A 72,089-nucleotide genomic window follows, 5' to 3' on the forward strand; every position below is an offset into this window, starting at 1 on the left:
ATTGCTACACGGCACCCTTACAAAGTCCGTTGCTACACGGCACCCTCACAAAGCCCGTTGCTACATGGCACCCTCACAAAGCCCATTGCTACATGGCAATATTTTTTACAAAATCCTACAAAGCCAAAATGCTAATTTGGCACTATTTTACAAAGCATAAATACTAATTTGACACTATTTCATAAAACCCAAATGCTATTTTAACACCTATTTTACAAAGCCCAAATATTATTTTAGCAACTATTTTACAAAGCCCAAATACTAATTTAGCACTATTTCATAAAACCCAAATGCTATTTTGGCACATATTTTACAAAACCCAAATATTATTTTGGCAACTATTTCATAAAGCCTAAATGCTATTTTGGCACTTATTTCACAAAAACCCAAATACTAATTTGACACTATTTCATAAAACCCAAATGCTATTTTAGTACCTATTTTACAAAGCTCAAATATTATTTTGACAACTATTTTACAAAGCCCAAATACTAATTTGACACTATTTCATAAAACCCAAATGCTATTTTGGCACCTATTTTACAAAGCCCAAATATTATTTTTGCAACTATTTCATAAAGCCTAAATGTTATTTTGGCACTTATTTCCCAAAAAGCCCAAATACTAATTTGACACTATTTCATAAAGTCCAAATACTATTTTGGCACTTATTTCACAAAAGTCCAAATACTAATTTGGCATTATTTCATAAAGCCCAAATATTAATTGACACCTATTTTACAAATCCCAAATACTAATTTGGCACTATTTCATAAAACCCAAATGCTATTTTGGCACATATTTACAAAATTCAAATATTATTTTGACACTTGTTTTACATATACTAAACCCCACACTCATGGGAAATATAATTATTCATCCCTCAAGAAATACCTCTCTGACAAGATTTATAAAAGCCTATGAATATCACCCATGGCAAAACTATTTATTTTGTAGGGACAACTAAGTGTAAGGAAGCTTAACTACAAAACCCAGCTAGACCAGCCCAGCTCACACACAAATTCCAGCAGCAAGAGGTCACGTGAGCTGACCAACCAAAATCCAGCATAACTAAATAACTGGAGCCCATTCCCATCAAGTCCCAACTTGTCTAATAAGATCAGAAGAGGACGCATGTCCATCAGAAGTTAAACCCTTCCTCCACAAGCTGAAATTCCATTATCTCTCATGTTACATAAAGCTTAAAGTGATGTGACAGAAAGTTGAGAAGTTTCAGCCAACTGTCACTTCTTTCTTCTCCAACCCATTCAGTCAAGAACTAAGAGCAACCATGACCAGGCATCAAAGCTCTTGAAACAACTTTAAATCAATACATTTCATACTAAAAACGTATATTCTCTAGTTCATGGACTAAGCATATGAACCCCAAATGGGGAAATTTAGGAAAATATGGTTTGGAGGGCACCAAGGGGATCCCAACAGAGTTCCCAACAAGGGCTCCAAAGATTGACACCTAGCTTGGGGTGATCCAATCTGCCCTAGGAAGCTCTAATTCTAGCTGCAGCATAACCAAGATCATTAGCCTAAAGCATGCTCTAATCCCATCAGCTAAGGCCAATCAGCATTCAATGCTAAGTCAAAATCCTAGCTATTATTACCGAAAACAGCAACTACCTTCTAAAAGTTAAGCTTACAACTATTAGCTAAAATCTCAGGAATGATTCTCTAAGGATTTTCTAAGGATTGGGAAAGATTTAGTAGAGATTATTTGCTAATCAACCCCTAAAAACCTAGATATAAATGGAACTCTCCATTAATGCTGAAGGAGGGGACCAAGATACACTAAGACATACACCAGGAAAGATTTTTCCTTAACCTCTCTGTTTAGACCATCTCTAAGCTATGAAAAAAGCACTGAGTTCTTAGTTTCAAGCCTAAAAACTAAGTCCCCAACTCCTAGCTCAAAAATACTTCTCATAACTCTACTCATAAACACTTATCTACCCCCAGCAGAAAACTCCAGCAACCTTACTATACACTCTCATTCGTTACTCATACTACTCACAAATGACTCTCTCTACTCATTACTCACTATATTCACGAGCATGTCTTGGCACCATAATGATCTTGCTACGCTAGCTGAGATCTCTCTCTCTCCCTTCATCTCACACTAAGTTTTCCTCATTATTTGTCATAATGGAACCCATGATATTTACTTATTCATTTACTATTAATGGTTATGATGTAACTGTTACTATAGAATCTTTCCCTCATATTGTTGTATTAGAAGACTCCTCTCCAGAACTAACGGATGATAAGTCTGAAAGTGTAGATATTTTCCTTAATTTATGAAGTAGCTAACAGCTGGAGGTTTATCATGTTTTATCTTACTTTACCACTGGGCTATTTTTTGTAGAAATACCTTACCGCTGGGTCATTTTTTGCAGAAACATTTTATTGTTGAGTTATTTCTTACAGTATGCTTTTTAACCGTGATGACGTGTCCGCTGTAGGGATTGTTTATGGGCTACTCTTGTCAATCCCAATCTAGGCCCAAAGCATAAAATATAATGGATTCCTTGGATCTTCACCGATAGCCTTTGGGCCGTGCATCAAGCCCATCATTGAGTTTCGGTTTAGACCCCCCAACCCATCATAAATCTCATTTGTCAGAAAGGAAACTTTTTCGCCTCCGACACACATATACCATAAAACAATTAAAACACACAATTTAAATACCGTTTAAACAAAAGGGTCTAACATTTGGTTTTAAACCATTTCAATATTAAAAGGAAAAACACAAACAAAACAATATGAGCAAACAAAAAATCATATCAAAGGGCAGGGGAAAAAAGAAAAAAGAAAGAAAGAAAGACCAGAGATTCCATATTATGTGAGTCGTAGAGAGAACAGAGAGAAATACCACTGGATTACTGCCAACATCAGCATGAAAAGAGATATCAAAGGCCTCTACCATTAAATTTTTCACGTTTTTCACAAGAATCAGGTCAATCCAACATCATAGTATAGGAATACGGCCAACTTATTGAGACTAGTCAAAATATTTCCATGTCAGGATTTTTTCCAATTTTGACTTAAATGAATTTCTCTCTTTCCTTCTATCTTTTCCACACATCTTTGACCTGTTGAATTCTTCTTTCTCAATTAATCTTGACCCTTGGATTCTCTTTGCTTCATGTCTGCATTCTTAGCTCATTAGTTTTAATCTCTTATAAAAGAACAATACACGTAATAAATATATTTTAGAGAATACTTGCAAACTTTCATATTTACGTATAATTGGGGGAATAAAAACTAAATAGATGTGATAATGCCTACCAAAACGAAGATAGTATTGTACTTTTAAGAAATTATCACACCCCCCAACCTGAACATTGCTAGTCCTCTAACAATCACAAAACTCATAAAATCCACACTAACCCTTCCAAGTATACACTAAAGGACAAAAACAAAATAAAAAAGGAAAGGAAAAGAAAAGAAAAGAAAAAAACGATACCACTTTTGCTAGAAAACTTTGTTGCATTTAGCATATGCAATAAGCCTTTAAACCCCTAGACAATCCTTAGTGGATGAGTTGTGTCTTGTGAGGATTTACAGTATACTATCCACAAATGTTAATTAGTTTCTCAAAAGATATGTGTGATGAGACTAAATTATCACTTGAACAAGTAATTCACTAAATATCATAAGATGTTATTCAAGTTCAAGAAGCAAAAAAAACTTAAAAAATGGGTGTCTATGCAAAGCTAATGACCATCTTAACAACCAACATAGAGCACATATGAATTAGAGGAACACACCAAAAAGTTTATCTGCTCCAAACCCTACCAAAATAAGTATTTGTCAAAAGAATTCACTTTGAGATTTGGATGAAGGTTTTTTTTTCTTCTTCTTCTTTTTTTTCAATAGAAAAGATGAATAATGAAATAGCACAATAATCTCATGAAAGATGTCATCTATTGGGAACTACATCATTCCTACCACAAACCCATCTTGGATCAATTAGTCATTCAATCTTGGTTGTAATGGGGGCCAAAAGTGAATGAGTGAAACAAAGAAAGGAAAAGATGCACAAATAATTTCAAAAACATGCTAGATGCCTTTGTAACCATGATTCACAAGAATTGCCTTCTAACAGTTATATTCTCTTTTCATTTATTTTTTTTTTCCTTTCTTTCTTATCATTTTTTTTTCTTCATTTTTCTCTTCTTCTTTAAAAATAAATATACTATTTTCAATAAACAACTTGTACAAAAACCCAATAATGTAAATTTTCAACCAAATTCAACCATAAGAATAATAATAGAACAATTCTTTGCAAACCATTTTTCCAAAACATGATAAATCATCCCCAACATATTTTACTACAAGCATGGCTAGTGGTTGTAACATGGCTATTTATTTATTCTTTAATTTCTTTTGTAGTATAGATTGTTCATTTTTTTTTTTTAATGAAATTATTCAATGATATTAATGTTCAGTTTTGTTCCTTGAGCTTTTTACAGTTTGTCATTTAAACCGGCATGTGAACCTTTTCCATGCCCACTATCTAGTCCAATTCATTACTTTTCTTTACCATGTTCTTTATTTTCTTCTACAAGAACTCAGAAAGTTGTGGCTTAGAGTAGGTTTCTAATGCACTTTGACTACTATAATTACAAGGAGGGGAGGCAACTAAAATGATGCTTGACCAGCAACAGAAAACAAATAGTGGCCTCTTGAAAAATCAGAATTTGGATACTATTATACTACAGGATCCGTTTGAATACAACTTATTTTAGCTGAAACTGAAAACTGAAAATACTGTAGCAAAATAATTTTTAAATGTGTGAAAAATTTACTGTTCACTTATTCTATTCATATGCCATATGCCTGAGTGCACTGTTCATATCCTTTTACTGTTCATATGCCATATGCCTTGGTGCACTGTTCATGAACATGAACGGTGCACTGAGCGCTGGTTTTTTAAAAAAAAAAAAAAAAATTGAAAAAAACGCAAAACGTCCGTTTGGGAAGCACAAACACACGCTAGTTCCTCTCTGCTGACCAATTAATTATTAAAGATAAGATATTCAGACTTCAATTGCTCCTAGATCATATTTAAAAGCAATTAAACAATCATGGATTGAGGTTACAGCAAAGCCAATCACGGATTATGCAGTGTATTTGCTTTCGTTCGTTTAGATATAATTGAGTGCACTCGTGTCATGCATAATATCCTTCAGGAAAGAAATGCTTTGTATCGACTCATGCATATATAGCTCGCCCATAAAACTCAGTTAAACAAACCATAAAGACATCATGAAAGAAACAACCATACACTAAATTTATTGTATTAAAATATAAAATTTGTAAAGGTTACATAGTAAAATTTGTAATATCCCTTAAAAAACATCGGGATGGAAGTTGGAGTTAGCCAGAATGGATGTGCGTTGCAGAGCCTGGTTCAAATGCATTGATAAGGTATAATTGTTGACTTCGACTGTTGTCAGCTTATCTTTATTTAGATGCTTTATCTCTTGTTCTTTATTGTTGCACTGTTCCAGACGTTCATGTTGGACAACCACAGCACGTATGAGGAGGGTATTTTCCTGTGTGATGTGTTCAAGTTCCCAATTCTTCGCTCAAGTTCTTGATTCTTCTGTTCAAGTTCGTAAATCTTTCCTTCAAGTTCTTGACTCTTCCGTTCAAGTTCTTGGGTCACCCTTTCAGCTTGTTTCTCCAACAAGCTGATTTGGTAGTGGAGAGGGACAGTAATGGTTCTTTCAAACAACAGGAGGAGATGGAGATGTAGAAAAGTAAGTGTTTAGTTCTTCGAAAGTTCTCTTAACTGCTGCTACTGCCCTTGTGGATTTATGGTGTTTCTTTCAACTTTCAGGAGAGAGAAGGAACCAACACTCTGGTTTGGTGGGGGCTATAGCTCTACTTTTATTTTATTTTTTGAGAAAGTATAGCTCTTCTTTTATGGTTAAACATAAACATACTCAACTCCTATTCGGTTTCGGAAGTATAAATTTAGTCGGCAACTTAGAATTTAGTAGTAGTCTTCCGTCTTCGCCACGTTTTCGTGAAAAAATCATTTCAGAAGCTTGGTTCTTGACTGCTTCTCACTCTATGATAATAGGATTAGTATCCACTGGGTGCACTGCTTCTCACTCTATGATAATAGGATTAGTATCCACTGGGTGCAATTTCACCCTCCTCTCTCTCTCTCTCTCAAAATTTTTTCACATTTCACTTTTAAAATTTTAACTTTTTACTTTTCTCAACTTTTTTTATAACTTTTTTTAATTAATGGTTGAGATTGAAAATTACTTTTTACAACTATCAATTTTAACAATTGATAGTAATTGTATCAGATATTGCATATTGCACCTAATCTCAATCCATGATAATAAATGTAACCCTTCTGACAGATTCAAGTAAAAAAAAAAAAAAAAAAATTAGTGGATTAAAATAAATTGTCATTCCTGTAATTGTTATTGGGTCAATCTGGAATGACTCGTATATGTATGTATTTTTTTACATTAAAAAACTTTAACATATTTTTCTAACCTTTTTTTCACAATTTTTTCAAAAAAATAAAATAAAATAAAAAAACCTCAAAGAAAAATTAATTTATAAAAAATGCTTAGTGTCATAATTAATTATATTAGTCTAATATCTCACAAAAGTAGAAAAGAAAGTGCATATACATGTCATACATTGAAACATGAAATAAAGTTGAATCATTTATAAACTAATTATGCTCTATTTGTTTTTTTGTAAAATATTTTTAAATATAAAAATTTTTACATATAAATAAAATATTTTCAAATATTTGATATAACAAATAAAAATTTTCAAACACAAACTACCAAAACCAGTGGTTCAACCACCAGGCTACTAGCAACGATTATCGTACAAGTGACTCCAACCACCAAATGAGGAGAGAGTTGTGTGATTTAAAAAAAAAAAAAAAGTTTTACTAAATTTTTAAAGGTAAAGCCGTAAAACGTTTTACAATAGTTAACAAAGAATTTTATAGTCAACGAAAAATACTTTCAAGTTTGACCCAAATTTTAGAATGAAACATAGTAAAATGTTAAAATTGTTTTCCACAAAAATTTTACAGTGTAGCAGTAAATATACCTTTGGGCTAGCCATTTCCTGAAACTTCTTTTGTCATTTTTTTTATATAGTTAGTGATTCAAAAAATAATAATAATGGTAAATTTAGTGTCAGCAATTGATTGATTAATGGGCAGCATGAGCCGTGCTTTATTTATTAGTGGGTGTGGAGCATTATTGTATGGATGGGTCCTGGGTGAGTGTGGTGTGTGGTTGAATAATTGAAAAGCTGGTTGAGTTCTGTCGTTTAGTTTAAAATATTTTTATGAAAAATAAAGACAAAGAGAGAGATAGAGATTATTATTATTTTTTTTTTTTTGAGAAAAGATAGAGATAAAGAGTCAAGAGATAACAACAAAGACAATTACATAATAAAATATAAAAATATCACACAAACTTAACATAGTAAAATTGTCACACTTGTCCACATTGTTAACTCATATTGCTATTAATAAAAAATGAAAGGGACACCGTTGCAATATTTAATTAATATGGATTCAATCATAGATAAATTCTTAAATTTAAAAGAATGTCAAATTCCCTTTTCATAGACAATTGCATTATAATGTATTAAAAAATGATTTTGTATCTTTGTATTGGTTAATATTAAATAGATGCTAATTTGAATTCTCTTGATTTTTTTTGTTAATGCTTTGAACCATCTAGCTTAAAATCATGGCCCCATCCTTTTAGGTAGCAATAAAGTAACCATTGTTAGGCAGATATCGATGTTGCAAGTTGCCTAATATCTTCCCTACGCATAAATGAATTTTTGAATATATTTGAATGGTTGTTGGATACTTTTTTATTATTATCTTAGGAAATGAGACTAGACATACTCTTAATCCTAGATTGATAATAAAATAAACTAGATATTAGGTGGTCATTTATGCCTTAAAAGATCATTTAATAGATGTCAACTCTACTTAGTACTTACCCCTCCAAAAACTGGAAACATCAGCGTTGGGTCGGTGAAATTTGATATCGGACACCCCATTCCCTTTGCAGGACACTCTTTGGATGTCATCTAAACCTATATTAACGTGGTGGTACTTGTCCATTTAATCAAAGTAATAGTGCCTTAATGGATATGAGTTATTATGATTACACACTTACACAAAGATAAGTGTGTAATTTTTTGGACAAAATTTCGATACAAACATCTTTTTTTTTTTTGAGAAAGAAATTTGGTTACAAATTTAATTGTAACCAATAACTATAACTCCACTCAATATATATATATATATATATATATATTTTATATGTGAATATTTTATATGTGAATTTTGACAAATTCAACATTGGATTACATTTTCTTCTTATATTCTCTATGCTTGCAAAATTTTCAGAAGATCAAAGATTAATAGTTATGTCATCAATTGAATATTTACATTTTAAGTTTTTGCAGTCTAAAATTATGCATAAAAATAAGTTTAAAGATCGAATAGTAAATAATATCCAATTGGCATGAAATTTGACATGTGTTAAAAACATAAAGGACATGAAATTCAATTGTTAGATTTTCAAATTATATAGCCATGTTAATTTTTTAGTTTAAATTATAATAATTGATTATAACCAAGTTTAAAACTAAACTTTGGTATAATTTTTTTTGGAATAAAAAATGGCGAACTTTATGTTGCTTTTTTAATGGTAAAAAGGAATTGTGTCTTTTAACTCCATAACGAAAACGAAAACAAAACCAGAAAAGATAAATTAAAGACAAGAACAATGTGTTATCGAAAATTTCTTATCTTATTCCAAAAACATCCAAAGATTTAACAGATTTGCATAGCCTTGGATTCATAGGAGAGGCCAATTGGCCAGAACAAAACAAGACATAGCCCAAATCGTCAGCAACAACAAGAGGGAAGAACTTTAAATCACGTGGTTCATAGTATTTTTATTTTACTGCTTCAGTGTCGACATATGTCCATTTAGCTTCTTAGTAAGAATGTCGTCATTTCGTCGCCATAAATCTATGTACTTTTTCTAAGACCACTCATTGGAAATTGTGGGTTCAATTAAATTTAAATCTCACTCTTCCTGTAAAAAAATGAAAAACAAAACAAAACAAAATTACAAGACCATTTAAGGAAAGTTGCAAGTTGTGTTTTATCCAAAAAACACACCTAAGGTTAGCTCAATTAGATTTCTTTAACCCACCATTATTAAAAGCATGGCTAAATGTGTAATTTTACTTCATTTTTATGTCTCTCCTCCAAAAACACAAAAAACATAAAAATACAAGATCAAAAAGAATCTGGCAGAATCTTTGCATCATGAGATTTCAAATCACGAGTAGGCAACTTAAATTTCAACTAAACCACAAGTGAGAAAGTTGTAATTTGTCCTGGATTATATATATATATATGAGAAATAATAACTAAATGAGTTATTATTACATAATTTTAAAACTCATTTCTAACTAAATAAATTATTATTATTATTATTATTATTATTATTATTATATAAAATTATTAAAATGCATAATTTTGTATATTTGCCCTTATGTATAATATCTCTAATTAAAATTATCAATAAAAACTTTTCTAATTTTTTTTTTATAATTTCTTATTATTAATGAAGAGGGTGATTTGAACTCAAGCAGTTAAATCTTTTCTAATACTTACATAAATAAAGTTATCCTAAAATAATTAATTCCAAACTTAAGATTAAAAAATAAATTGTATTTGTACACCTAGCTAAAAGAAATTTCATTTTTAGTCTTATTTTTTATATTTAAATCATCTGTTTTAGTGTTGATTTTATTCAAATGATTAACACCCTAAATTTTACAACTTGAGTAATGACTATAACTATATTGTGTTTTAGCCTTTAAGAACACATATAGTAATATTACGCAAATGAAAAATAATCCAAATTTCAGAACTTTAAAAAAAATGAAAAAGAAGTTAAGAGCATTAGCATCCAGGGATGCAAAAAATAACCTATTTTACATCTTCAAACACTACTTTATCTATTTTACCAACTCATTTTACAACTCACCCTACATCCCAGTTTTTATTTTTACATACAACCCAATAAATAATATAAAATACCTAATAAAATAATATAAAGTATTATTCTCTCTCTTTATCCTCCCACTCGCTTTTTCTCTTCACACACAATCACAAGATTAAACTATTTTTTTTAACAACCTATGAATAGTAAGGTTGCATATATGCAACCTTACTATTCATAGGTTGCAAATTTTTTTAAGTTTACAAACTCGAATGGAGTGGGTTTTGGGTGGCTTGGGTTGTAAAATAGCAATTAGGGGGTTGTTTACACCCCCCAATGCTAGTGCTCTAAGTAAAGATAGATTTACATAGGAATTTGGACCAATGAATCTAATTTAGCGAAATATTATCTATTATCTAAAAGGATATAGGAGGAATTCTAAATTGAATTTAGTTAGATCAACTTTCAAAGAAATATGAGAGGAATTCCGCATATTAAGAAATTAACACAAAGCATAAACAGAATTTTAAAATATAAAAATAGATAAACATTGATAAAGTTTTAATAATCAATAAGTAAAAGTAACTGGGATCAAATTACACTACAGCACATGAAAGACATATTTTGAACCCAATTTTTATAGTGATAGTCAATTGAAAAAATCAAAACACTTACAAACTAAATACATAGAATAAACAAAATCTAAAACACACAAAACAATTCAAAATTTGAGAATTTAAAAATAAAAAATAAAAAACCAAGAACTTAAATGGTTGTCTCTTGTTTTGCTTCTTTATAGTGAACTTCCTTTTACATAATATCCATACATGAAAATTTAGAAACAAATAAGAATAAGTTAGATGAATTTATTTAATCAAAACTATCATATGCAAATACATACGCCTACGTAAGTTGCAACTTGAAAAAAAAAAAAAAAAAAAAAAACAAAACAAAACAAAAAAACAAAAAACGAAACAAAAACAGGGGTGCAAGAGGGATTAATTTTATGGATAGATCATTAGTGAATATAAATATATATATATATATATATATAAGTTTTGAAATTTTAATAGTATGTTTTTAATTGGAGTAGGATTTAAATTTATGAAACTTAGATAATAAAGTTTTAGCTAAATTAAATTTTATCCCCGATTTGAGGAAATATATCCTAAAAATTAGTAAAATGAAAGATGCAACTTGAGGGGGGGGAGAAAGCGTGGGGTGTTCTGTGGTATTTTGTATTTTAGTTTAGAATTTTTTTTTTTTTTTTTTTTTTTTTTTTTACATTTTTTCTAGCGAAGGAAGCTAAAAAAAAAAAAAAAAAAATTGTTATAGACTTTTAAATTTGTTAAAATTTAAATGATAAAGTTTTATGTAAATTAAACTATTGTTAATTTTATCCCTTAAGTTTAGGAAATATATCCTAACAATTAATAAAAAATTAATCTAATAATTAATGAGGGTAGTTGTTTATTAAGAAAAGAAATTGTTCTAGAGAGAGAAAGAGAGTCATATAAATGTATCAACTCTTTTAAATCTATACAACATGTATATCCTTCCAATACAAATACATACGCATAAGTTACAACTCAAAAAAATAATAATAATAATAAATAAACAAAAATATGGGGTGCAAGATAGATTCTATGGAAAGACCATTGGTTAATATATATAAGTTTTAAAGTTTTAATAATAGATTTTTAATTGGAGTAGGATTTAAAATTTTGAAACTTAGATGCATGTTGCATGTTTTGTTAAAACACTTATTGTTGCTTTATTTAAAGAAATTGATAAAAACAAATAAGTCGTTGTCTCTATCAACAGAAATTATATGCATGTTACATGTTTGTTAAAACATTTATTGTTACTTTATTTAAAGAAATCTATGTAAACTAAAACTTAGATGCATGTTGAATGTTTTCTTAAAATACTTATTTTTATTTTATCTAAAATGCATGTTGCATGTTTTGCTAAAAAATTTATTGTTACTTTATTAAAAGAAATTGATAAGAACAAATAAGTTGTTGTCTCTATCAATTAAACTTAAATGCCTGTTGCATGTTTTGTTAAAACACTATTGTTACTCTAGCTAAAGAATTTTATAAGAATAAATAAGTTGTTGTCTCTATCTAAAAAATTGTTTTTATCCAAAATATTTCAATGATTTGGTGAAATCATTAGACCCAACCACAGCTTTTAAGCTCAACTTTTATCATTTAGTATATGATAATATATGATATGATATGATTTCAAAAATAAAACTCTTTCCTCTTACATTTATTCAATATTTTGAAATTAATACTCTCTATTTTCGTATGAATACTAAATCCTACCTAAATTTCAACTATAAAATAACATTATGTATGTATGAGTAAAGATTATTACTCCTTAAATATTGAAAAATTACTTTAGCTTTTGCTCCATGGAACACATGTTATTTACACATCTTTATCATCACAATTCTCTAAAGATGATATACTTTGAAATGATTTTAAGTTCAATCTTTTATCATATGCAAGGTGGTGCAGCCTTGATTATTTAGCACATGCATTCTAATTTTCTAATACCATAAATTTAAAGTTACAATAAATTCTAAACCATAGAATCTTCATACCATTTTCCTTTTAGTGATTATTAGTTAATTTTTATTTGAGAAAGATTTTTTATTTTTTTTTTTTGTGAAAATTATTTGAGAAAGATGATTATTAGTTAAAGGGAAATGCTAACGAGTGCCCTTAGGGTACTGGTTAAGAATCCAGTTAAAAAAAGTTTTTATGGGAAAAGAAAAAATTAATGTTTTGACAACTTTTTTTAATTTCCTATAAAAGTAATATCAAAATTTTCCTGAAATGAATTATTAACGAGTGCTCTTAAAATACTCGTTAGCATAACCCTTAGTTAATAAGGTGCATTGGTTTCAACGTGGTAATATCCTGAAATTTAGATAGTCTTAAGAAATATCCATTTGTACGCATTTTTCCCTTCAGCAATCATTGTCGTACCTGGACATTTCTCTCCACTGAAGTCCGAAGTACAAGTGTACAACAACTCAAATTTAAAATTGTACTACTAGTTTCTTTTTCTCCTTCGTATAATGCACTAACTATATGCTTTTTGAACTTGGATGGCTGTACTGCCGATTAGTGCAACCTGTTGTAAAGTAAAAGTGGCCACATTAAATGTATGGGAGCCAGGGGCGGTGTTACATGCAAGCCACTGACTTGGCCAATTTTTTTTTTTTTAATTTTTTTTTACCCTTAAAATAAAAATTTAAACACTTTGACCCTAAATTTTGTTTGAACCTAGCTAAAATAAACTACGATTATCTTAATGCTATTTTATTTTCACAATTTTTCACAATAATTTAATAATAAAGATTAAGTAGCAAGTTATAATTGGTTTTTATCTGGACGTACAATTGACATTACCCTTTTTCTATATATATTTTTTGCTAATACATCACATTTTTACCTACTTTTAACAACTTGCCATCTAAATTTGGTCGTAAAATTTTTGTGAAAGTGTTGTGTCAGTAGCACTACTCTTAAAATATATAATTTTATAAGAAAGAAAAAAAAAATGTTTCAAATTTTTGCTCCTTCGCTTTTTTAATAAAAAAAAAAAACTTCTCTCTGGGACTTTGGCTTAATTTGCCATTGATAGTGAGATGGAGTTGTTTTTCTTGCACTTTTCTTCTTCATTAGTAAAAAATTACTCCACCATTACAACCAACAGATGTATATCTATATCTGTGATTCTTTCCTCATTCTCTTTATCTTTTTTTCTCCCTTCTATGTTTTCTTATTTTTCTCTCTGTTTGATAAATGCTCTATAGATTTCCAAGTCCAAGAAATCTTTTAGTGCTTGCTCTAATTCCAAGAGATGGATCACGTGTATGGTTAAAAAATCATATACTTCAAAAGCAAAAACTTATATCGATTACTATTTTTTTTCTTAGTTTTCACAATTACTCTCGGTCCTACTCCTAGGTGTGTTACTATTTTTTTTATCATACATTTTCATTTAATTGATATTTACATATAAATATAATAAGTTATTATTAATTGGGTAAAAAATAAATGTATGATTAGTTATTTAATTATATTTGTTTATGCATTCAATAGTTGTTGTCTTACCAATCTTTAAATTATTAATAACATTTTTAGACTATTGTACAATATAGTTGTATTGTATACTATATTGTATTTAGAATACTATTTTAAATTATTGTATATAATATGGAAGTTGTATATACAAGAAAAAAAAAATATTTTTTATTTTTTATTCGCTCCCCCATGACAAAAATCATGTTAACCCCCCAAGAAAAATATTCTGGAGCTACCACTTATGGGAGCCTTTATAGTTTTTATTTTTATTTTCGAGAATTGGGATCCTTTATAGTTTATAGTTTATACATGAACATAAATACATTTAGATGAATATGGTGCATTTTTCTAATTTAAAATGGATTGAAAAGAGATGTATATCTATATTGCTTCCTCATATAAAATGGTTATACTTACTCTTCCCATTTCTATCACAACTATGGAATGAGCATTTTCAATCATGAATGAAATCAAAACAAGATTTTGCAACAAAATAAAAGATAAAATTCTAACAAACTTTTTGATTCTGTGCATTAAAACAAAATTGTTGCAAAATTTAGTATAAATTTTATATAAAATTAATTATAGATGTTTTCAGAATTTGAAAAAAATGTTGATTTCATTTTTATATATCCTAAATGATTAAGTTGAAAATGATTAAGAACTAGTTATTTTTGTCTTTTATTTTGTTAAAATTTAATAAATGCTGGTTTTATTTTTCATGCATGAATTTAATTTTGAATTTTAGGTTTTTTTTTTTTTTTTTTTTGCCCCCAAAAGGTAAATTCCTAATTCCATCCATGAAAACATGCATGTGTCACCGTGTGCTCATTAATAATATTCTTGAGGGCAGTACAAGTACTCACATATGATTTTATAATGACTACACTAGGGTTTAAACTCTAGATTCTGTTAAAGAAAGTGTCAAGTGAAAGATTTTCAAAAGAACAATAAAACAAAAGTTGCCTTCCATTAAAATTTTGAATCATTTTTTATCCTTTTACAAAATTAAGAATTTTAGAGAGAGAAATTAGGACATTATTCAGAAACAGTGATGGTGTTATTGCACATTCCTGTAGGATATATATACATTTAGACTTGTCAGCTCTATATGATTCATGCCAAGATTGATTTCCAAACACGAATCTGACAAAGCCATGGATGATTTTTCCCAACTATATTGCACTGAACCTCCATTGATTACTCCAGCCATGAATGATCCTTTCAAGTCACTAGCCTCAGCCTTTCACGCAGCTGAAAGTTACATGGAATTTCAACAAAAATATGAGCATCAAGATGGCAATTCTCCTTCGGCCTCACAATTTCCTACTTACGATTCACACATCTTGTCTTCGTGTCAATCTTCTGGGGATAATAACTGTTCCACTGATTCAGCTGAGCAATCTAGCTCCAACTTTGACTTCAAGGACTCCTTGCAGTCGCTCGTGAAATCTCACTTGTGCAGCAATTATTACTGTTCTTCTTCAGAGATGTCTAATATGGTTCCAAGCAACAATAGCAGCAAGCCTTTTCCACATGACCAAAACATGTTGCTTTGTGAGAATGCAGCCTTTGTCAGGAGGCAACTTTTGGTTCCTGATCATGCAAATCAGGCTCTTAATGTAATTGATCTTTGCCCGCTTGCTCTAGATTTCTTTTCTTTCTATTTTTTGGAGGGGTAATATGCATGTCTGGTTTTCAACATTTTGGAACTTTTTTATGGGATTTTGGCTTTTCTCATGTTGGAAACAGGTTTGTCACAGTTCATCAACCAGGCCAGCTCCATCAAATAAAAAACGAATCAAATGGACTCAAGATCTTCATGAGCAGTTCGTCAAGTGTGTTAATCGCCTTGGTGGTGCTGAGAGTAAGTTATTGGATTTTAAGCTTTTAGCTGATTTAGTAAAGGGAAAAAAAAATTATATCATGTATATATTGAATTCTTTTATACATTCATTCACCCATCATAATCACAGAGGCAACACCAAAAGCAATATTGGAGTTGATGGACACAAATTTATTGACTATATTTAACGTGAAAAGCCATTTGCAGGTATAAGTTTTTTCTTTAAGAACTTTCAGATTGCATTTTGAAATCCTGTTTATAATATACTTATGCAAACATTAATATGTGAAATTTCGTTCTACTCCATTTCTTTTACATCTGTATTGCAGAAATATCGAACTGCTGTACACATGCCAGACTACTCTGTCGAGGGTATATGTTGTTAAATATTTACTTTTGTTATTAAAAGTAGAAGTTATATAATTTCTAGTTTTTATTGTTGTCCGACTAAGAATTTGGTATCTTCCTAACAAAATTGAACTGTGAGGTTTTCATGGAGGTTTCTATGAGTGTTAATGTGCCAGTGAACTGTTGATAATGTCAATGATATTTCATCTTGCCTTCTGCTATCCTCTGCTTCATTTAGCAATATCAAAGTACAAAAAAATGGGATCAATCGGTAGATAATTTCCTGTGGCTTTAATTCCTATATTAATTCAATCCATACCTGAAGCAAACAAATTCCTTGTGTCACACTAAATAGGTGCGCCAATATTTCCATTAAGTTAGTATTTGCATTTTTGTTGAGGACTCAATTTTTACTGATGAACTTTCTATTGAAATGAAAATAAATAAATAAATAAAATGAAAACCACTAAAACGCTCCATCTTAGTATGTCTGCCAAACAACTGTTTAAAAAATTACTTGCTAATTGCTATGCATGAGTGTTGAAAAATCTTGTTAGATCTGCATCCTCTCAGCCTGACATAGCTTAGTTCCAAACCAGTTTAAAGGAATTTCCTCCAACTCAATACTTGACAAATTATAAGACCATCTATGTGTATTATTTAAACAACTCACATGACTTATTTAAAAAAGTTATGTGACTAAACAACACATTAATGGTCTTTTCAACAGCTACATAGTGGGTTGGAGGAAGATTCCTCCAAACTGGTTTGGAGCTCAACTTTTTCCTCTCAGCCTACTTGATTAGGACACAACATGCATGGTTAACTAATCAGGTTTTCTTGTTCTATTTTTTCCTCTGACAAATTTCTTTTACTTGGTTGGAACATTTGTCAAACTTATCATGCCCACTTAGTTTTTCCTTGCTAATCAAAGTAATTTGATATAACTAGTTTACTAGTAAGCTTTGATTTGATATCACTATGTATTTTGCAGAAATATCTGAGAGAAGAACAAGGGCAGATGGCCGCATACCTGATCAGCTCCCTATAAAAATGTAAAATTCTTGATGAAGTGCTAGCCATAAGCATTTTGATATGTTGTCATTAAAGAATTTAGTTTTCCTACTGCAACATTAGAATTAAAAAGTCACCTATTGCCTCTTCCTTTCAATATTTTTTACTGTACTAACCTTCTCATGCAATCACTTATAGTACTTTTAGTCTCTTACCCTTACTTGGCGACCTGTCTAGCAGTAGTATGCAAATGAAGGAGACGTTGCAACTGCAACTTGAAGTGGAGAGGAGTCTTAATGAACAATTAGAGGTACAGTACCGCCTGATTTCTATACATGATTTTAGAATTTTGCATCTAAACGTAAGCAGCATGCAAATTTGCTTCCATATATGCCATATTTTGAATGTGTTTGTGTTAACTAAAGGCCTCTTTTTCCAAGCTATCCATTTGTCTTTTCTTCCAAAAGTTAAAGATGTTTAATAGAAAATTCTACCTACACACCCATATTGGTTATTTCTACACTAGTGCACTTCAAGTTATTCTAGGACCACAAGATCACAACATTTACCACATATTTTCCACAACTATTATATGTGACAGATTATAACTGGTTGTCTATCACTTTTACATTAATCTACCATATATTTTATTCTCCACTATTCACAGTTAACCACATAGAATAGTTGTGGGAAATGATGTGGTCATAGAATTACAACAATCACTTCCCTCTCCTGCATGGTACATGCGATCAATTTGTCTCCACATAAAGTAATTTTAATCCCTCAGTAATTGAATAAAGTTCCTTTATCCAGCCCCCCCAAAAAATAAAGAATAAAGTTCCTTATAGCCTCTTTATGTAAGAGCAGTATAACATTACTTGTTCAAATGATAAACTTACTATTGTATACTTCACTCGGTTAGGTTCAGCAAAATTTACAGTTGTTGATTGAAGAACAACAGAGGCAGCTCAAAATGATGTTAGGCCAGAAAAAGAAAAATTCCAAGAGCTTGTTCAAGTCTCAGAACTCAGATCTTTCATCCCAAAGGCAAAGTGACCAATGTGCAAGTTCTGAAGGCTTTTAGATTTTGATAGGAGAAGGTGATGGGAATAAGTGAATAACAACTTTACATGCAAGAGCATTTAGCTCTCCCTAGTACACCATATGATCCTTCTAATATTCTAGTACTCAACGCCCCAATCCATTTGTATAACTCTACAGTGAACTGCAATTGATTAGATAAATTAGTCGTATTCGAGGCAACTACCCTCCTAGAGATAAAGGGAGAAAAGAATATTTGGGTTAAATTCTACTTGCCTCATTTTATTCATCTTGATGCTTAAATACATTGAACTAGAATTCAAATTAACAAGATAACTCCTAATCTTATCAGCCAGAGTTCTATCACAAGATAGACTCCATCCTAACAACAACTTAATTCAATTATCAATCAAATTCAAATACACATTATCCTAACACAGCTGAATTAATGATAGCTACTACGTGAGGCAATATCTTGATCCCAATAACTTAGCCATTGTCTGACTCAACAACTCCTTCCAACTCCATGTGTCCATGGGTCATAACATTCCCACCCTCTGGAGAACAAATCTTGTCCTCAAGATTCAAATGGGGAAACTGTTGTTGTAATTCCAAAAGCAATTCCCACATGGCGTCTTCACTTGCTGTTCCTGTCCAATGCACTAGTGCTTCCTGAAGGACTTTCTTCCCTGCCTTCCTCCAGCGATAATCCAAAATCGCAACGGGTTCCAACAGTAGCTTGCCATCGTCTTGCACCTTAGGAAGCTCTTGCACCGCTCGGTCTAAGTGTTCCAATTGTTTCTTCAACTGTGAGACGTGGAAGATAGGATGAATCCGGGAATCGGCTGGAAGTGCTAACCAGTAGACCACCTTTCCCAAACGTTCTACCACCTGGTAAGGTCCGTAGAAATGTGGGGATAACTTCATATTTCCTTAGGTTCGCATAGACAATTGTCGAATGGCTGCAATCGTAGATATACAAAGTCACCAGTAGCAAACTCCAATTCACAGCAGTGGCGATCTGCATTTATTTTCATCCTGTGTTGGGCTGTAACCAAACTTTCTTTCAATAATCGGAGAATCTCATCTCGACTTCGCAAGGATTGCTCGACTTGTGCCACCGTTGTGTCACCATGCTCATAAGAATGAATGGTTGCAGGGGGTCGACCATAAACAGCTTCAAAGGGAGTCATGCAAGTGGCAGTATGATAGCTCATGTTGTACCAATACTCCACCCATGGCAGCCACTGGAGCCACTGTTTTTTCTTGGAACTTGCAAAGCAACACAAGTAAGTCTCTAAGCAACGATTAAGGACTTCCGTCTGACAATCATTTTGAGGGTGGTAAGCCAAGCTCATACGCAATTCAAAACCTTGTAGGCGAAAGAATTTCAACCAAAACCAACTAGTAAAGACAAGATCCCAGTCAAAAACTATGGATCGTGGCATGCTGTGAAGTCGCACCACTCCATTGACAAAAGTCTTAGCCACCACCTTTGCTAAATAAGGATGTAAGAGTGATAAAATGGCCATATTTGGATAGTCGATCCACCACTACCAAGATGATAGAGAAGCCGCTAGATGTCGGAAGCCCTTCAATGAAATCCATTGACACATCTTCCCAAACCTGGTTCGGAATTGGTAATGGTTGTAATAAACCAACCGGTGTCATCGTATCGTGCTTGTTACGTTGACAAACATTACATCACTGAATGTAGTGTTGAACATCATGCTTCATACCAATCCAATGGAAGTTGGGAGCCAATCTTTTAAAGGTTTGGTAAATCCCGAAATGTCCTCCAACGGGTGTATCGTGAAACTCTCGAATAATGGCTTCCTTGTACAGAGAATTTGGAGATAAGACCAACCTGCCTTTGAACCACAATTGCCCACCACATGCATTATAGCCGCTAGTGCTCTTAGTGTCTTTTTGCAAGTCGTCCCTCATAGCAATCAAGAGTGGATCGTTGTGGGCTTCATGGCGAACCATGGCCAACCAAGTGGGTCATGGGCATGTTATTGCGGTTAACTCCACATGTAACCGTGAAAGAGCGTCGGCTGCCAAATTCTCACAACCTGGTCTATACTCGATTTCATAGTCATACCCCATCAACTTCATGAGCCATCTCTGCAAATCCATGGTCGAGATGCATTGCTCTAGTAGATACTTCAAGCTCTTATGGTCAGTGCGAATGTGAAACCGCCACCTTAACAGATAATTATGCCATTGGTGGACCTATAAAACGATAGCCATCAACTCCTTCTCGTAGGTGGAACGCACCAAGGCTCAGCCCGAGAGTGCCTTGCTTTAGTAGGCAATGGGTCGACCGTCCTGCATAAGGACTGCACCTAACCCAGTTCCTGATGCATCAAACTCAACCATGAATTACTTGGCGAAGTTCTGCAATGCGAGAATAGGGGCTTGAATCATTGCTTGCCTGAGAGTGTGGAAAGCCTTCTCTGTTGCTTCCGACCAATGGAATCCATCCTTTTTCAATAACTGTGTGAGTGGTGCTGCAATGGTGCCATACTTTTGAATGAATTTCCGGTAGTAACCGATTAACCCCAAGAAGCCGCGAAGAGCGGTGGTGGTTGTCGGAGTTGGCCAATTTTCCATGCTTTGTATCTTCGTCGAATCGGCAGCCACGCTTGTAGCACTAATGACATGGCCTAGATATTCTACTTCTTTCCGAGCAATTAAACATTTAGATTGGTTTACATATAATCGATTGGCCATCAAAGTATGCAATACCGTATCTAAATGAATTAAATGTTCATCCCATGTTTTGCTATAAACCAATATGTCATCAAAAATACAAGGATGTACCTTCTCAATAATGCTCAGAAAATGTCGTTCATCAAGGATTGGAATGTCGCTGGGGCATTGGTGAGCCCAAACGGCATGACCAAAAACTCGTAATGGCCATCATGGGTGCGAAAAGCGGTCTTGTGAATATCGTTGGGCTGAACTCGGATTTGAAGATATCCGAATTTAAGATCCAGCTTGGTGAAATATGTTGCACCATGTAGTTCATCAAGTAATTCATCTATGGCTGGGATTGGATAGCGATCCTTGACAGTGACGTGATTTAACACTCAATAATCTACGCAAAAACGCCAAGAGCCATCTTTTTTTTTTAACCAATAGGACCAGTGAAGAAAATGGGCTGAAACTTGGTCGTATAATTCCCGCGGTGAGCATCTCCTTGACAACCCACTCAATTTCATTCTTTTAGACATGTGGGTACCGGTAAAGGTGGAAACTCACAGCCCCACTCCCAGGCTCTAAGGGAATTCGATGATCATGGGTGCGAGAAGGTGGCAACGTGTTTGGTGTTTGAAACACCTGCTAGTACTTCTTCAACAATGCTTCTAGTTTGTTGCATGGGTCCTGAGTTGTCTCTATTAGAAGTGCTTCGGTGGGCCCTCCTGAAATTGGCATAATACAAAATTTCATACTATCAGTTGCAAGCCATACAATGGAGTGTATTGATTCTTGAAATACCCTTCCCATATCTTCCCCTTGTATAACAAACTTTTGGCCCTTGACCCAAAATTCCATAGAGAGTTTAAGCCAATCATGTAGCACTCGGCCAAGGCTTTGTAGCCACTGTATACCCAAAACTACATCTAACCCTTGTAGATTGAGGAGATACATGTTAGTTTGGAATTTATAACCTTGTATCTCCATGGGTACCGCCAAATAAATTTCTTCGCATCGTAGTCTCTCACCGTTGGCTACCATCACTTGGAAGGCCAGTGCTGGAGTTGTATAACAGCCCATTCGCTTGGCGAACTTCAAACTGATAAAATTATGTGTGTTGCCACTATCAATAAGGATGTGTAATTTTTTTTCCATGGATTAAGCCAGTAACTCGCATCATTCAGGGCGTGGACACACCAGACAATGCATGGAGCGAGATTTCTGGTATCACTTGTCGTGCTTCGTTTTCTGGCTCAAGCTCTACTGCCCCAGGATCTCCTTTCGTCTCATCCATTGTTTAAAAAATGAATATTTGTTGCTTCTTGCATCGGTGTCCTGGTCCGAACCTCTCGTCACAATTGTAGCATAGGCCTTTTTCCCGTCGAGCTTGCATCTCAGCCCATGACAATTTCTTGAATGTTGGATTGGTGGAAGTTTGGGTGCTGGGGTTAAAGGGCATGATGGTTTTGATGGGTGTTGGAGTAGGTAGAAGTGACATTTTGTATGGTGGATGTTGTGACAGTGAAGGCTTAGGTGGTGTTGCCATGAATAATGGACGTTAGTGTTTGGAAAGCTTTTCTTCTAGCAATTGAGCCAAACTTGTGGCATGAAGCAGGGTGGTGGGTCGAAAGAGTTTAACTTCTAAGTGTATCTCCTCTTTTAGTCCGCCAACATAGCCGACATTGACGGACATTGACGGACACGAGTGGCTAAATGTTCAAACTGTGTTTGGTATTCTCGTACGGTGCCCGATTGCTGCAATTTAGCGAGAGCCTCGTCAAAATCTTCATAGTCTGAAGGACCAAAACGGATACACAAGGCTTAAGTGAACTCCTCCCATTGTAAGTTTGGTTGGGATTGTTCATACCATTGGTACCACTCCAAGGCATCATCCTGCAAGTGAAAGGATGCCAATAACACCTTCTCGTTGGCCTCGATTCTCTAGTAATGGAAAAACTGCTCGGCTTTATAAATCCACCCGGTTGGGTTTTCCCCATTGAAATGAGGAAAATCCAATCGTGAAAATCTAGTCTGTAGGCTACCATGTTGAGTACCACGACTTCCCTCTCTGTTCTCATGATGTTGGTTGATGGAACCATTGTCTTGGCTACTGTTGCTATGGTCCTCATCAATCCAAACTCCCTTTTCCTCCATAGCTCAGCTCATTTTGGCCACGACATCAGTGAGAGCCTCCATTGCTCCTTTCATGCCTGCAAACTCTTCCTTTTGAGAATCGGCCTGCTATTTGAAGGAATAGGTGCTAACCTCCAAGGCAACCAAGCGATTGTCATTGGTGGTTGAACGTGTGTTTGGTGGGTTGTTTGTCATTGGCTCTGATACCAATTGTAGCGAACTGCAGTTGATTAGATAAATTAGTCGTATTCGAGGCGACTACCCTCCTAGAGATAAAGGGAGAAAAGAATATTTGGGTTAAATTTTGCTTGCCTCATTTTATTCATCTTGATGCTTAAATACACTAAACTGGAATTCAAATAAACAAGATAACTCCTAATCTTATCAGCTAGAGTTCTATCACAAGATAGACTCCATCCTAACAACAGCTTAATTCAATTATCAATCAAATTCAAATACACATTATCCTAACACAACTAAATTAATGATAGCTACTACGTGAGGCAATATCTTGATCCCAATAACTTAGCCACTGTCTGACTTAGCAACTCCTTCCAACTCCACGTGTCCATGGGTCATAACAAACTCTATCCATGTTCGTTGTATTTAATCTTACATAGGGTCCAAACAAAGTAATCACTAATTCTATTTGTAATACAAGTATTGTAATCCTCAGTTTGTAGAGGATATATTTATCCTCTTAAAGAGCGTAATTCACTTATTAAAACAAAAACAAAAAAACTGCATTGTTTAATAATAAATATAAAACTTGAATAAGAATTTTTTTTTTTTTTTTTTTTTAGGGAAACTTATCTCAATTTTATTTTTTCATCTCCTGGACTCCTAGCTAGTGACTAGTGAGCAATGTTTCATTCAATTGCAAGCATAACTAGAGTTTTTTTTTTTGGGGGGGGGGGGGGGCTGATATAACTAGAGTTGAATACATAGGCAATTTAAAGAAGTGAATTACTTTAAAATTTAAATGAAGAGGACAAAACAAATGGAAAATAGATCATCTTGTAAGCATTGAATTTTGATTTTTTTTTTAATTTTATTTATTCACATATTCCAGCCTCTAGATGGACCTTGGACCATTATCTCTCAAAGCACCGTTAAATTCTTTCAATTTTTTGAGCCTGTTCTTTGATCTAATGATATAAAATATGGGAACTCTTCGAATTGGATAAAGTAATAAAAAGCCCTTCTATAATTGTAAGACACAAGCAAGTCGTTGTAGTATAGTGGTGAGTATTCCCGCCTGTCACGCGGGTGACCCGGGTTCGATCCCCGGCAACGGCGTTTTCTTTTTTCTCACGCATTTTTACTTCACTGCGAACCGAACCGAATTTTTCATTTGGCATCCGATAATTCATTTTTGACCCGTATCAACCTATTTCTATTTAATATTTATCAATCCAAATCTCTTTCGACTAATGTTTTTATGTTTTCACTTCTTTTTCCCCTTTTGGGCCGGTCATCCTTTCTTGATTCCTGAGTATTGAATTAATGACTTCCAAAAAAAAAAAAATATATTACTATTATTTTATTACACATTATAATTGGTCGCCTATAATTTCCTAATAATTTAGGATGCTAAAGTTTATATCATTGTAAATTATTATTATTATTGTTATTGTAAATTACTTTTTTCTTTTCTTTTTTTGTTACTAACAGCATTGTAAATCAGTTACTCTTCTTTTTTTTTTTAAATCTGTTTTTTTTTTTTTTTTTTTTTTCTTTATGATTAGATACAACTTTTTAAAATTTCATTTGTTTTTTAAAGTCCTGTTGTACTCTTAATAAAAATATATTGTACCAAACTTTTATTAAGAAGTTATAAATACTAGATTTTGCATGCTTTTAGTCGTAAAAAAAACGCTTGCCCTTTGTACTTCTCTACTTTGGAAGTGTTTTTTTTTTTTTTTTTAATTAATAAAATGTATGATTAACTTTTTATATAAACAGATATGCCTTCTCACTTTTGAAGGCATACACGTATGAAAATATGGACACAATATTTTAACAATAAACTGATAAACAGACCATACATTATATGTTCCTTCGAATCTATGCGTGTTTGTGTAAGATGTATATAAAGATATGACTCGAATTCTTCCATAAAAAAAAATATATGACTTTTTTTTTTTTTGAGAAAAATAAAATGACTTGAATAGCCACATTTTGTTTAAATAATTCGATAATGATAAAGACATTTAAAAAATGATCTTCATTAAGGAGAATATGCTATGCCAGCTATTAAAAGGCACTTGGCTATAACTAACCATTTTTTTTTTTCCAGTAGTTTTCCTGTGTTGAAAACACTAAAGTAGACGTATAAGTGGGTTTTAATTAGCTCAACTAGTAAAGTCTCTGATGACTGTATAAGAGATCTAAGGTTCAATCTCCGCCTACATCAAAAACTAATTGGTGTCTTAGTCTGATGATAAAAAGTTATCATCAAGAGCAGACGCCATAAGTTGAAACTCTTTCTCTCTCAAAAAAAAGTAAATGTATAAAATTACTTATTATTTCAACTTAGTCCATCATCATCTATCATTTATGTATAATTCCACAACATTTTCATAACAAATCCGTTATGCCAAGTTGTTATTGGCTCTAATATAAGTCCATCACTAAAATTATCTTTTTACTCACCAATAATAACTTACTACCTAAAATTTGTTGGGAAAATGTTATGGACGCGATATTTTTATATCTATATCTATATATAATCTATAAAAATACAAGCCTAGCAATTAATTTTGCTACTCTTTCATTATGTCACATCATTCACCTATTTCTAATACATCTCTCCACTACTTTCTAAATTTTTGTTACTCTTCCTTCATCTCTTCAACTTCCTTTTTTTTCTTTTACTTTTCTTCTCTCCATCTTCTTTAGTATAAATTTGTTATTCTCTCTCTCATTCAATCCATGTTCTCTTAAAAAAAAAAAAAAAAGAGACTTTTTATCCTTTCTTTAATCTATATTAATTAATTTTTGTATTCTTAGAATCTACTTTGAGTTGATACAATTTAATTGTGTTTTTAAGTGTTAATTTTTCTTTAATTTTCGGGTATGATTGTTAAATGCATGCAATCCTATTATAACGAAGATGGAAGTTGACCTCCAAGAAACAAAAAATAATTGACAGTAATGGAATTGAATTTGGTCCACTTAAGTTGTGTGAAAAATGCCTTCATATACGTGGCACATACCCATGAAGGCCGTTTTGCAATTCTAACTTGCCGGCACCAATAGAACAGAAGGCAAAACAAGCACCACCCTCACATTTGAGTTATGACAAATCACTCTTTCTTACTTCCAAGAGGTTCCCATTTGCTTCATTCTTTTTCAATAATTTTAAATTAAAAAAAAAATAGTTCTCATTTGCTTTGTTTGTCCTACTGCCCCAACGACCCTTGATCCCTTCCAACACCCAAACACCAAAAATTCCAATACCACCCCTCTGCCACTCTGCATTAAGCCCATCAACTGTTGATTGCTCAACCGGCCAACATGAACTTCTTTTCTAGTAATTTCACATATAAAAAAACTGCAAATCCCTCATTCGCCGGCATAAAACTCTTATTTGCCGCCACTTCCTCATGTTTGTTTTTATATAATCTCTCTCAGTCTCATCCCCTTTTCAAACACACACAAAAGTCGAAACAAATTCCCAACATTCTCTTTCCTTATACCTCGTAACTAACTCTCTCTCTCTCTCTCTCTATGTTTTCTAGGCCTTACGTTTACTTCAAAAAAAAAGTCTTTCCCATTTCTCTCAGAAATTAAACATGAAGAATGAGAATGACCAGGTGGTTGTTTCAGATCAATCTCTCAAACCCAGAAGACCAAAATCCCGGGAAGTGAGCTCGAGGTTTCTATCTCCAACTTCAAACAACACTACTACTACTACTTCCTTTGAAGCTGGAATCCCATCTCCAAATCAATCCCTCTCACCAAACCGCCACAAAACCAAAAAGCACCACCGGAGCCATGAGGACTCTGGATTCATTAGAGGTCTTTGGCCTTCATCAACTACAGCCACTGCTATTGCTGCTACTACTACAACTGCAACAACTTCTTCTTCTTCTTCCTCTAAGTTGAACAAGAATTTGAATCCCGGTACTCTAGGAGATCATCTTGGAAATGAGAGGCTGAAAGATCGAAAAAGTGATGAAAAACCCGCCAAGGGTGACACCATTTTTCTTGATAGACGAGGAAGATGCTCAGAGTTTAATAGGTTTGAGAATGAGAAGGAGAGCGCCAAAGAAAATCATGGACCAAGTATTGGAAAGTCAATGAGAAATACAGCAAAATTTAGTTCTTATTCTAAAGCTTCGGGTATTGTACCTGGAAGATTGTCCATTGATGAAAATGACATATACCGGAGATCGATGGGACAAATATCGGATTCCTTTACTAATGCTTACGAGTTTGACTCTGATTGCTTTACTGATTTTGATTCTACAGCTATTGCGGAAGGCACAAATTCAATAAGCTCGAGGAAATCAAGCCTAGAGGGTTCTTCAAAGTACATGAAGGATTTAGCAACAAGGACTCGGAGAGGGAATTCAGATTCAAGTATGCCAAGCCAAACATCATGGGATGGTTCTCCTGCGTTGTCATCAAGGAAGTTTACGATAAAAAATGCGATCAAGAGGGTGAATTCGCTAACGAGTGCTAAGTCACAGTGGGCATTGTCACCAGGACGGACAGGGTCACCGCCAATGTCAGTGGAAAACAAAGGAAAATTACCAATGTCTTTCTCAATTTTGAAGCCTCCAAATAGTCCCAATTCAAGGGGGACGGGTGTTGAGAAATTGTTTAACTTGGGATTGGACTTGTTCAAGACTAAGAAATCTTTGTCTAATTCGACGCCTGTGGTGGTCCTGGGCAATTCAGAGACCGTTCATCAACTACGGATGCTTCATAATCGGTGGATGCAGTGGCGGTATGCCAATGCTAGAGCTGAGGCTGTCAATTGGAGCATAGCTAATCAGGCAGAGGTGTGCATTGCTTGTTATTTTATTTTTTGATTAGCATGTTCTGATTGATTTAAGATATCTGTGTTACTTTGTGACTTTGTATTATGGTATTTTAGGAACATAGTTTAGGTAAATAGATTTGTATATGAAAACTTTGTCTTGGTGTTCTAAGTTAAGCATTTTGTGGTAACTAAGTATCAGACAATTGCTGTATCTTGTTGATTGTTCTGTGTGGCAAAAATTAGGATGATCAAATTCGCTTTGCTGTAGTATTTTGCATCTCTAAAGCGGTGGCTGTTGAAGCTGAAGGCTAAAAATTAGTACTTCTATCAGAAATCAAGGGAAAATGCACACTATAAGACCATTGTAACCACCTTTGCATAATTTCATAGGAGATTAAGATAATAGGGGATTTTCAAATTAAATATTTGATTGAAGGTTTAGAAGGGTTATTCGTCTGAAGGGAATTTAAAAACTAACAATTTAAGAACTTGTATGATACTAGGAATGGAAAAAGATTCAATTTGGACTTTGGGCCAGGTGAATCAATCTCCAGACCTTGAAGATGGGTTGATGCTTAATGCATCTCGTTTTCAATATATTAATGAGAAACATTCATAATGAAAGAAAGGACTTATTAAGTTAATGGCACAAAACCAAAAGGAAAGTGGAGAGAGATAAATTCCATCGATGCTTTGCTTTTGTATGGCTGCAGATGTTGTGAAGTTCTTACTTAGCAAGGTTCTGAAATTTTGATTTGATATCCTTCCTCAAAGGGTGCTTTTCATACGGCATCTTTGGATTATTTATGTGAAAACCATCAACTAGAAAGGAGGGTCAAGATGATACTTTCAAATCCATATGAACAACATGAACTACCACTTCATCACCAGGAAGACATCAATACTAGTGAAATGTATATATATGGAGGTGTTTGCCCTTACAATTAGATCAACTGGTCAAATTTATCTGAGATGAAAATGAGGTTTCTTTAATTATTTAGAAATGGATAGGATTGTATCCAATCTTAACTAATAACTGTTTTTCATTTTTTGGGCAGAGAAATTTGTTATATGCTTGGTACGGTCTTACAAAGTTGCGGCATTCTGTGGTACAAAAGAAATTACAATTTCAGAAGGAAAAGCTTGACATGAAACTGAACTTTGTACTTTATTCCCAAGTAAGAAGTTGCTAATAATATAAATTTCTTAAATTCTTAAATTCAAATGAATAAAATAACAACATTATAATTCATCCAAATGATGTTGTTTAAGGATCAATATGTGATCTTTTGTGTAGATTAAGCTATTAGAAGCTTGGGGGGATATGGAAAGGCAGCAACTATCAGCAGTTTCCAGGACCAAGGAATGTCTGCATTCTGTTGTCTGCAGAGTACCCCTAATTGATGGTGCAAAGGTAGGCTTAAAAAACAAAAGCACTTTTTTTTGCTGCCAGTTATGAATTATTGTTCAACTAAACTACATGTTTGTTATAGGTGGACACACAATTAGCTAGCTTCACTTTTGGAAATGCATTAGATTTCACAGCTTCTATCAAATCAATGTTAACTTGTCTTGCACCCTCGGTAGGCAGCCCTTGTTTAAGCCATGTTATATTATTGTGCTTTGTTATCTTTGGCTTATGTTACTTTGACTCAACTTTAAGTTGTTGCTTCAACAGGCTGAGAAGACTGTTGTATTGCTATCAAAATTAGCAAAGGTCGTGGCTCAAGAGAAGTTAGTTTTAGAGCATTGTCTTGAGCTTCTTAGAACCATATCTACCCTTGAGGTAAGATATAAACACTAAATTATCAGTAATTCCATATAACTTCATTTCTTTTATAACTTCCTTTATTTGATAACATGTAGTGCAAAGATACAGTGTGTGCGTAATTTTTACCAGTAGTTTAAAAAGTTTCCAAGCTTCAAGACTTTTTTTTTCCTTCCTATCTTCAAACATGAAAATATAATATATTTAATCATTAACTATCAAACAAGAGCATCAAATCTGGAATCCGATGTACATATATTGATTGGAAATTAACTCCTTATTTTTTTTTATTGATTATATGTGGGCAGTTTGAAGAGAGAAGGCTAAGGTGTAGTATTATACAGTTGAAATTATGGCAACAACAGCAGCAAAAGCAACAACAAGAGATCCCTTTTGTATATGGTCAAAATATAGCATTTGAGGACAAAATTACAGGATATCCACACATACATTCTGAGTATATGATAGATAATGAGATAGGTATGGTTGACAAGGACTTGTTGATATAATGTAGATGCGATTATTAATTTCTATAAATTTCAAAAAAGTCAAGAAAAATTTCTACTACAGCCTATTAATATTAGTTTCTCATTTTTCTATCCTAAATATATAGCTTCTTCATTTCAACCTGCTCTACTAGCTTCATATTTTGAGAACATTCTATGGAAAATAATTTCATATTAGCATACTTTTTTTTCTCAAAAAAAATTCTACATTTTCCATCAATCTAAACAGAACCTTCAAAAAAATAAAAATCAAAGCTTACAAAATTATTGTGGAGCGTAAGGCTGTAAACTAGTCGAGCTTTATACTTTCAGCTCGACAACAATATAAAATGTTCGAGCTTAACTTGGGCTTGAACCAAGCTTACAAACTATGTTTAAGCTTGAGCTTGTTAGATAGTTTATAAACTTGAACTCAGCTTGGCTTGGCTTGATTCATTAGTCAAGTTAAGTTTCATCTCAATATCAAGTTTTTAAGATCAAGATCCAATACAAGTACATTTGATTTAGACAAGTGGTCACAACCCCAATTAAGTACAGGTTTAGTAAGATGTGAGCTTATTTTTCAAGCCCATATCAAACTTATTACCAAGCCCAAAAACTGGCTTAAACTTGGCTTGTATTTTATTGAGTTCTATTGTTCATGAGCTTGATCATGAACAATTTTATTTTATTTTCTAGGGCATGCTCATTTATTAAACAAGTCTAAAATTGATGCTCAAGTTTGGTTTGTTTATAAACAAACAAACATGAATGAGTTTCCTATTGAACCAAGACCAAACTGTTTATAAACAGATTAGTTCATCTCTCTCTCTCTCTCTCTCTCCCCACTAGATTTGGGCTCTAGGGCATCAAAATGGTCAAATTAAATCAATTTCAGCTTTAACTTCTTCTTCCACACCCCCCCCCCCCATTTTAGGCTAATATGAACGTCAATTTATTCTTTTAATTTTAAGTGGAGTAATGCTAGGACACTAACATTATTCTTTTAAGTGGTAGAATCTAACTCTATAGTGGGTACAGAAGTCACATGTCCTACATGTAAATTTTCCGTCAAACTTAACACCAAATAATGGATCGTTTGTATCTTCTTACCCCTTTCTTTCTTTCTTTCTTTCTGTCTTTCTTTAAAAGAAAAAAGGGAAAAGCATTGAAGTCAAAACCAACGTAATTACAAAAGGGAGGGTTGGGACATGGGCGACTAGAGATCATTCGCAAAAGGTCTGTAAGGTTGAATTTAATCAACCATGTGTTGGCTTTATTCCATGACAAATTTGCTTGTAATATAGCACTTAGAAACCCTGTATTTAGGTGGGAATCATGTAAGGGTAGTGTGTGAGAGAGTGTGAAGAAATGCTCAAGACAGTGCAGTGAAGCAGAGACTCGCGGCTAGGACTCGCGGGTGTCTCGCGGCTTGCAAGCCGCCAAAAGTTGCTCACGTGCAGAGCATGCAGGGGAGCTGAACAGTCACGCCACCTGGAGCACTACACGACAAAAAATCCAGACTGGCCATTAAGTTAGCTCGCGACTTGAACTCCCGACTCAGTCAAGTCGCGAGGTCAAGTCGCCAGCCAGCCCTGTTTTTGGAAAAACTGACTCTTCGTATTCCATTCTCACACCAGTATAAATACCCCTCATTCCCACAAGATATGTGTGGCTATTCAGAAAGAAAAACCCTAAGAGAGGTTTCTTCAAAACACCCACCCAATTAGAGAGAGCTACTCATTCTTAGAGAGAAATCTTTGTAGTCTCTTCTCATTCCCTCTCTCATTGTCATACCTATTGAGAGGAGATTTCTATCCAAACACTACCCACACCCATTTAGAGTGTTGAGTGTTCTTGGAGTTTTGGGAAGCATTGGAAGATGCCAAGGATGGCGGATGCTATGGTTTAGTAGCGGAATCCGGGAAGCTAGAAAAGAAAAAGGTTCGGCGCAACCTCGTTGGAGCAAGAAGCTTGGAGGGCTGAGGTGCACTGGGTAGATTACGCTTGGAGGGTCTATTGCTGTCCATGTATCCCAACTGTATTTTCTAGTGGATTGTTTACCGCTTGGAGGGCGGCGGAGAGGTTTTACGCCGAGAGCTTCGGTTTCCTCTTCGATAACACATCGTGTGTTGTCCTTGTGTTTGCATCTCTCTTCCCTTTATCTTTACCTTTTATTTTCTGCTGTGGATGTGATTTATAATTGGCTTAGATTGATTTCCAATTCTGTTTATAGCTTATGTTCATTTTCCGCACACTAGTTGTTTGTCATAAAACTTGAATTGGTTATTTTGTATTTGGGGGTCTAAACGTTCAAGGGTGTTTATACACGTTTTTGAACTTTCAATTGGTATCAGAGCGGGTACACTTGTTGTGGTTTAAATACCTAAGTGTGATCCTTGACCCCTTGTGTTTATTTGCCATGGATTGTGCTTTGTATGCCTCTTTGCATGATTTGGTTGGTGATGAATGTAACATGCCACATGTTTGTGAAAATGCCTCTATGAGTGTTAATCCTCATAAGTGTGATGACATGTTATTTGAATCCATGGGTGTTGTTGACAAACTCTTGAAGAAAAATGCTAAGAAGTTTCAAAAGAATTTGAGCAAGTTATTTTGTGAAAATGATGATTTGATTGCTAAGCTCAATGAATCCAACAAATTGGTTGAGAAATATAAAAAACTTGCTGAAATTTCTCTTGAAAAGCTGAAAGAGTTTGAATGTTTGAATATGGACTTGGATGCTAAACTTGTTTTGTCTAACAAACTTGTTGATGATCTTAAATGTGAAAATGAATCTCTTAAGATGCATGCCAAGTGTTTGATTGCTGAACCCATTAATAAAATGGATGATAATATTTGTTGCAATCATGTTGTGGTACCCGATTTTGTGCCTAGTGTGTGTTCTACCTTAAAGGACAAATCGGTGTACATTCTTCCACATAAAAGAAATCAAAAGGTGGAGAGAAAGGCTATTAAGTCAAAACCTTCGTTTAGGTCTCAACCTAAGGCTTTGGATGGATCTAAGTTTGTTCCAACTTGCCACCATTGTGGTGTGATTGGTCATATAAGACCTCAATGTCATAAGTTGAAGAGGGAACAAAATCATGTTGCTAGATCCATTCCCAAAAAGCCTAGTGGACCTAAACACATTGTTTGTCACCATTGTGGTGCCTTTGGTCATCTAAGACCTCATTGCTCTAAGTTTCAAGCTCTTAAGAGAATCAAAAGAAAAGAGAAACTTGAGCTTTTTGGAAGTTGTGCTAAAAAGAGTAAACTGGATTTGAGTGAAAATAGCATGTTGTTAAAGAAAATGTTTAATGCTCTTAACTCCTTGACTATGTGCATCTCCAGTTCTCATTCTTCCAACCCTCGTCTCGCTTCTCTTAAGACACTCATTCCAAACAATCGTTCCGTTTGGATGAGGAAGGGTTCCTATGGTTGAGCTTTTGTTCTTTTGGTCCTTGATCTAATTCTTTCGATCTTTGTAGGACCCTTCATGCATTAAATGTCATATCTTCATGCATTTTGTGCATCTTGCATTTATTTGTATGCATTGTTTCGTTTTTTATCTTACTTTTATGTTTCTATTTTGTGTGAGTAAAAATCCAAAACCACATAAAAAGTGAAAAATTCAAAAAGTTTGATCGTATTTATTTGAGCACATATCACATGTGAGTTTGGCCTTGTACCTTTGTACAAATGGCTTTGTGCATTTACGAGCTTAACTTGTTATTTTTGCACCTATATCTTTGTGGGTAAAATCTTGACATCTTTGTGTGATTGTTGTAAATCGATCTTCAAGCTTGTCATGAATGATTAGTCAATAGTCATGTTGGTTTTGATACATGCGTAGACTTGTGCTTATATCTCTTCCCACTCTTTTATTTTTATTGCTTAAAGAGCTCAATAAATGTAAATCTCAAAATGAAAAGAGATAATGAGCTGCAAAAGCCGTCGCAAATACTAGTATTCGACTAGGAAAAAGGGAAAGCAACTTATAGGAAAATGTATGATGCCCAAAAAGCCAAAGGCTTGTTCATCAATTTGAAATATCAAAAATTTCAGGCATCAATCTCAAAAATGAGATGTATTGCTCAAAATGAGTTGTATTGATTCAAAATGATCAAATGATATGAATTGTAAGAAGCCAAATGAAAAGCTTCAATCTTATGCAATCATTTTCTTGTGGGAGGTCATATATGTTCATTTCTATAATTGAGATAGACCACTTGACTTAGTATTAGTTGTGTATGACTTGATTGAATTGATCATTGAAACTTCACTTTAGACTAAGGACTATTCCACATTTGATACACACACAACACACTTGCCTAATGTTCAATGAATGTCTTATTCATTTGTTAGATTGTACTTGTCTAAATGTGATGTGCGTGTGCTCAATCTTATATGGATTAATCCAAAAATATTTTTGATCATTTTATATGTTTTTGGAAGTGATTTTTATCACTTTTTGTGTTTATGTTTAGTGCTTACTTTGTTTTTCAATGTTTAAACATGTTCTGGTTTGAAAAACAAGTGTCAGATTTTTTGGCCACTCATTTTGGCTACTTGCGTGAGCTGCCAGCAAGCTGCCAGTTTTGGCTACTCGGTTTGGCGGCTTGCAAGCCGCGAGTCTAAGCCGCGAGTTCATACAGAGAGGTTTCGCGGCTCACTCGCGACTTGGCTCGCGACTCGCCAATCGCAAGTCGCACAGAATCAGCTTTTTAAAGAGCTTTTTCGTGGGAAACTTGTTTTAAACCTCTCTCATCCTCTCTAAAACCCCTCTTTCAATATTTTTACATCAAAACCCAACCAATTTGAATGGTTTTTCAATCCATTAACATCTCTAAGGTAATTATAAACTTTTTTCATTGATTTTGATCCTTAGATTATGTTTTGGAGAGTTTTGTGCTCTTGGTTGGGATTTTCATCATAGGGGTTGGGAAAACTTATTTTTTTGTCAATTTTCTTCATGGGATTGGTTTCTTTTGTTGATATGCATTGGATGTTGGCCCCTTGTGGCAGAAAGAACATGTATTAAGGGTGGATTTCATGATGTTCATGCATTGTTTCACATTATTGTTCATAGTGTGCATGCTAGGTGTTTGATAAAATGCCTCTTAGACATTTTCTCACTTGTTTGGACTCCGATGAGTACCAAACTTTGGGGTTTCTCATGTTTCCTCATTAGGAACATGTTTGGTTCATTAGTTGTGTATTTTGCACACTTTGCCCCACATGTGCATTTTTCATGCATTGGACATGCATTGCACTTAGCCACCTCTTGCACACACTTTTGTTACCCTTGTCATGCATTGGTCTTTACCTTATTTCTTCATCCTAGCATGTCATGCTTACCTTATGCTTTGTAGCACGTTACTTTATCTTAGGTTTGAGCTTCATTTTCTCATTCATCTTGCACCCCTCATGCATCATTAGCATTATTCATACCTTCATCTCTTGCCCTCGTTTCTTCTTGACCCTTTGTCTATTCCTGACAAAAAGGGGGAGAGTATACTCTAGAGAATGTTTCGGAGTATTTTGTCATTTCTATATGACTCTTGTGCACATCCTTAGGGGAAGAAATTTTATTTCTCATGCACATTTGTAGGGGGAGAGATATTCCATAGGGAAGATGCATATACCAAGGGGGAGAAGACATTGTGTTAACTAGAAAACCTTGTTCTGTTTGTTTTCTTGTTGGCTTTATGGTGCTTTGTGTTATGCTTTGGTGTTCTCATTGCATCATGTTTGTGCTTTGGACATGCATATATCCTTATGTTATTATGCTTCATTGAATGCATGTTCAGATGATCATTTGCTTTGCTATGTGATCATTGTAGTCATTTCTATACTTGTTATATTATACTTGTCTTTTATTACTTGCTTTACCTTGAGGGTCTAACGTGTTTTATGCAAGTGTTTCAGGGTACAAGTATATATATGTTCCAAGTGCATCACAGCTTCTCATCACTTTGAAGGGGAGAAATTTTAAGCACTTTTAGTTTATATTGTTTAAATTTTTATTCAATATAATGTGTTTGTACCCATGTGCTTTTGTAAGCTTTTAGGGTTTTGTTTTTATGCATATCTATAGGCTTTATGGTTTGTACCATGCTTTATGCAGCCTTTTATGTTTTGTTCAAATCAGTACTTCTATCTAAATGTCTTGCATTTTCTTTTAGGTACTGTCACTCTTGTGCCCTTGTAGGATTGTTCCTAGATGCATATACCTTGTGTACTATGCATTGGTTGAGTGTTGAACATACAAGTGTCTTGCCTTGGGCTTGTTAACTTGTATGTCCTTGTGTTCATTCCAAGTGTGAATGAGCACTGTGATCACTACCTTGTGGTGTTCACTTGGTTGATCAAGTCATGGTTTGTGTTTTAGCTCCAATTTTGCTTGATCACATATAGCTTGCTTCATATGCATTTCATGCTTTTCTGCATACAATGATCATGGTATATTGTTGTGTTTCAGGAGACTCATGTTCATATGATTCAAGTGCTTCACAGCTTCTAGATTTAGGTGTGAGTGAGTTTTTCCATTGTTCCCAAACTCACGTTTAAGTCTAGAGTCTGTTTTAGGGTGTTTTGTCATGGAATAGCCAAAGGGGGAGATTGTAAGGTTGAATTTAATCAACCATGTGTTGGTTTTATTCCATGACAAATTTGCTTGTAATATAGCACTTAGAAACCCTGTATTTAGGTGGGAATCATGTAAGGGTAGTGTGTGAGAGAGTGTGAAGAAATGTTCAAGACAGTGCAGTGAAGCAGAGACTCGTGGCTAGGACTCGCAAGTGTCTCGCGGCTTGCAAGCCGCCAAAAGTTGCTCACGTGCAGAGCATGCAGGGGAGCTGAACAGTCACGCCACCTGGAGCACTACACGACAAAAAATCCAGACTGGCCATTAAGTTAGCTCGCGACTTGAACTCCCGACTCAGTCAAGTCGCGAGGTCAAGTCGCCAGCCAGCCCTGTTTTTGGAAAAACTGACTCTTCGTATTCCATTCTCACACCAGTATAAATACCCCTCATTCCCACAAGATATGTGTGGCTATTCAGAAAGAAAAACCCTAAGAGAGGTTTCTTCAAAACACCCACCCAATTAGAGAGAGCTACTCATTCTTAGAGAGAAATCTTTGTAGTCTCTTCTCATTCCCTCTCTCATTGTCATATGTATTGAGAGGAGATTTCTATCCAAACACTACCCACACCCATTTAGAGTGTTGAGTGTTCTTGGAGTTTTGGGAAGCATTGGAAGATGCCAAGGATGGCGGATGCTATGGTTTAGTAGCGGAATCCGGTAAGCTAGAAAAGAAAAAGGTTCGGCGCAACCTCGTTGGAGCAAGAAGCTTGGAGGGCTTAGGTACATCTGGTAGATTAGGCTTGGAGGGTCTATTGCTGTTCATGTATCCCAACTACATTTTTTAGTGGATTATTGACCGCTTAGAGGGCGGCGGAGAGGTTTTACGCCGAGGGCTTCGGTTTCCTCTTCGATAACACATCGTGTGTTGTCCTTGTGTTTGCATCTCTCTTCCCTTTATCTTTGCCTTTTATTTTCTGCTGTGGATGTGATTTATAATTGGCTTAGATTGATTTCCAATTCTGTTTATAGCTTATGTTCATTTTCCGCACACTAGTTGTTTGTCATAAAGCTTGAATTGGTTATTTTGTATTTGGGGGTCTAAACGTTCAAGGGTGTTTATACACGTTTTTGAACTTTCAAGGTCCCATTCAAAAGTCTAAAAATTGCAAAATTATGATAGAAATGATAAACTATTGTTGTACCTGGTCGAACCATCCCCTATTTGCCAAAATATATATATGCAATTATGCATTTTTTGTTGGCTTCATGGTACACGACTCCCGCCTCCCCCATACCTCTGCCACTGATAATGATTCAACTATAATTAGCTCGATCTCTACTGGCGATGCGCCCCTGTATCTCGACCCAGTGGAACTCCTGACTCTTGCTCTCGAACTGGCTTGTATGCTCGTACCATCTCTGTACTAGTTGCGGGTTTTGGTTCTAAAACCAGGCTCGGTTCTCTTACCAACTCCATAACGGGAAGTAGCGGCCCACTGACAACAAAAGGAATTAACACGAGGGACCGTCGTTCATTGTCTGGTCAGCAGTGCCCTGAAATCCAAAATGTGCATCATTGGATGAAAATTGTGGTCAGCATTTAACATATTTAATACTATAGTGGATTCTAATATATATATACCTTTATGTGTTTTTATGTGATCAATTATGAAAAACCCTTAAATATCACTTTTTTTAACAAAATCAAAGTGAATGGGAAATGTAATAATCAATAAAAGTTTTATCTTATTTTACAAGAGAGCAGTATTATGGGTACTACAAATTTTACAACATTGAACTTACAAACTGAAATGTCATCAATCATAAAAAGGTAATTTAAATATTAATTTATGAAATTGTTGAAGTATACCAATCAGATTTATATCTACATCAGTTTGTAGACTTTATATAATAAAACTTAAGAGTACTTTTAGCATATTTCTTTACAAGATGTTACAAACGGTTGGTGTGTGTTTTTACACTTTACAAGAATTAGAAGACAATTGAAGAGGAGGTCCTCAAGAATTAGAAGACAAATTAAAAACAAATTTTGATGGGCAGTGTTTGAAAATTTGCAGGAAGAAAGTATCAGAGTAGTAGTTTTATTGGAGACTTTGGCAACTAGAAGAGCTGTACTATTCGTTTATGAACTTGGCTTTCGTCGGTCTAGCTTTGAGGATGATTCGGCAATCTCTATAAATGCTTTATGCCATAATAACTTGCTGCATTCATCCTTTGGGCATATTATCAAAGACACTTTATCTTATATTAGCTCTTTACCGAGCTTCTCTTTCTCTCACATTATTCGACAAGGCAATACTTAAGGGAAATTATATTTTTATTTTATTTATTACGCTTATCACCAACGTTAAAGATGAAATAGTCATTTTTACAAAGCTTTGGGAGTCTTTTTGGGGGGGAAAAAAATTTCTTACAGCTTAAGGGAAAATAATATAATTTACTCTAATATATTACATTGGTGAATAGAGAGAAAAGAGTTTTTTTTTTTTTTTTTAATTTCCCTCTTTCATTTATTTGATTTTTTTTTTCTTTGTTTTTCAATTGTAAAACCAGAGACCTAGCTTCTTCTTCTTTTTGTATGTTCTCTGTGGTTTTCAGATTTGGACCATTCAAATAGCCGGTAAAGGAAGATGTTTAAGGTTTTTAAAGCATTCACAACAGTGGAGCTAAAAATTTAACTATTTAGCACTACAAAAAGTTACTTTATCTATTTTACCTACACATATGCTGCTGCAGTAGATTTATTTTAGCTTTCAACACAATAAAATAATATAAACATCACAATAAAATAAGATATCTACTACAATAAAATAATATATCTACTACACACAACCATCATAGCCACACACACAACCGAGCAGGGAATAATTTTTTTTTTTTAGCTCTAAGCTACAGTGCACATTCATAGATAGATTTGCACTGTAGCAATGAATCTAAAAAAAATAGGTTTAGCTTCAATGTTGTATGGGTTTTTTTGTGTTTTGGTGGAGCTAAAATGGCTTTATAGCTTTTTAGCTCCACTGCTATAAGTGCTCTTAAGGTTGGACCAAGGTTCAATCGAGGTCAAATCATGATGATATCATAAATACTTTAGTAATTAATTAAAATAAAAATAATTGTATTAAATTTGTAAGTATTAGTAAGATTGACTAACACTTTCTAAAAAAAATTGAGAAACAGTCTTTCAAATAAAATTTCATGATATTATAAGGTTATTAGAAAATAATACAACATAAATAAGCATGAAAATAAACTTGGATAGTTATCCTTCAAGTATAAATCATTTTTATTTAAATAAAAAAATCAATTTTAATTAATTTTGTAAATTCTCATGCAAATGAATTATTATTAAATCACAAGTAAATTTATCAAAGAAAAAAATTTAGTAATATTTAATAAATTGAGAGAGGTGTGATATAATAAGTTGATAAATTATAAATCATTTAAGTATAAAATAAATATAATAATAGATCATCCAAGTGGTCTGATGGTTACAATGCTAGTCTTTGGTCTTAATTGAGTGCCAAATCTCTAGTTCTATTCCCCATGGCACCCATTTTTCTATTTTTAAAAATAAAGTCAACTCTTTGACCTGGTTGGACCATCTCACAGTTTAAACGGTTTTTTGAGTTGAACTGTGGTTCAAAGGGTTCTCTCAGAATCTTCAAATCACACTCATAAAAAACCATGACATTCCCTTGTTTTTATTTTTGTGTTTATAACATTATTAGTTAGTTTTAAGATTCCCCACAACACCCATTTCTCTATTTTTAAAAATAAAGTCAACTCTTTGACCCAGTTGAACCAACTCAAGGTTCAAATGGTTTTTTGGATCAAACCATGGTTCAATGGGTTCTTTCAAATTCTTCAAATAGCTAGTTCTCAATCATAAAAAAAACCGGTTTTATGACCGGTTTATAGTTAACCTAATCAGACCAGCCAATCCGATCTAAGTTTTAAAACCATGAAGTTCCCTTTTTTTTATTTTTGTGTTTATGACATTATTAGTTAGTTTTAAGATTGATTGAAAGTCTTTAGTTTTTGTGGATTAGGCATTTTGGTTTTGTTTGATTTTTGGGAAAGTGGTGTATAATAAATAAGATAGCAACCAATTTTTTTTCCTTATCATCTATGTATTCCTCCCTCGATTTGCAAATCAAATCTACTCTATTTTTTATAATAATTTTTTGAATAATTTATTTGAAAGATTTTGAGAATATCAAAACTATGCCATGACAAACCATTAAACTAATGTTGAAAAAAAAAAAGTGAATTGACAACAAATGAAGTTAAAGGGTGTCGGGTCGATTTGGGGAAAGGGCTAAATAAGAGAAAAATGGCACAATGACCTCTGGTTTGATAAAATGTAAGATAATAAGATAGTCAAGCTCAAAATTTCTATACTTAAAGGAATTGAGGCTAGTGATGCATCACAAAGATAACCCCAAAAATGCTAGAAAACAAAAAGATGGAAGATACTTGACTAATGCTTATATATGAACCATTTTGTACATAAAAGTATGAATGGATATTGAGAGAGAGAGAGAGAGAGAGAGAGAGATAGACGACTCTATTATGCTACCACATTCACACCAAATCCTTAATATTCTACTTCTCTTAAGTTGATGAGACAGTTTAAGTGTAGTAAGTATGATGATTGAGGTTGTCATGAAGGGTCATGAGAGAATTTTTGACAGTTCTTCATGAAAGATTTGATGAGAGGTTTTATAGCAAGCTTGGGAAGTCCTTAGGGTATGGTTTTCGAATAAGGAGTGAAGCTATTGACCACAATATTGTTAATCAAAATAGTAAGTTTTAGAGTTGTTTTAGCTTAGGTAAAGAAAGGAACTAGTTTAGTCATTGTTAAGGAAATTTTTTGACTAAACTTGATTAGCTGCATTTTCTATGCTAAATCAAATTATAGGGAAGCTACTCAATTGTGACTTCAGCAACATAGAGTAGGACAAACATGCTTTTATATGTGTGAAAATGGCCAACACATGGCTTGTTTCATGGATTCTTAGATTTTGTGAGTGGCCTTAGCCCACTTAACAAAATCCACATTTTGGATTCATGAAAAAGCCTAAGTAGGCCCAATCATACATTCCAAATCACACTTCCTTAAATCTCCATCAAGTCTGCATGAGCTTGGACCATGCAAAAAATAATTAAATATGTTACAAAATATGAGTAACAGGCTCAAAGAGAGTCGGGCTTTGCTTCACATTGGGTTTGGAGGATTTTCGTAAAAATGACTATCAATAAAGTGCTGAAATAAAAATTAATAAAATTAGAAAATTTAATTAAAAATAACCCTGTTGAGGTCTAAAAAATCACAACACCCAGGCCCAAAGAAATAACACAAGGGACCATAGAAAGTGAATTAAGCCTATCACCAAAAAAAAAAAAAAAAAAGGTGGTAAGCCCAAAAGACTTGAAGCCCAAAAGCCATAAAGGGACAAAGCCTTAGAGCCTATGAGAAAAGAGGGAAGAAAGAGAAAAAAGCCTAGTCTGTCAAGATCAGAAGATTGAAGAAAGACCAGTGTAAAGAGCTGAGTCGGGATCCCTAGAGGCTGCCAAAGGTTCGGGATCCCCGAGATGTGTAGCACAGCTAAGATAGGATTAAGACAGCTTAAATGAAACGCCAAAAGAAACACAAGAAACGAAGGGCAGATATGTCCTTCTCAGGCACCAGAGATGCAACAAGAAAAACAAAAAACCTAGAGTAACCACTCATGATGCAAGGGAAAGGTACCTCGGGCAACCAGAATGAGGAGCTATAAAAAAGGAAGTAGCAGGAAAGACCTTCGACCCAGTAGAGATAGATTTCGCTCACTTGGGAAAAATGACAAAGAGGAAGGACGGCCAAAAGCTGAATCAAAAAGGGGTAAGAGGTTTTGAGGAACGTGAAATTAAGAATAAGCGCACTCCGGAATGGAAAGTCAGCCATGGGCTTTCAAAGAAACAGCACCAAAAGGAGGAAATTATGAGAAACAGGAAAATGCTCAACCTTCTGGGTGATGGGCACAAAACGGGCTCTGGTACCCAGGGAGCAAAGGAAGGGAGTCAATAGTTCCCCGGGACCCTAGAATGACACTATAAAAAAAGGGGAAGGCAGCCAGCAAAAAAGAAGGAAGTTTTGGGCGAGCAATAGAAAATCTCGATAAAAAACCATTAAGAAAGCTCTATCAAATTCAAGGGAAAACAGTGAAATATCTCCCGGTATCCTAGAAACAGCCACTATAGCACATACTTGAATTCAAAAGGGTTCAAATTTTACAAGTCTTAGAGGCCTGGATAGCCACCAAAGTCTGTAATTTTTGAGCTTATTTGAACTTTGAATCACGTCTTAGTGAGCGCATTGTAACCATAACTAAGGAAAACTAATGAAGTATTTCTTATTAATCCAAGGATTCCTAACAATTTTTTTGTATATTTCCTGATTAATTTGCACTCCTTTACTGTTTTTCATTGTTGTTCAATACAAATATTCTCGTTTTGCTAGTTTATGTGTATTGTAGGAAACATATCATGTGCACCACTTGGTTCTTAAACAGCCCCTTTAGATGCGGTGAAACAAGTCCAGTCCACCAAACTACAACTATTTGACCCAGAATCCTTGGGCCAATGTGCTGAAAAAAAAGGCACTCTCACAAACCCCAAGTAAAAGACTATAATATTATATACTATATATTACGTATAAAAGTTGGGTTATAGAAGTTGTGGTTGTGTAAAATACTAAAATGACAAACTTCTCTTTTCTAAAATAAAAAATGACAAACTTCTCTCTAGGAAAAACGTTTACACTCTCATTAATTAGTTAAATACTTTTGTTGTTGATAATGTTAAGATAGTTTATCCTAAATTAAACTCAACTACCAATAGTTGAGTTTCAAAAAACCTAAATTCCACTTCAACCGAAATTCTATTACAAAAATTTGTAAGTAATTTAAAAGAAAATTAATATTAATTGTAATTGTAGGGTCAATTTTTAGGGCCCAAGCCCAAAAGGTAGGTGATTCTGGCCCAAAAAGCCCTAGACAATGAATTTGTAGAGAGCGTGGGTTACAAAACTAGGCCCTAACGAAGTGAGCGTTAGTTAATTTGGGGCCATGCAACGATTGAACGTAAAAATATCTCCTTCCTGTCCACTGGATGCTCGGTCCGAGGAGACGTGTGGGTGCACTTTTGTTCCTGATCAAAAGCTATGGTCTTTCTCTCTCTCTTCTGTTCTTTCTTTGCTCTTTTTTCTGATCCCCTCTTCATGGGGATGCCCTTCTCTTATATAGCCTCCTTAAAGTCATCGGAGCCTTACACTTGTTGATCATCTGGGCCTTCACTTGAGTGCCCGTCCCATCAAACATCTCCCCTATCTTTCTGTGAGTTGTAGTGGCCAAGGTAATACTGTTCGCCTTTCCTCTCCACATTAATGCGGCTAGAAAAGTAGCTTCCCTGCATTTAATGCGGCAGTTGTAATCTCTCCCTGGACATCCTATACTCTCTTCCTTCTCTTGGGTTTGTGAGGCTCGTCCTTGCTACCAATATTCGTTGGAGCGATTCCTTATTATTGGTAGGGTGCATGTTTGGTCCATATTTGGCACGTTCGAGGAGACATTCCTCCTCGGGCCACTTTTTTAAATAAGTTTGGGCTCATAAGAGTTGGGCCGGAAGTCCTTTTGGCGCCCCACTTTCTCCTCGGACGTGGCTAGACTTTGTATGGGGCCCAAGGCCCATTGTTTGATTTGGAAATTTTACCCCTACAATAGCCCCTCAAAATTCCGGTTATTTCCCTCTTATCCGAGGAGAAAATGCGGGATTTTGACATTCATGGGGTCATTGATTGTGAATTCTTGCTTTACTCGTGCGGAGGCACGACCCCACGTGCCTCATTACTGCTAATGGCGTTTCGTAACCCACGAGGCGCTAATTATTGCGCTTGGTGGCTTTATGTCCTTCCAATCCAACGGTGGGGCGCCAGATCAACGGTTGATATTTTTTTTCCGTTTCTCTGGGCGGGAGTAAGCCCGTTCAACTTCTCCCGGGTATATAAGATTTCTAAGGGAACTTACTCCCATTTTTTGAAAAAGCACTCAAGCACTCAGAGCACTCCAGCACCTTCTCTTTCAAAGCGTTCAAAACTCCGCAGACATTCCCTTGAAGATTCCCGGCGAGTTCTTCACAACTTCGAGAAACTTAGGATTTTTGATCCCGTAAGTGTTCATTTCCCTTCCGTTACCTTTCCCGGCTTTCTTCCCTAAGTAAACCTTCTTCGCGTTGCCTAGGGTTAGTGGGATGGGTAAGCTTGAGAAACTGGTAGACTCCCCAGCCAGTATGGAAGGCTTCAGGGCCAAATACCGTATCCCGTCGGGAGTAGGTCTAGAATACTGCTCCTTGGAAAAGATCTTACTCAAGAGAAAGACGGAACAGGTCGCCATTCTGATGATAGCCTTCATAGAGGGAGGAATGACGATCCCTATGGGGAGGATAACCAGGGATTATCTGCGGGGTCATAGGTTGGCCCCCCACCAGTGTGCCGCGAACATGTTCCAAATCCTGGGGTGCATAAACGCTCTGAATGAATAGATGAACCTCGGCCTCTCATGGCACGACATAGTTCACCTATACGAATGTCACAGCCTCAACGAGTCGTATTACCTGAAATCCAGGTCCGACGAGGTGAGGCTGATATCCTGCTTTCCTAAGTCTAACAAAGGCTTGAAGGACGACCTTTTGATCGTCTCCGGAGTATGGCACGACGGTATTCATTGCCCAGTTAGGGCAGGAACACCAAGTGGGGCATCGTAAGGTCAGATTCCTTGGAGGGGATTTTAGTCTTGAGTTTTCCTTTCTTTGTTTCAGTTTTGGTTTTACTTATTTGCCTTCTCGGACTAATGTAACTCTCCTTTTGGGCTTTGCAGACAAGGAGCGAACGACTCCTCGGCTAAGTTTGGTCAACGTCCCAGCACTCAACTTCCTCCTGAGGTCTGAAATCTTTGTGAACGAGGACGGGCAACTGCGTGCTGCTCCTCTAATCTTGGACTACGAGCCCCTTTCGCGCGCTCTAGTGGACGCCGATCAAGCCATCAGGGCTGGAAGTCCCCAATTAGCACGCATCGACGTCTCCATACCAGGATTTCTTGCGTAGAGAGACTTACCTCCCGTCCAACTGCCTGCTCAGCGTGCTCTTCCCGAAGCAGTTGTCCCAAGAGAAGGAGCTGATTCCTCGCACTCGTCCCTTGAGGATCAGATAGACCAATTCCACTTTGCCGAGGAGGGAGAGGTATCGGCCAAGCCTGTAGAGCTCTCGGACTCCAATTCGGACTTAGACCGTGCCTCGGCAGCTCCCAACCTTGGTTTGGTAATTGCAAAAGTTGATACTAGCTAAGAGATCGAGGAAGAAGGCATGGATTTGAAACCAAGATCTGGTCTTAGGGGCCTCCTATCTAACAGAAATAAGGGGCAATCTTCCAGGGATGCCGCCAAGGAGCAGGCTACATCCAAGATTCCTCCTCCTCCCCCTTCCACAACCGACCCAGGGTTACAACATTTTCCCAATTTGAGACGGAAAAGGCCCGTGGAAGAGCTGGAAGAGGGTGAGGTCGGCCCCAAGAAGGCCAAGCAGCAGAAGAAGGACAAAGAACCCAAAGAGAAAAGAACCAAATCTATTGACAGCCGAGACGAGGCGGCTTTGAGGAGGGAGCAACGGATTTGGTCCCCACGCTTGGAGTTGGATGGCGCCCCTATCTCGTGGGACGCGACTCTTAGGAATCCTAACGAGGACAGGTGTCCTATCTGGCTGAGGCTTTGCAGCAGCCCCTTCTCCTGCCCCGTGACATGAAGGGGCTCCGGGAGACTCGGCAGCCAAATCTCTTCATGTCGCTGAAGAGAGATATGGCCATGGTGAGCCGAGACTCTTTCCTACTCAACTTCTTCCTAGTGCATCTATCTATTCACTATTTTCTTTTAATCAATTTCCCATTACTCCGATGCAGGTCACTCAACAAATTTTTGTAGCCGAGGAGTGAGCCAAGAAGGCTCGTGAGGACTTACATACTGAGGTTTAGTCTCACAACACTGCGGAGAAGGCTGCTGGCGTCCTTAGGCTGGAAAGGGATCGCCTGAATAACGAAGTAAAGGAGGCACAAAAGGCTCACGCTAGCACCGAGGCTGGACTAAAGACTACTACCAAGCAGGCTGAGGATCTGCACCAACAGCTTCATCTGTCCGAGATAAACCTCGCAACTGAGAAGCAGATGGTTTCAGACCTCAAGGCCGAGCTATCAAAGGCCAAGGAGGCGGCTCACGTGGCCAGGGAGGCGGCCGAGGCTGCGGTGATAACCTCATATGAACATGGAGTAACGGACACCAAGGCTAGGCTGACTGAGGAGGTGGCCACAGTATGTAGGGATTACATTACTGTGTCTTGAGGGGTGGCCTTGGACCGAGCGGCAGTTCCGACGGACTCCGATCTCAAGAAAGTCGAGAATATCTTCTTCCCAGAAGATATTCATGAGATTCCTCCTGAGGAGCCCCTCCCTGCGAAGGTCACAACCTCGGGTTCCCATATACCTGAAGCTAAGGAGGTGCCTCCGGTTGCCAAGGACAAGTCGCCCGAGGACACTCTCACAATTAGGGATGTTGTCGCGTAAGCCAAATAGGCTATTCTCAAGCCCAAGACTATAGTTGATCAACCTAAGCCACCAGCCGCTGCAAAGAGTTCTACTCATGACTAGGCCTTAGGAAATTAGAGTAGGACTTTATTTGTAACTACCTTTTTTTATCTTTTACATTTTGTTCTACTAAAGCTTGTAAAAGAACGCTTTTTGGACTTCAATGTATGATGTCATTTTCCTTTGAATTTTGTTGCTCTGCTTCCTTTTCTGCTTTCACTATGAATGAGTTTCTGTTATTCTACTAACTGTTGAGAATCAAACGTTATTCAAGTTTTAAACAATGTGGTCAAGCATGAATGAACGTGTAAGAAAGATGATAGTTAATTATTATATAAGACTGCTTCGAGATTAATTTCCCCCAAACCTGTGGTCCGAGGAACCAGGCAAGACTTTGGTTCTGTTTAACACTTAGAGAAAAACTGCGTAGTGATTAATTTCCTCCAAGCCTGTGGTCCAAGGAGCCAGGTAGAACTTGGGTTCTGTTTAACACTTAGAGAAAATTGCATGGTAGTTAATTTCCCCCAAGCCTGTGGTTTGATAAGCCAGGCAGGACTTAGGTTCTATTTAACACTTGGATAAAAACTGCGTAGTGATTAATTTCCCCCAAACCTGTGGTTCGAGAAGCTAGGCAGGACTTAGATTCTGTTTAACACTTTAGTCGGCATTGCATTCCAGTTAATTTCCCCCAAGCATGTGGTCCGAGGAGTCAGGCAGGACTTGGGTTCTGTTTAACACTTAGATAAAAACTACATAGTGATCACTTAGATAAAAACTGCGTAGTGATTAATTTCCCCCAAGCCTGTGGTCCGAGGAGCCAGGTAGGACTTGAGTTTTATTTAACATTTTAGTTGGCATTGCATTCTAGTTAATTTCCCCCAAGCCTATGGTCCGAGGAGTTACGCAGGACTTGAGTTCTTTTTAACACTTCAGTTAGAGTAGTTGCACAGTAATGTGGCGCCAAGAATTACGTCTTTCATTAATAATAGTACATTTTCAGCTTGTTTACATTCCAAGGACGGGGTACTACACGTTCATCCAAATCTTCTAAAAAGTAGGCCCCTATGCCGGCTATGGAGGTGATACGATATGGGCCTTCCCAATTTGGTCCGAGTTTTCCCCACGCAGGATTTCTCGCGGTGCCCAGGACCTTCCTCAATACCAGATCCCCGGGTGCCAGGGGCCTTAGCTTCACCTTGGCATCGTAACCCTGCTTGAGCTTTTGCTGATAGTAGGCAAGCTGGACCATTGCGCTCTCCCTTCTTTCCTCGTTGAGGTCCAAACTCTTTCCCAGAAGTCCGTTGTTGGCACTAGGGCAGAATGCGGTGGTCCTTTGTGTTGGGAAGTTTATCTCCAGATGAATAACAGTCTCGGTCCCATAAGTCATCGAAAAGGGGGTTTCTCCTGTGGACCTGCGAGATGTGGTGCGGTACGTCCACAAGACATGGGGCAACTCTTCTACCCATCTTCCCTTCGCGTCATCTAACCTCTTTTTCAACCCATTCACTATGGTTTTGTTGATGGCTTCAGCCTACCCATTACCCTGCGGGTAAGCCGGTGTGGGGTATCTATTGGCAATTCCTAACTCGCTACAATATCTTCTGAAAGCTTTACTATCAAATTGGAGGCCGTTGTCCGAGATCAGGGTATGAGGAATTCCGAATCTAGTGACGATATTTTTCCAATCAAATTTCTTGACATCAATGTCTCTAATGTTTGCCAGCAGTTCAACTTCGACCCATTTTATGAGATAATCCATGCCGACAAGAAGAAATCTTTTGTTCCCTGCTGCTTTAGGGAATGGTCCTAGGATATCTAGGCCCCACTACGCGAATGGCCAAGGGCTGGATAGCGGGTTAAGGGTTCCGCCTGGCTGATGTATATTCGGGGCGAACCTTTGGCATTGGTCGCACTTCTTTACAAATTCCTGCGCCTCTTTCTGCATGCTCGGCCACCAATAACCTTGCGTTATGACCCTATGGGACAGGGACCTACCCCCCGTATGACTTCCGCAAATCCCTTCGTGTAATTCCTCCAGGATGAGTTCAGTGGCATCTGGGTGCACACATAGCAAGTATGGTCCTGAGAACGAGCGCTTATACAGTTTGGAGTCCTTAGACAACCAGAATCGAGAAGCCTTTCTTCTAATCTTGTCGGCCTCGTTCTTATCTTCTGGTAAGGTGTCGTGCTTTAAGAATAGTACTAGAGGATCCATCCAGCTAGGTCCAGCCCTGACGTTGTGGACTCGTACTGGGTTGGTCCTCGCCGTCGTTAGGCGATAGAGATCTTCTACGAGAATAACCCGAGGGAGTGGCTGAGCCGAGGAGGTGGCGAGCGTTGCAAGAGAATCAGCATGGGTGTTCCCGCTCCTAGACATGTGCACCAGATTTAAGTGATAGAAATGGGTCTGCAGGCGCTTGACTTAGATTAGGTACTCTTGCATTCTTTCATCCCTCACCTTCAGTTCCCCATTCACTTGTCCCACAACGAGTCTTGAGTCCGAGAACATATTCACGGATTTTCCACCCAATTTCTAGATCATTGACATTCCTTCCAATAGTGCCTCATACTCTGCTTCGTTATTCGTGGCCGAGAAACCAAGTTTCAACGATTTTTCGATGGTGATCCCCTCGGGGGAGACCAAAACGAGCCCCACCCCTGAGCCCCTTTGGTTGGCCGTGCCGTCAATGTGTGTTTTCCACCAACTGAGCTCTTGTTAAAAGATTGCGCTGATCAGTTTCCCGTCAAGGTTTGGTGTCCCTCCCCCTCCTTCTGCTGTCGGCTCTGCAAATTCAGCTACTAGATCCGTGAGAACCTGACCCTTCACAGCGATGCAAGGCATGTACCTAATGTCGAAGGCGCCCAGAAACGTTCCCCATTTTGTTATTCTACCCGTGTAATCGGCACTCCGGAGTATGGATCTCAGCGGAAGTTGGGTTAGTACAACAACAGTATGTGCCTGGAAATAGTGGGGGAGCTTTCGCGTGACTTGTACGATTGCCAAGACGGCTTTTTCGAGGGGGAGGTAATGGATCTCTGCCTCGTGCAGCGACTTGCTTACGTAGTAGACGGGCCGTTGTGTGCCATTGTCTTCTCGGATTAATAATAAGCTCACTGCATGAGAGGCTACAGCAATGTAGGCGAATAGCATCTCGTCAGCCTCAGGACTGGACATAATTAGTGGCCGGGTGAGGTATTCCTTAAGCTGCTGGAAAGCTAAAGCGCACTCTTCAGTCCACTCGAAGCCTTTCCACTTGTTTAATAGAAGGAAGAAAGGCCTGCATCTGTCCGCTGAGCGGGAAATGAAACGGTTTAAAATGGCAATCATGCCAGTGAGCTTTTGCACCTCTTTGGGATTCCGAGGAGGCTGTAGGCTATGGATAGCTCTAATTTGGTCAGGGCTAACTTCGATGCCTCTGTGGGTCACCATGTAACCTAAGAATTTTCCTGATCCCACCCCAAATGAAAACTTGGACGCGTTTAGGCGCAGCCTGTACTTTCTCAGAATTCGAAAAATATCACCGAGGTCTCTAACGTGGTTGGGCACTAATTTTCTTTTTACCACCATGTCGTCTATATAAACTTCGATGCTCTTGCCCATATGCTGCTCAAACATCCTGGTCATCATAATTTGGTAGGTTGACCCGGCATTCTTTAAGCCAAAAGGCATCACTTTATAATGATAATTTCCGACGGGGGTGACAAAAGCCATTTTTTCTTGGTCCTTAGCGGCCAAGGGTATCTGATGGTAGCCTTGGAAGGCGTCCAAAAAACTCATTTGAGGGTGTCCGACGGTCGAATCCACCAATCGGTCTATCCGCGGCATGAGGAATGGATCCTTTGGGCAGGCCTTATTTAGGTCCATGAAGTCTACGCAGACCCGCCATTTCCCACTCTTCTTTTTTACCACGACTGTGTTGGCCAACCATTCGGGGTAGAATACCTCCTTGGTAGCCCCCGCTTTCTTCAATTTTGTGAACTCCTCTCTCACAGCGTCTGCATGCTTTTTCGACGGTCGCCGAGGAGGCTGCTTCTTAAGCGTTACAGCCGGGCTAACATTAAGGTGATGGCAGATGAAATCTGGGTCAACTCCAGGGGCCTCGTAGGCGTCCCAGGCAAACACGTCCACATTCTGTCTAAGAAAATCAATTAGCATCACCTTCTCTTGGGGCGGTAATTCTGAGCTGACCTGAAAAAACCTTTCTGGGTCCGATCCGACAAGTACTTTCTCTAGATCCTTGCAACTCGCCTCCATGGTTGGTCCCCCACTTCCGGAGGCTGGGGCCGGGATCGTTAATTGCTATAAGTCGTTCTCGGTTGAGGTGGAGGGCTCACTGTTCGGTCGTCATGAGATTACTGACACTATGCATTGCCGGCCCATCGCCTGGTTCCTTATTACTTCTTTCACTCGACCTCCTGACGGATACTTCACCTTTTGGTGTAAGGTTGATGACACAGCCCCTAGGGCATGAAGCCACGGTCGGGCCACGATAGTAGTGTAGGGGGAGTAGGCATCTACCACAATGAAGTCCACCTTCACCACGTCCGAGTCCGTTTGTATAGGCAGCCTAATCATGCCTTTCGGGGTGACGATTTTTCCTTCAAAACTGACCAAAGAGGAGTCATATACCGACAGGTCCTCTGGCTTCAGGTTCAATCCCTTATACAAGTCGGAATACATTACTTCCACGGCGCTGCCTTGGTCAACTAGCACCCTCTTCACATCGTAACCTCCAATTTTGAGCGTGACGACTAGGGCATCGTCGTGGGGTTGAAGGGTTCCCAGTTTGTCCTCATCCGAGAATCCGATTAAGGGCGTGGCCATCCCTCTAGCCCTCTTGGATTCCCTATCGTCAGCTTCAGCCGGGAGCCTGCCCACTGACATTACTCTGAAAGGATTGGAACCGGTCCTTCCTGGTGCGACGAGGATGACATTTATTGTGCCAATGGGTGGCCTCAATGTGCTTTGCCTGGTTTCGATGTTTGACTGCTCTTGCCATCCCACAGGGTGATGTAATAGATGCCTCAACTTCCCCTCTCGGACAAGCCGGTCCAAGTGGTTTTTCAGATTCCTGCAATCATAGGTGGTGTGACCCGGCTCTTGGTGATATGCGCAATACAGATTCTGGTTACGTTTCAAGGGGTCACCTGCCATCCTACTTGGCCATTGAAAGAACGGTTCGTTCTTCACCTTCTCTAGGATCTTATGTAATGGTTCTCGGAACACAGCATGGACTGCTTGTGTCCCAGTGGATCCAGTCTGTTCCGAGTAATCTCTTCTCGGCCTATTACTGTTGTTAAAGCGGTCCGACCTGAAGTCCCTCCTCTCTTGAGGGACAACCTTCGCTTTGCCCTTCCCCGTCTGCTGATCTTCCTCGACCCTTTTGTACTTGTCAATTCTGTCCATGAGTTGGCGCACACTAGTGACCGGCTTCCCAGTCAGGGACTTTCTTAAACCATGCTCTGTCGGCAGGCCCCTCTTGAATGTGCTAATGGCGACGTCATCGTAGTTTCCCTCTATCTCATTATACATTTCCCAGTACCTGTCTGAATAGGCTTTCAGTGTCTCTCCTTCACGCATGGACAAGGATAGGAAGGAATCTAGAGGCCGAGGGACTCTGCTGCTGGTAATGAAGCGGGAACCAAAAGCCTGCGTCAACTGCTTAAAGGAATTTATGGAATTTGGCTTAAGGCCATCAAACCATCTCATTGCCATAGGTCCTAAGCTGGACGGAAACACTTTGCACATCAACACCTCGTCCCTGGAATGGACGGCCATCCTCTGATTAAACTGGCTTACATGCTCCACTGGGTCCGTCCGACCATTATATATGGCAAAGGTTAGTTGGTGGAACCGCCGAGGAAGCTCAGCCCCCTCTATCCTACGCGTGAAAGGCGACTGGGAGATGAGGTCTAGGGCCTTACTCATGGCGTCGTTTGCCAGGCCTTGATAAGATAGGCTTTTGTGGCCGCGTTTGCGAGGTTGCTCTTCCTCATAGGAAAAAGTTTCGCTTGAAGGGGTTCTTGATCTCCGCCTGTATTCATTGTCCTCCTCACCGCTAGTGTCTGAGCCAATTGAAAGATGTTTTCGTTGCGCTCGGCGTAACTTCTTCTTCAAGTCATTGATTTCTTGCTGTAAAGCCCTGCGATCGTTTCGCTTATGGGATGCATGACCTTTTCCTTTCGAGCGACTTCTGCTCATGTAGGAGGTGTTCACACTACCCTCCGCTGCTTGTCTTGATCTTTCTCCCGTTCGAGATTCAAAAAGTTGTCTTGCCGTTGGGAGTCTGCGTGTCCGGTTTGGCACGGACCTGATCCTTCCATTTCTAACGGCTTCACTTGTCAAGACACAAGTTCTTCCCACAAACAGCACCAATTGTAGGGTCAATTTTTGGGGCCCAGGCCCAAAAGGTAGGTGATTCTGGCCCAAAAAGCCCTAGACAATGAATTTGTAGAGAGCGGGTTATAGAACTAGGCCCTAACGAAGTGAGCGTTAGTTAATTTGGGGCCATGCAACGATTGAACGTAAAAATATCTCCTTCCTGTCCACTGGATGCTCGGTCCGAGGAGACGTGTGGGTGCACTTCTATTCTTGATCAAAGGCTATGGTCTTTCTCTCTCTCTTCTGTTCTTTCTTTGCTCTTTTTTCTGATCCCCTCTTCATGGGGATACCCTTCTCTTATATAGCCTCCTTAAAGTCATCGAAGCCTTACACTTGTTGATCATCTGGGCCTTCACTTGAGTGCCCGTCCCATCGAACATCTCCTCTATCTTTCTGTGAGTTGTAGTGGCCAAGGTAACACTGTTCGCATGTCCTCTCCACATTAATACGGCCAGAAAAGTAGCTTCCCTGCATTTAATGCGGCAGCTGTAATCTCTCCCTGGACATCCTATACTCTCTTCCTTCTCTCGGGTTTGTGAGACTCGTTCTTGCTACCAATATTCGTTGGAGCGATTCCTTATTATTGGTAGGGTGCATGTTTGGTCCATATTTGGCACGTCCGAGGAGACATTCCTCCTCGGACCACTTTTTTAAATAAGTTTGGGCCGGAAGTCCTTTTGGCGCCCCACTTTCTCCTCGGACGTGGCTAGACTCTGTATGGGGCCTAAGGCCCATTGTTTTATTTGGGAATTTTACCCCTACAGTAATTATTTTGATCATATATCATAATTTTATATTTTAATATATTAAAAATGTTACACTACATATTAAGCTTATGTCAAGTGTCCTAATATATATGCATTACAAGTTTTAAAATTATTGTAATTTTGTTATGTGACTCATTAGTTTTTAAAATTTTAAAATTTATTTTTTAAGTAAAACTCTATTAAAATATCAAATGACTCACTAATTATTTATTAAATTAAATTTATTTTACATATAACCCAGCTTGTGGTCTTTTCTTTTCTTTTATTTTTTGAGAATCAGTACGACGAAATATTATTAGAAAACTATAAATCTGAAACTACAATAGGAATCACGTCTGAAGGAACATGCTCCATCCAGACTAACAATGGAAAGGAAAATCTTGCTCTCTTGGTTAAGGCATGAGCCACATAATTTCCCTAGCTCCTAATATGAAAGAAAGAGAAAGTTCGTAGTGAACCGGAAATAGACATGATGTCTTTCACATATTGACCGATTGAGGGATGGCCCACATCAACTAATTTCAACGTCTTGAAAACTACCTCTAAGTCTCCTTCAAACACTGATTGTGACATGCCCAATTCCACAATGAACCGAACAGCCCTTCTTGCAACTTGGACCTCCACCAAATCCACCAAGCCAGGGTAGGGAATTTTCTCTGAAAGTGCAGCTATCACTTCTCTGTTAGCATTACGCACAACCACATCGATCCCTACCTCACCCAAGTCTTCAAACACTTCCCCATCATAATTGGTTTTGTACGACTCGCCCAACAGTGAACTCCATTTCGTCTTAATCGCTGGGGACTTAGCCACTTTCATCGGAAACTTCAATTGGAATTTCGAGGGGTATTGCGCTGCTACACTGAATATTTTACTCTTATCCAAGGTGGGTTCTTTGAGCCGTAGTTTATTCCTGCGATTCCATACGAACCATGCCACTACTGCAAACAATTCCAGCCTCTGTTTCTGCATCCCAACCAGGTTAATCAGCTCCTGAACCTCACTGATATTTGGGTACTCTGATCTAACCCAGCTGAAACAGGGGAGCCAAATTTCTTTCAACTCTTCACAACTCCAGATAGCATGGAGGGTGGTCTCTTGAGCTGAAAGGCAGGTACCACATCGTGTGTCTTCAAGGATTTTCCTCTTCTTCAAGTTCACTTTTGTAGGTAGTGCATCAAAGCAGGCTCGCCAAAGGAATGTTTTAATTTTGTTTGGCACCCAGATCTTCCAAATGCGTTTCCAGAAAGCTTTCTAGAGTGAGTCATCCGAGGTCGATGCATCTGAACTGTTTCCCTCCTCACATAGCTGTTTGTAACCTGATTTGACCAAACACTCCCCATTGGAACAACCAAGCCAAATTAAAACATCCCTCTAGTTTGTTAGGCACAAAGGAATAGCCATGATACGTTGGGCTTCAAAAGTGAAAAAATGTTGATGCAGCAGATTCTGATCCCATGGACCTGTATCCTGGAATATAAGAGCTGAAACTTTTGCCCCTTCTAACTTAGGTACCCGTAGGGAAATTATTTTTGAGGACCCCCCACCTAGAAGCCAATTGTCACAGTAAAGATCAATGCTCTTGCCATCTCCAATCCTCCACCTCATTCCATTTAAGATTACCTTTCTAGCTTTCATAATACTTTGCCACGCATAGGACCCAATTGAAGTTGTAGCTTCCAAGACTGAACCCCTTGGAAAATATTTGGCCTTGAAGACACGAAAGAAGAGATAATTCTGATCCCTTAACAGCCTCCACACCGATAATTTGAAGCAGCTCATGGCGAAGGACGGAATTGCTTGCACCACCGCCTTCAATAGAACTTCTCTACCTGCTTAAGATAAGAGTTTTTCTCTCCACCCTTGTATTTTATTCCATACCCTCTCCTTTATGTATCTTAAACTCTCTTTTTTATTCCTTCCAACCACCATCGACAAGCCAAAATATTTTTCATATTCTTTTACCTCCGGAACCCCCAAGAAGTTCGAAATCTCTTGCCTTCTTCCTTCACTTACTGCCTTGCTAAAAAATATGGAAGTTTTCTCCCGGTTGAGCTTTTGACCTAAAGCACGTTCATACAAGGAGAGAATGGCTTGGATTTCATGTAAGTCAGACATAGTAGCTCGACAAAACACCAAGCTATCATCTGCAAAAAAATAGATGTGAGATTTTTGGGCCATTTTTACATAAAGAAAAACCCCTTATTTTGTCATTATAAGTTGCCCTTTGAAGCAACCTATTTAACCCCTCCGCGCATAGCAAAAAAAGGTAGGGTGACAAAGGGTCACCTTATCTAATCCCTCTTGAGGGTCTAATGTCTCCCTTAGGCTCACCATTCACCAAAATCGAATAAGACACAGTGCTAATACACTCAAAAATAAGAGACTTCCATTTTTCACAAAAGCCCATTTTCTCCATAATCTTTATCAAAAACTTCCATTCAACTCTATCATACACCTTGCTCATATCTAACTTCATAACTGTTAGAGCATTTTAATATTAAATAATTAAAAAGAATGAATGTTATAACATAAATGTAAAGATGTGGGAGTGAATATGGAAGATGAGGAGTTGTGAAAATGTTTAATCCCACATTGAAAAGGAGAGAGGCTATTTTATTCTTTTTTAATTGTAGTGATTAATGGGCTAATATAAATTGTCTTAGATATTGGGCTAGATACGTATGCAAGTAAATTGTCTTAGATATTGGGCTAGATACGCGTGCAAGGAGGAGGTGAAGGGTGGAGGTATCAAAAATAGAAATGAATCAGCCTCTTGGATCCTCCTACTTGACAGCCCATTCAAAGTAATTATCATATCTGTTGGTGAGTAAATGACCTGAATTAATACTTCATTTTTATTATGGACAATGAAGAACCATTGACCCACTTAATGGACTATCCGTTTGGGCCTTTTCATTCTTCAAAAACTCCTTAACTCACCATTAATTATGTAACTCCAGCCCATCAGATTAATATCCAACAATTAATCTGGTAACACCCACTACATCAGAATAATAGACCTAATTAATCAGAATAAATTGGGTAGTAATTTCGTGAGGCCCATTGAGCCTATAAATAAACTCATTCAGACCCAATCCAAAAAATTGCAATATACAATACACACACAAAAAATAGAGAGGTTATTGGCAAGGAAGGGTGTTCTTTCTGGTGAAGTTTTGGGCTTGAACACTTTGTGCAAAGGTTGTTCTAGCCATACGACACTTATTGGACTGTTGTATTCTGGGGAAGACAAGTCAAAGAAGGTCTGCAACGGTTACAAAGTTTAGCCAACTAAGGGCTTGAATTTTCTTAAAGAGAGTGAGTGTCGCGCCTCAGTCCAAATAGTATTGTGTAATTTCCTTCTTTACGTTAATAATATTCAGAAGTATTATTCAGTTTCTCGTTGTGTTATTTCCATTATTATTGTGTTTGCACCAACAATAGCCATAAAACCGGTATTCTTAAATTTTTGTGATTTCATATGATGTAAAGTTTTAAATGCCACCAAAATATTATCAGAAATAGTTTTACTAGACTGAAAGGCAATTTGAGATTCCAAAATAACACAAGGTAATATTTTCTTAAGTCTATTTGCAAGGACTTTAGAAATAATCTTGTACAGAGTATTACAAAGTGCTATAGGGTTAAATTCAAAAACTTTTACCGGGTTTTTTTATCTTCGGAATGAGTGTAATGATGGTTCGATTAATGGAAGGAGGGATTGTACTAGAATTGAGGTAGGTTAGGACTACCTCTTTCACGTCCTCCTTTACGGTTGGCCAAAATTGTTGGAAGAATAATGAAGGCATCCCATCGTAAAGACGCAAAGGGTAACGTCAAACAAACAATATCGTACGGTATGGTCCACACAGATCCTTTAACTTTCTGTGATTTGATGAATGGTTGGTAGGTGGGTTCCACAGTATTTATTTGCGGGGGCGCACACAGAACAATAAACGAGATACACTGTGAACCGAAAGACCATAGTACAGTGTTGAGAGTCAAAACCTAAATACACCTTTTTTCCTAAGATGTCTATTGTCTAGGCTTAATGGTATGGTCACTGACTCACTGGTGTCCTACAGCACAACAACAACAACAACAACAACATCAAAGCCTACAGGCTACAACTATTTAACGTTAACATTACTGTGATTTGTATTTTACGATTGTTCATTCCCCACTCGCACAGATCATTCACACTAGAAGGGATATTTGAACCCATCAACCCAGGACTGGAGTCTTGTTAGCTCGGTACCTTACAACTATTTTATCTATTTTATATTATTTTTTGACAATATACCTGCATTTCATACTATATTCTCTTAAAACTCTATTCAAATATATAATTTTTTTAATTACCACTTTAACAATGTACCTCACATTTTATACCCTACTCTCTTTTTTTCTTTTTCTTTTTTTTTTTAGAAAGCTCTACTATTTTTTATTTTATGGGTGAGATTAAAATATTTGTGTTTAGGATATATACGTTACTACAATTGACTTCTATTTTTAGATATTACTATAGCAAAATACAAAAATCTCAACAATATTAGAACGTCGGTGTAGGTTATTTGTTTATTTATCAATTGGTGTAATAGTAAAATGCAAAATAGCTCAAACATGCCAAGAGCACTCAATGGGAATGTTAGCAGGATGTGTGAATAACAGCCTGTGTTCAGTACAACCCGATTGATTTGATACTGTGGAGTGCATGTGCAGCTCATTTGGTAAATTTGGTACCTTTGTTTTTCTAGCTAGTACGTGTTGAAAATTTGAAATCTGGAGGAGAAAAATGATTGCAAAATTTGACTTGCATTTGAATAGTTTCTATATTCATTGCCAATTTAAGTTTAAAAGAATATTTGCAGGTGGAGATTTTGTGCAATTTTTTTAATGGTCCATGTATTAGTTTTACAAACATAACTACAACTTAATTCTTCAATAAATTATCAATTCAGGCACATAAAAATTGGTTTTGTTGGAATTGTGTCATTTGCCCCTAGTGAGATCAGATGGAGTCAAAGATTTATGGATATGTTATAGACCTAGAGGTGGGTATGCAATAAAATATGGGTATTTTTTATAGTTGGGTTTCAGAAGTTCAATATAATACATACATTTATAGATAGAAAAAAGAAAAGAAAAATTATATTTATATTAGAGGGCATGAGTTAGCGCAGGGGTCATTGCCATTGCTGGCATCCCCTTGTGTCGTTCAATCGATATTGGTTTCTTTTTTACTTCCACGTTTATGTGATTCTTATTTACTAATTGTTGGTGCAAACAATGCTCCAACACTAAGTTATCATTTCTTCAATTTGAACATTCATGTAAAAGAACTTTCTGGTTTGTACAATAAAAATCTTCCTAATAGCTGTTTCACCCTCTCCAAATAAATAAATAGTTTATTGCAAAAAGAAAAGAAAAAATGTAGGAGGCAAACCATAGTCCATATATTGAGTGATGTTATGAATATTATACTAATCATATTAGTTGCTACATTAATTTGGAAAAATTATATAGTAAAATTTATAATAATATATTTAACATTTTCCAATTTATTCTATGATGCTAGCTTCTTTCGTGTTGCTAATATATATATATATATATATATATATATAGTAATTTGGTTGTATTTAACAAAAATGTCATTATATTTTTAATTAATCTGGCTGTTTGGCACAAAATTAAAAATGACAGCTTTTTTTTTCTCCTAAATAAATCTTACTTATTATATGATTCTCCAAGACTTATATATATATATATATATATATTTTAATTTTTTATGCATTTGTTTGATGCGAACACTCTCAAACAACATTCATGTTGTGAGTTTCAATTGACTCAATTGGTAAAATCTCTTATCACCAAATAAGAGATTTATAATTCAATCCTCGCATATACCAAAAACCAATTGATATCTTAACCTAATGATAAGAAACAATTATCATGGAGTGAACATCTAAATTTAAAATACTATCATATCTAAAAATAAAATTTAAAATTTAAAAACAAAAAAAAAAAAACTCTCATGTTAATGGATGCATTAACATTATCAAATCAAAATGAAGTTTGATACCATCTATCAATCAAACTCTTATGTACTTACTGTTTATTGACAACAGGGACACAATTAATTTCTTGTTATAATTGGAACAATGTTACTTTTGTATGTTCCTGTCATAAACATCATTTTCTTTTTTGAAGGCAACATCATATGTATCAATCACAACAAATCATATTTAATAGTTACCAAATTTGTTGTGTTTCTACACTTATTATTATTTAATATTTAATATTTATTAATTATAAACACATATTTATGTAAATTATATCAGTGATTATGTTTACGAGTGCCCTTCAAAAAATTGTTAATAAATTGAATTAAAAAAATTATGTTAACGGGTACCTTTCGGACAATTATTAATAAACTGTATTAAAAAAGTTTCAATATTATTTTTATAAGAAATATAAAAAGTTGTCAAAAAAATTAATCACTCTATCATTTTTTTCATAAGATGTTTTTAAAAATAATTCTTATAGCATCCATTAATATTTTCCTTACCAAAGACACACATGAAAACCACGTTGATTAATTACCAATTACCTGCATAAGGTTGTGGAGGATCTACTTTCCTCTTCAAACCCACAAAAAAGCAACGCACCGCACTCGCTCTCAAAGTGGCGTGGTGGATAGGATAGGATAGTATATTCTATTCATATTATCTCATAATCTTTACTCCATTAGTTTAATTAATCAATTAATTATTATAAATCTTTGTGTTTTTGCCAACAATTAAAGCAAACCCCATCCGCCATATCTGTACGGTCCTCTCTCTCTCTCTCTTTCTCTCTCTCTTGTGATTTTTGCTTTCCCAAATACCCAATACTCCTACTGATAACCAAATACTACTACAACCTCCGAATCTCTCTCACTGTTACTTCTTCTGAATCTTCTTTGAATCCTCTTCACCTGAGTAAGCATATCTCAACTCTGTTTCCTTTTTCATCTATCTGGGTCATTTTAATTCAATCCCAATTGACTCAGTCTCTCTCTCTCTCTCTCTCTTTAAACTTCTCTTAGCTTTGAAGTATCTGAAACTTACACTCCAAGTGTTTGTTTTTTTTGCTTGCTTTGTATATTAAATTTGATTGAGTTAGATCTGGGGCAGTTCATAAAAAAAGCCAGTTTCTATTTATTGAATGTGAAATCTAACTGCTTTATATTCTTTAAGTTTATTTAGACGTTACCTGTTTGATTGTTTTTTGCCTTTTTGTTTTTTTGTCTTTAGGTTTGTTCATTCTCAAAGAATCAAGCAGTTTTGGTGTTTCTTTCACAACTGGGGTCCAAAGATCATATCTTTTTCACATGCTTCTTTGGCCATTCCAGCTCTTGATTTCAGAATTTGGGGGCTCAGTCATTTATTTGCGATATTTTGCTCAAATTTATGCACTTGTACATGGAACCCGTGTTTTATTTTGGAAAACACTGAAGCCTCTGGCTTAAATGTTATTCATTTACTCATTAAGAAGGTGGCTTTGGTTTTGTTACCTGGCCTCCTTGCTTGTCTTTGGGCCCTCTTCCATTCGGAAAATTGGAGGGTTTTGCTTTGTTTCTCAGATTTTGTGGCGTTTTCAGCTAATTCAGAGAATTGGGTTCTTGTCTCGATAGAAAATAGTACTAGCAATTAGAGTTTTGTTAACCACCTGTGAGAAAGTATGAGGAAAAATATTAATTCTCACTCAGCCAGAGGGTTTGGCGATAGGAAGTGGATTCTTCCGTTCTTTGCGACTGTGACTGTATCAGTTATGCTGTCCTTGACAGCCATTTTTGGGCTATATACCTCTCCCTATGCTGGAGAGCAATTACCATTCGAAGTTATCTCGTTAGCGAGATCAGAGGACTCAAGTGGGTATTTTATTGAACCAGATTTGAAAAGATCACTGGAAACATATGAGGCATCAAAAACTGAAGCCCCTAGATTGGCATATCTGATTTCAGGCACTAAGGGTGATAGTCATAGGATGATGAGGACATTACAGGCAGTGTATCATCCTAGAAACCAATATATTCTACATTTGGATCTTGAGGCACCGCCCCGTGAAAGGTTGGACTTGACAGCTTCGGTGAAGTCTGATCCCACATTTCGTGAAGTGGAGAATGTGCGTGTTATGTCTCAATCCAATTTGGTGACTTATAAAGGTCCTACAATGATTGCTTGCACCCTTCAAGCAATTGCAATTTTGTTGAGAGAGAGCTCGGAGTGGGACTGGTTTATAAACCTCAGTGCTTCAGATTATCCTCTTGTAACACAAGATGGTTAGTACCTGATTTTACTCTTTGTTTGTCCATTAGTAATTATGCTGCTATTTTTCTTCTTGTTTTATTTTCATTTTATATAGTTGTATTTGATACCTGTTTAACCACTTGAATGTGCGTATCATTGAGTTTGGTCTTCTATCCTTTTAATTGTACCAGTGGTGTCGTGTTTGCATCTTGATATACTTTTTGACGGTTGCAAGTATCAATAAATTGCACAGGGCATTTTGTTGCCTGAGTTTTAAGCATAATGGGTGATTCTTGCCTAAAATTTACTCTTGGGGATTTATATAGCTGAATATTGACCATGCATTCTAGAGTGCAAGATATGGTTTTCTTGTATCTAAGCTCATGGGTGAAAGTGAGCTAATAGTTGAATTAGTGGGTTAGAGTTTATCAAAGAAGTTTATAATACCATATCTTGCTTTTTGTCTGATGTAAGTGTAGTGTTTGGATCCACCCAAGGCTTCCTTAGGCAATTTAGTTTGTATGTATGTGGCTAATTCTCCTCAGAAGCCTTATTATTTTAATATTCTATATTTCATTTTCAGTTAAATGTAGCTTCCAGGTAGGTCCATACATGAGTTATGTGTCTGAAGAAAGTTCTTAGATTTATCTTGTATTGTATCTAGAGTCTGCAGGAGGGTAGCAATCAATCATCTCAGGTTTTGTTGTCCTGTAATGGTCCATCTTGGGCTTAGTAGGTGTGTGTCACTCCATTGGATATTTGGTTCTTTCAGAAATTAGGTTTTGGTGGTTTTGTTGGAATGGTTCTATAAATGGTAACCCTGTAATATAATGTTTTGGAAAGGGGAAAAACTACAATTAACTTTTGAAACCAAAATCATAGTGTAGTTCATTTAGACAGAGACACTAACAATGGCAGTATCCTCGTAGATACCAGTTCCTGAAATCTGATGGGACCCTCATTCCTTGTTGTAAAAGATTGTTTGTTGGTCTTTTGGCTTATTTCCTTACGTGGTTTGTCAATGTGTAACTACCCCCCCCCCCCAACCCCACACATATAAAGTGTAAGCTTCCCCATATGACTTTGTGGAGCTCAATTTTGATGAGACTGCATTATGGAGTTGGGAGAGATATTTGGTGCCAAATATCCAGGGAAAAAAAAAGTCTGTTAAGTCACCCCTCCCCCCTCAATTTTGATGAGACTGCTCTTGTTCCTTTCTGTACTCTTTCCTTCCTCTTCGACTTAAATCTGTGTCCCCTCTCTCTCTCTTTTAAAGGATAAAATGATGCATATTAGTGAAAATTTACTGACCCCCACCAAGTTAGATATTGCTCTTTACAACTAGGTATTTAAATCACAATAGGATTGCAAATCTAACTGAGCTAGGTGATTAGCATCATTTTAGAGTCATAAATATATGTTTCTTGGTTTGATCATTTGATGATGCTGACTTACAAAGTTGAAATCCTCTTAAACATGATAGATATAATATGGCTAAATGACTAGACTTTTGTGTAGAATATATATATATACTGTTAAGATAGTCCCTCCTCAGTTAGAGTTGGGTTAATTTGGGGTTTATTTTTATTTATTAGTTGGCCTCTCCACGAGATAGCATAAGCTTTTGAGTGGAAAGTTCTGTGATGCATTTTCATTTTGCTTCTTTTCATATCTATGAAGGCAGTCTGCGATTGTTGATTTTCTAATAGAAAATTTCTATCTTGTTATGTGTATGGATGGTAGTTATAAATTGCTAATTATATCACTTTGCACTCAGTCATTTTTTGTCCTCTACCAAGGATGATTTACTATTATATCTCTTAACTGCAAATCATTTACTGATTCATATTGTTGCTTGAATATCTCTTCTTAATCTTACCTCTTAATTAATAATAGCTGCCATTTTCCATTTCACATATTTGTCCAATTAATATGTTTAATCATAATCATCAACCACAAGATGTCTATGGTGAGGTTGTGATATCAAAAGCTCTATTATTATAACACTAAGTTTTTCCATCTAATATTCATTTTTTTCTTTTACCGCCTAATATGCATTGTTTCTATAATACCCCATAAATTGACCTACTGTTGACAATGTATCCTGTCTCCATCTGCCTAATGGCATGCTTGTTGCACTCTTCTCTGCCTTTGTACACATAGCCTTGTAAAATTTTTAGCAATGGCTTATTACATGGAGGCAAAATCTTCAATGAATGACTTATCTAAAAGGAAAAAAAAAAAAAACATAATGTCTGTTTTATTGTCTAGGCTTCCTTTTGGGATGTGTCTGATCCAAAGAGTTCCCATGATCTGCTCTATCTTGTTGAGCTGCTACATATGGTTTAATTGACACATACTTTGTTTTGGTAGAAGTTTTGATTTATACATAAGTGTCTTCAGCTTTTCTTTACACTGTTCACGGAACTAAAATCTGATTTGTTTCCTAAATCTGCAGATTTGCTCCATGTTTTTTCCAATTTGTCTAGAAATTTCAACTTCATTGAGCATATGCAGATTACTGGGTGGAAATTGTAAGTAACCTATAAGTGTGCATATCACCCTTTGGAAAGTCTTTCCCTTTTTCACTTTTATAATGGTATGATATTCACCTACTTTTATAGGAACCAAAGAGCAAAACCGATCATCATAGATCCGGGCCTTTACCTGTCGAAAAAATCTGATCTTGCTTTGACCACTCAACGAAGATCACTTCCCACGTCATTCACGTTGTTTACTGGTAAGCATGTCTATATTTACACTCAAATCTTGTAAAAGTAAATAAAGGAGAAAAAGTACTTCACAATTCCCCTGTTATCTTTAAAACCAACCAGTTTCTCCCTCTATGTTTGGAAAATGGGCAAATACCCCCAATCCTACCTTTTCAATTAAATCCAACGGAATCACAATAATTAAAAATGCAGTCCAAGGAAATGAAAATGCAATACTCAACTTTTTATCTTCCTTGTGGTGTATGACTGGTAATTTCTTGAAGAGATTCCATTGGATTTAACTAAGAAAGTAATGGATTTGGGGTATTTGCTCATTTCTAGACATAGAATGGGAAATTGGTTGGTTTCAAAGATAAAGGGGGCAATTGTTAACTACTCCAGACATAAAGGGGAGGAAAAAAATTTCCCCAAAAATAAAAATGCACTTACATTAGTTCCTAGAGCACAACTGTGTTGAATGTTTATGTAATTCTTGTGTCATGGTCCCATCATTGACAGGTTTTACTTTGCTTTTGTAATTCAAACTTAATATGTGCCAACCAAAGCTAAAAATGCCAATTGGGATGCTGTTGGTTTTTTTTTGGGGGGTGAGGGGGTGGGGGTGGGGAGTGGTTTAGATTTTATGACTAAAAGTAATATCTTTCTTTAACATGGTTGTTTTGTGCCTGGATAGCAATGACGGTAATGTTGGCACATGGAGAACATGCTGAAGGCTCTTCTCTTTGATATGTGCCCATTCACTTTTCTTCTTTTCCTTGTGAGCCTCTGGGTGAACTCTTCAATTGATGTCTCACCAGTTGTGCTTTGACTTGTAGATGTCAACGTGTCAAATTTAGTTCTTATCTTGAGAAATTTGTAAGTGGGCACTTAGTGGGGTAGTTATAACTTATTGTGTTACATTTATCTGTAATCTCAGCAGTTGGAAGCTGGTTGAAATAGGGCAACCCTCTTAATCATTGCTATGAGGAACTAACCTTATTAGTTGGTTCCCTAGGTATAGATTTCTTTCTAGCTAATTAAAAGCTTATTTGTTCTCCAAAATCTAATTTGCTTGCTGTTTAATTTTGGCATCTTGGTCTGATTTTTTGTTTTGTTTTTACAATTAGCACGATCTGTGTTAATAACCTGCTTCCAAATTGCTTTTAATTCTCTTATGCACAGGTTCAGCATGGGTAATGCTAACCCGATCGTTTGTTGAGTACTGTATATGGGGATGGGATAACCTCCCACGAACTATCCTTATGTATTACACAAATTTTGTCTCCTCCCCGGAAGGTTATTTTCACACTGTTATTTGCAATACTCCAGAATTCCGTAACACTGCAATTAGCCATGATCTCCACTACATTGCTTGGGACACTCCTCCAAAGCAGCATCCCATCTCTTTGTCAATGAAGGACTTTGACAAAATGGTTAAAAGCAATGCCCCATTTGCACGAAAATTTGCCAAGGATGATCCTGTCTTAGACAAGATTGATAAAGAGCTTCTAGGCCGCACAAATCGTTTTGCACCTGGGGCATGGTGTATTGGGAGCTCTGATGGTGGGGCTGACCCATGCTCTTTGCGTGGTAATGATACAGTGTTTAGGCCAGGTCCTGGTGCTGAGAGGTTCCAGGAACTGCTTCAGACTCTGTTATCTGAAGATTTTCGGAAAAAACAGTGTTCATGACAAAGGTAAGAATTGGATACCCCCAAGTGTACATTAACGTAAAATATATACGGCTGATGTAAAGTCGCAGAATTTTGATTTTAATATCAATTGAACATTCAAGCTATAAACAATATTCACTTTACTGCATAGTCTGGAATTGCCTCGACTCTCCAAGTTTTGTCCATCCAGTCTTTAGATTGAACTTTCCTCATTTTTCCATTATAAGTGGTCAAGCAGTATGTTTTTAAACCTGAGAGATTTCCTCAAATAAGTTTCTCAGCCCATTTTGCCCAGCTGAGACTAGGTGGATATGATGGTTTTTTTTTATAAGGATAATGTTCATCACTATTTTATCTAGTTGCACTAAAACCCGTTTAACATTCCATCCAAATGAATTATCACCTAGTAAATTGTGGGGAATAAAAAATCCCTAGCATTGTTGCCTTTTATTTTATAACATCTCCTCTTTTTCATTATACTTGGTACCAACAAAAAATGAAAAAGAAAAAAGAAAAAAAAAAAGGGAAATATGTGATGCACAAAAGGGTGTGATCAGTTTTAGTTTTAGTTCAAGGGTGTAAGTGCAACTAAACGAAAGTTGAAATGGCGTCAATGCATTTTATACATTTAATTTTTAGTGGTGTCTTTGATTAGTCTCTTTAGAGATTAGGTTCATACATTTTTCTATAATCATCTATGGTGAAAATCAGTAAAATATCCTTTCATCCAACCCTTCGGTTGCTAGTGTCTCAACCCGGTTTTGGACCTAGTCTGCAACAATTTGATTCGGCTCCAAGAGCATGCGAACTATCTCGGTTGAATCTCCATACCATGAACCAAGCCCAGTGTTTGCACTTAAGGAGCCTACCATGAGTGCTCACAATGAAAGCAATTCCCTGAGCAGCTGAGGCATCTGTAGACAAGATGGGTACGTCGTTCAATGAAACTCATGGATGTGTTCCAATCATTTAGATGCCTCTTCCTCGAGAAACCGCAGTTGGTTGCCTATATAGTTAGGCTAGTAATATCCAAGATTGAGCCTAATGGTTAGTGTTTAGAGCCTTGCCTCTTGCCTGGGTTGCAGCTTACAGATATACTGTCACTGCAATGTATCAGTTTCAGTAAGAGGAAAAATTATTTAGAATGAATGAATATAAAGGTTATCGTTGGAATATTTGTTCACCATATTTCAAGAATGCCCGCATTTTCCATGCTTTAGCTTGACAAGAAATGAAAGGCACTGTAGAAGGTTTGGACCAGCCTTGGAAACTGTTGCAAGAGGCTATAAATGGTACTCCCTGACTTGTGATATCATGCACTACATATGGCGGGAAATTCTTAGGTAATGACTACAAGGTCAGCACCCAGCCATTCAAAAAAGAACACATCATCAAAATGTAATAGGTAAGCAATGGGCTAACGCATCCACAAAACAAAGAAGTCAGGCTTAACGCTGTTTCTTCAATCCTTCTGCCCGTCAAAATTTTGATCAAAATTCAAATCCATCTTTTTGTGGTCAACTGAAAATTTTCAGTAAATTCAAATTCTTTATCACCTGCTACGTTTAAATCATGAGGAAAAATATTTTTCCTTAGTTTTACTTTCCTCTTTCTCTAGTTGACGAAGCAAACTGATTGAGAAGTTTAAACTTTCAACTGTTTCATGGGATTTGTGAATCTTCGTCTTCTTCCTTTCTTAAACCTATAAGTGATTTTTTCCCCAAGGCATCCCAACTTTTACATTTGTTTTTTATCATCTTCTACACAGTCCATCTCTAGACTCTAGAGTCATTCATAGATGACTATAGAAAGGTCAATTGAAGCATTTACAAGTTTTTTTTTTTTTTTTTTTTTTGTTCCACCTGACTTGTGTAATTATGTATTTAATGAATTTGATGTTGATACTTCACTGAATCTATGTAAAATTATAAAGGGAAGATCAATTCGATAGGCTTAGTCACTAATTCAGATTGATCTCTTGAAATTCCCAGATTTTTTTGGCCCAAGGAAATTTTCTGCCACGGGTGTTCTTGATGATTTTTTTTTTCTTTGATTCCTTTGATACCCATGTTAATCTCTTTGATGATTATGGTTAGTCTTTGATGGAATGATGTATCTTGAACGATTTTTGTATTGGGTATTTAGGAATTTATGTCCAATTGATTTTACAACTTGTGTTCATTGGGCCAATTGATTTTACAACATGAAGAACACCCATGGAAAAAAATTTCATTGGGCCAAAAAAAAATCTGGGAATTTCAAGAGATCAATATGATTCAATGACTAAGCCTATCAATTTGATCTTCCATTTATAATTTTACATAGATTCGGTGAAGTGTCAACATAAAATTCATGAAATACATAATAATACAAGTCAAGTGGAAAAAAAATCCTAAGAATAGAGAAGACAAATAGAGATAATAATAATAAATAAAAAATTGTATTACCACAGCCACAAAAACCCGTATCTCCAGTCCATAGCCAGGAAAAAAAAAATGCTTGCTTCAATCAACCTTTCTAGAGTCATCTATGGATGAGAGTCTAGAGATGGACTATGTAGAATATGATTAAAAAAAATGTAAAAGTAGTGATATCGTGGGGAAAAAAATCACCTATAGGTTTAGGAAAGGAAGAAAATAAAGATTCACAAAGTCCATGGAATGGTTGGAAGTTTAAGCTTCTCAATTAGTTCGTTTCAACAACTAGAAAAAGAGGAAAGAAAAGCAAAGAGGAAAATGAGCAAGTTGACCTTGTAGTCCCGAACTACCGAAGAATTTCCTACATATTACACCAAGGTGTATTGGACCCTATTAGAAACTTGATCTTCAAAATTGTTCACGATGACAGTTTCTGGGTCAAGCCTTGAGGCCCATTCAATTGAAATTAGGATAGAATGGTTATGTGATTAAAAAATTAAGAGCTTGCTGCATTGTAGCAAGGATTGGTCTATGGTTTTCTTCTTGACCTGTGGGAAGGGGAGATAACCCTTTTTTTAGGTAAAAGATAGAATATTAGAAAATGCCAAGTTTTTTTTTTTTTTTTAGGGGTAGAAAATGCCGGTTGAATTATAAGTTTTGTAGAGGAGTAACATTCAGTTGATGCAATTTAATTCGGGAAATAAAAATATGTTAACCAAACTCATCCTATTACCATGGTGAATCCAGAATCTGTGTTTGATAAAAATGAGAGTAATTTGATTATTTTCACTCTCCTTTGCATCATATTAGTTATTTTTCATCATCTTTTTGACATGATAGATCATATTTATTTAGCAAAAGATATTACCACACCCAAAAAGGATTGTTGTCACACCTCTCTTATAGATCATTCACAATGTGCTCTACATAGTTCTAGCAAAAATTTTATCAGAAAACCCATTTTCTATTTTACCTTCCTACTTTTTTTATAAACCCTATAACACACTCTAATTTTTCTCTATTCTATTAACGTTTTTTTTTTATTACCAAACAATCATATTTCGTCTAAATCTGAAATGTTCTTCACCATTCCATCCAAACTTAAAGACTTTGCCACCTCAGTGATTTGCTATGTTAAAACTGGGTGTACTAGTGTTACTTGGTCGAAAATAATCATCCATAGCCGTCTCACCTTTAAAATTTTTGAAGGAATTGTTTAGGGGGATGCAATATTATAAGCTAAAATCTTCTCTATTCTAAAGAGTAAACCCTTAAAATATAGTTTTACAATTTTTCTATTTAGAAAATTTTTTGTTGTTGTTGTTGCTGCTGCTGCTTATGAATAGTGGCTCTCTTTGTTTGAAAAGTCATTGTTCATTAGCAAAAGGGTTTATATATATATATATATATATATATACACACACACAAAAAAGAGTGAAAAAGTGAATTTGAAAGAATGAGTAAAAGAATATTTAGGAAAGGATAAAGATAATATTCAAATAGAATAGAAAAAGAATAGAAACTTAGAAAGTCTCTAACTTGGTCTATATAGACACATAAAAATTCACACCTAACTAACATGATAGATGGTTAAGAAAAATTCTAAGATCACATAAAATGATACAATTTATGCCATAACTGTCCATGTGACAGTATGTGAATAGTGGAGAAAAAGTGATGGGTCTATATAAAAGTAATAAAAAACTAGTCACAATCTAGCACATAAGATAGATGTGGCACAAGTTATGCAATTTATGTAGTACTAAAACTCCTCAATTGTTAATGGTAAATAAAAAAGTTAAGTTAATGGAATGTTCAAATAAAAACCAGTAAAAACTTATCAACTAAATACTAAAAAAAAAAAAAAAAAATGAGTAAAGTTTTGAAATATACACGCGAGAAAATGGTTACAGTACTGCTGGAGATGCTTAAAAGAAAATTTTCTTTCACTCTTCTCCATACCCTTTATGTCTAGGAACCGTCTTGTGCCTTGAACAATGGTAGGCCATTAAATTAGATGGTTGACTGAAACTTTTATGCTTAAGAAAAGCATACAGCTCCGTGCTTATTGTC

At 36.3% G+C, this 72,089-nt stretch overlaps 5 protein-coding genes and 1 non-coding gene across 8 annotated transcripts; 4 read left to right on the top strand and 2 right to left on the bottom strand.

The window, feature by feature from the left end:
• The first annotated feature begins 13,962 nt into the window (after positions 1–13,962).
• On the top strand, positions 13,963–18,661 carry LOC115958004 (myb family transcription factor PHL5-like). Of its 2 annotated transcripts, XM_031076367.1 has the most exons (8): positions 13,963–14,044; positions 15,241–15,783; positions 15,914–16,028; positions 16,138–16,214; positions 16,337–16,379; positions 17,350–17,410; positions 17,610–17,679; positions 18,292–18,661. In XM_031076367.1, exons 2-8 carry the CDS (start codon positions 15,280–15,282, stop codon positions 18,451–18,453), a joined length of 1,032 nt encoding a protein of 343 aa, XP_030932227.1. In that variant the 5' UTR covers positions 13,963–14,044; positions 15,241–15,279; the 3' UTR covers positions 18,454–18,661. The 2 variants fall into 2 exon arrangements, with proteins under 2 accessions (XP_030932227.1, XP_030932226.1); XM_031076366.1 differs by lacking the exon at positions 13,963–14,044 and having other exon boundaries at positions 15,192–15,783.
• Positions 18,662–20,795: 2,134 nt separating this feature from the next.
• LOC115956825 (uncharacterized mitochondrial protein AtMg00860-like) lies at positions 20,796–21,146 on the bottom strand. Its single transcript, XM_031075111.1, has one exon. It carries the CDS (start codon positions 21,144–21,146, stop codon positions 20,796–20,798), a length of 351 nt encoding a protein of 116 aa, XP_030930971.1.
• Positions 21,147–24,473: 3,327 nt separating this feature from the next.
• On the top strand, positions 24,474–24,545 carry TRNAD-GUC. The gene has a single exon. It is a non-coding gene; the product is annotated as a tRNA-Asp (tRNA).
• A 2,382-nt stretch (positions 24,546–26,927) lies between these two features.
• Positions 26,928–30,554, top strand: LOC115958503 (QWRF motif-containing protein 3). Of its 2 annotated transcripts, XM_031076914.1 has the most exons (7): positions 26,928–27,593; positions 27,723–28,258; positions 29,298–29,417; positions 29,537–29,653; positions 29,733–29,822; positions 29,918–30,025; positions 30,316–30,554. In XM_031076914.1, the coding sequence occupies exons 1-7, from the start codon at positions 27,044–27,046 to the stop codon at positions 30,514–30,516; spliced, it is 1,722 nt and encodes a 573-aa protein (XP_030932774.1). In that variant the 5' UTR covers positions 26,928–27,043; the 3' UTR covers positions 30,517–30,554. The 2 variants fall into 2 exon arrangements, with proteins under 2 accessions (XP_030932774.1, XP_030932773.1); XM_031076913.1 differs by having other exon boundaries at positions 26,928–28,258.
• A 21,564-nt stretch (positions 30,555–52,118) lies between these two features.
• LOC115956826 lies at positions 52,119–53,354 on the bottom strand. The gene has a single exon (XM_031075112.1). It carries the CDS (start codon positions 53,352–53,354, stop codon positions 52,119–52,121), a length of 1,236 nt encoding a protein of 411 aa, XP_030930972.1.
• Positions 53,355–61,640: 8,286 nt separating this feature from the next.
• LOC115955977 (beta-glucuronosyltransferase GlcAT14A-like) lies at positions 61,641–67,752 on the top strand. The gene is made up of 5 exons (XM_031074407.1): positions 61,641–61,905; positions 62,221–63,248; positions 65,675–65,750; positions 65,841–65,956; positions 67,110–67,752. The coding sequence occupies exons 2-5, from the start codon at positions 62,648–62,650 to the stop codon at positions 67,616–67,618; spliced, it is 1,302 nt and encodes a 433-aa protein (XP_030930267.1). The 5' UTR covers positions 61,641–61,905; positions 62,221–62,647; the 3' UTR covers positions 67,619–67,752.
• The last annotated feature ends 4,337 nt before the right edge of the window (positions 67,753–72,089 follow it).

The sequence above is a fragment of the Quercus lobata genome, chromosome 8 (assembly GCF_001633185.2).
Source record: "Quercus lobata isolate SW786 chromosome 8, ValleyOak3.0 Primary Assembly, whole genome shotgun sequence".
NCBI lineage: Eukaryota > Viridiplantae > Streptophyta > Magnoliopsida > Fagales > Fagaceae > Quercus > Quercus lobata.

Coding starts and splice junctions, on each gene's coding strand:
- LOC115955977 (XM_031074407.1), top strand. CDS start 62,648: ATGAGGAAAAATATTAATTCTCACTCAGCCAGAGGGTTTGGCGATAGG. Junction 65,751..65,840: donor CAGATTACTGGGTGGAAATT/GTAAGTAACCTA, acceptor CTACTTTTATAG/GAACCAAAGAGCAAAACCGA. Junction 65,957..67,109: donor GTCATTCACGTTGTTTACTG/GTAAGCATGTCT, acceptor TCTTATGCACAG/GTTCAGCATGGGTAATGCTA.
- LOC115956825 (XM_031075111.1), bottom strand. CDS start 21,146: ATGGCCAATCGATTATATGTAAACCAATCTAAATGTTTAATTGCTCGG.
- LOC115958004 (XM_031076367.1), top strand. CDS start 15,280: ATGCCAAGATTGATTTCCAAACACGAATCTGACAAAGCCATGGATGAT. Junction 16,215..16,336: donor ACGTGAAAAGCCATTTGCAG/GTATAAGTTTTT, acceptor TCTGTATTGCAG/AAATATCGAACTGCTGTACA. Junction 16,380..17,349: donor GCCAGACTACTCTGTCGAGG/GTATATGTTGTT, acceptor TGTATTTTGCAG/AAATATCTGAGAGAAGAACA.
- LOC115956826 (XM_031075112.1), bottom strand. CDS start 53,354: ATGCGTGAAGGAGAGACACTGAAAGCCTATTCAGACAGGTACTGGGAA.
- LOC115958503 (XM_031076913.1), top strand. CDS start 27,044: ATGAAGAATGAGAATGACCAGGTGGTTGTTTCAGATCAATCTCTCAAA. Junction 29,823..29,917: donor TAACTTGTCTTGCACCCTCG/GTAGGCAGCCCT, acceptor TTGCTTCAACAG/GCTGAGAAGACTGTTGTATT. Junction 30,026..30,315: donor GAACCATATCTACCCTTGAG/GTAAGATATAAA, acceptor ATATGTGGGCAG/TTTGAAGAGAGAAGGCTAAG.